Below are 72,089 nucleotides of genomic sequence, written 5' to 3' on the forward strand. Positions count from 1 at the left end.
CCAGGGTCCAGCACCGAAAGCTACCCAGCAAATGCTCATATTGGGTTGAGGGAAAACCCCGGGAAAAACCTCAACCACAAATTAATATTTATTTATTTATTTATTTATTTATTTATTACTTTGCTAATAATTATAACATAAAATATATTATATATAGAAAAAACTTTAGCTCGCCCCTGAAAGAGGAGAACTCGTGCTCAGGGGCGGATTCCTGAATTGAAATTAGTAAGTATACAATACAATTTGTCTTATGTCTACTACGCAATTATAGTATATAAATTTAAATTTACAATTTTTAAATTTTTATAAAATCCATACATAAATTTTTAAATTTAATACTAGAACTATTAGAATTGACAAGATTAGGATATTTAAATATAAATTTGTTATATATTCTTGGGCCTAAATTACTACTATGATTTAATACTGTAACAGTGTTGCATTTTGGTTCAAACAATCTTAAAAAATTCATACCTTTTGTTTCATAACTATGAGAATACAATTCAAAATTATTTCGATTTTTATGTATGAATTTTATTAATACAATATAGTAAATTTGTCTTACGTTAAGTACATTAAAGTCTAAAAACAAATTTTGAGATGGAAAATCAATAGGTTTATGAAGACATATTTTAAGTATTTTCTTCTGTAATAAATAAAGTGGATTAAAATTCGATTTAAATGAGCTACCCCATCCTATAATTCCATACATAATTACTGTATGAGACAACAATCAGAATTATGTAATTTAATACTTAACATGGATGTAGGAGGTTTGTTACATTTTTCAGATAATGAGAATGGAATAATTATGGTTTTATTTTTTATTTTTATTTATTAAAATTTTCAGACTCTATTATTTTCATACTTACATCATATTTACAAGACACACTTTTTCAAGTTAAAATGGAAACAGAATTGTTATCACCCACAAAAATATTGGCTGGTGATCCTCGGGGCTCATCTTGGCTCCCGCACTTTATAATATCTGCACATCTGATCTACCTACTCATGGATCTTGTCAAATTGCTCAATACGCAGGCGATACAGTAATTTATTTCAGACACTTCAGTATTGTAAATTCAACAAATACAGTCCAGTTTTTCTTGGTTTTTGTCTTGCCAAGTTATTCCAAGTTCCATGATTTCGAAATTTGTCTACAATGTGTTGTAGGCTACTGTAGAATGTGTTTTGTGCACTACTTTACCTATTTTTGTATAGGAATAGCCTTTCAAAGTCAGGGGAACAATAACTTTCTTTAAATCGGAAATGAGCTCCTCACGACGCTCCATTGCACACAATTCTGAATGACAGACTAACAGCAAGTGACCTCCACTGAAATACAACCCGTGCGCACTGCATGCTTGTTTGCTATGCAATTAAACGTAACTACCCCCTTCGTGGGGTAAGTGCACGACCAACAGTGTTACATGAATTTCACGGTTTAAAATTAATGTAGTTATAATTTTTTATGTATGTAAATTAATTTTATTCACGTCACAGTGTTCGTGTTTAACTCATCAAACATAATAACTTTAATTATTGATTTAATTTGAATTTTAAGGTAATTTCAAAGGTTAATTTAATAATATACGAGGTGTACGAACAACACTGGTATATATTGTATGTACGTACAGTATGTATGTAAAGGGTGCGTCAGAAAGAACGGATGGATTTCAAACTATCGATACGCAACGAGGAGAGAGATATAGTGAGGGGGACCACGACTGTTGGGTCAGCCATAGAATGCAGTTTCAGTTGACAATATGGTGTTGGTCTGGTGTACAACGTGCTTTCATCGTAGAGACATTTTTGAAAAATGAAGAGTCTGTGATCGCCACTCAGGACTCATTTCGACATCGGATGTCACGCTAGGATTCCAACTCGGAATACAATTTTGCGGTGGGTGGCTTCATTTCGTATCACAGGTTCAACATTAAAGAAGAAATCACCTGGACGAAATTCTATTGCACTGAGATTGTCCGAGGCTACGGTAAGATCTCGCGCCCTGCGACTTCTTTCTTTGGGACCATTTGAAGGCGTAAGTTTGTAAACATCGATCACATACACTGGACGAACTGAAGACAGCGATTCGTGAAGAAATCGTGGCAATTGCACCAGCTATGACTGTGAAAGTGATGGCGAACATCAGAAAACGCCTCGATGCCTGTATTGAAAGCCAAGGACATCATATGGATAATGTTGTTTTCCATAAATAAACTGCATGTATTGGTGAATATGTTGATAACAATAAATTTTTGATTTGATGAATCTTTACAATTTTCTTGCCATGTGAAATCCATCCGTTCTTTCTGACGCACAATGATGTATGTATGTATGTATGTATGTATGTATGTATGTATGTATGTATGTATGTATGTATGTATGTATGTATGTATGTATGTATGTATGTATGTATGTATGTGTGTATGTATGTATTACGTAAGATCAAAAACTATCGAAATTTTTTGCGTGATAGGATCGAAGTAAGCAAATCGGGCAACTATGAGTCTTCTAACCACATTGCAGAACATTAGGCATAAAGTGTTTGTACGTTAGGATTTCAATTGCATTGAATTTCTGGAGGGGGCACTACGACTCAACACTGCGACCTTTCAAGATCCATTGCACTAACCTTGAAGATAGGCGCATTTCCAACCCACACCGGCTGCTTACACTAAGGTTCGCTGCGTATACATTTTTCGAGCAGGCAAACGTCTCTTCCCTAGGCCAACCCCCTCCGTGCGTCGTCAGCCGGCGGCGTTCGAAGAGAATGCTATGGAATGGTAACAAAATGGAGAAATGTTGACGAAATGATGTAACTTAGATGCCTCTTATAGGGAAACAAGAAAACTCTGAGAAAACACCAACTACAACCTTGTCCGCCACAAGTTCACTGTGGATTTTTCAATTAAAAAAGGATACGCATTAGGATTTCGTTTATGCCAACCAATGACCACTGAAACAGAACTAACAACGCTTTACTGAAGTAGAGGTAGGCCTGTTTGCAGTACGGTCACAATATCAGGGCAAAGCTGCACGCGGCAAGGATTACATACTTACTGACACACTGACTGCAGTGCTGCAGCCAGTTCCTTCTGCACAGATGCATCGAAAATTATTTTTTCATATCATATCCTCTTAATCACAAATAATCCAATAATGTGAGAGGCAAGCATCCTGGGGTCAGATCATGAGTTGAACTTGACGCCGCCGAATTTGTCGGTACAGAACTTCCGTTACTTAGGTTCGAATTCGGGGACCTGTGATTAAAGTTAAGTATTTAGGCATAATTTTCGGTAATCATTTAAAATGGAACCAACACATTAATTGCCTTTGTAACAAATTACGTCAAATAGTATATTATTTTGTTTTATTGAGGAATTACTTGTCAATAAGTTTATTACGTGCAATATATTTAACTTTATTTCAATCGGTAATTATGTATGGAATTATAGGCTGGGGTAGCTCATTTAAATCCAATTTTAATCCACTTTATTTATTACAGAAGAAAATAATTAAAATATGTCTCCATAAACCTATTGATTTTCCATCTCAAAATTTGTTTTTAGACTTTAATGTACTTAACGTAAGACAAATTTATTACATTGTATTAATAAAATTCATACATAAATATCGAAATAATTTTGAATTGTATTCTCACATTTATGAAACATAACGTATGAATTCTTTAAGATTGTTTGAACAAAAATACAACACTGTTACAGTATTTAATCATAGTCGTAATTTAGGCCAAGAATATATAACAAATTTATATTTAAATATCCTAATCTTGTCAATTCTAATAGTTCTAGTATTGAATTTAAAAAGATATGTATGGATTTTATAAAAATTGAAAAATTGTAAATTTAAATTTATATAGTATAATTGCACAGTAGACATAAGACAATTTGTATTGTATAATTATTAATTTCAATTCAGGAATCCGCCCCTGAGCACGAGTTCTACTCTTTCAGGGGCGAGCTAAAGTTTTTCTGTATATATTATATTTTATGTTACAATTATTAGCAAAATAATAAACAAATAAATAAATAAATTCCAGTGCTATGCAGGACATTTTATGACGATTCTAGCATGAAAAGGGGAGATTGTTGTTGAGTAACGGTTAGTACGTCTGATCTTGAAAGGATAGGGCTGGGGTTTAATCCTGGTTGGGGTTTTTCCTCAAGAATTGAAGTGAAATTGCTGGGTAAGTTTCGCCGTTGGATCTCGGACTCATTTCGTCATGATTATTTCACATCATCATCCACTATAGCCTGGGTTAAATTCACGATGAACTTGTATGAGAGTGCGACCATTCGGATAAAGTGTCATTCACAGAACAGGAGTAGCAATCACAATAAGTTTCAGGCTGCAGTGTAAGCCTTCGGGTCTCTCTTCCGTAAAAACATAAAAAAGTGAAGAAAGGTGGGTATTTCACACAGACGAAAATGAAATGTCACGGATTTCAAAACATAAACGAGAACAAAGATACTAATTCTTCACACAGCACTTGAAATATTCAACAAAACGATTCCAACAGCATGACACGAACAGAAGGACTCTGCGCAGTGAGATCTCACACGCCATGCCTTGCTGTGCTTCAGGTTGCCTATTTAAGGGCTAGCTGTATCGTCGAATTCTCTCTAGCTTAAAGGTGAGCTTTTCGGACGTGAGTTTATTACTTTTCCTGACCACATCTATTAGCTCCCGATATGTTTCCCGCACCGTTTTCATTCATTCATAGTGTTCTGCTCAAGGGCGGGTCTTTTACTGCAAATACAGCATTCTCCATTTCCTATTTTCTGCCTTCCTCTTAGTCTCCTCATATGATCCGTATATCTTAATGTCGTCTATCATCTGATATCTTCTTCTGCCACGAACTTTTCTCCCGTTCACTATTTCTTCCAGTGCATCCTTCAGTAGGCAGTTTCTTCTCAGCCAGCGACCCAGCCAATTTCTTTTTCTCTCTCTGATCAGTTTCAGTATTATTCTTTCTCTGCCCACTTTTCTAGCACAGCTTGATTTCTTAGGGCCGTATTCATACACATTTTTAGCGCGGGCTTCCGGTGGATGATCAGCGTTTTTCGTATTCATAAACCAGTGTTAGCGATAGGATATGATTTGAATTCTGTACTAGTAACCAGTGGATAACCGGGGCTAGCTTAGTACGCTCGTAGCGCGTGCTGCGAAATGTCTATGAATAGCACCCTTAATGTCTGTCCATTTCACACGCTGCATTCCATCCAGCACCGTACACATCGGTAAATACGGTGCTGTACATTAAGTTGTTTAAAATGCCCACTGCAGTATCGAGCGATGCCAAACGAGTGTTTTCGGACACGACGCATTTAAACACAGTGACGTGTTGAACAACTGCGTCATTAGCACACATTCGCATTCAACTGCCTGCACTGTTTACAAAGCCGGCCCCAAACAATGTTTCCAGAATCTTTATCACTTCAGGTTCGTTTCTGAAATAACAACTCCTATTATGTTCTTAATTTCTACTAGAACTAAATGAACAAAATTGGTACAGGCCTACGCCATATTCTTAGATTTACACATTTTATACTACTGCTCAAGAAATGCCAGTGTCTGTCTATCTGTCTGTCTTGCAGGTCCTCAGTATTGACATTAGCATCAATATTGGAGAACTGCTGATGTAGATATTCATATCGATCACAGAGATGGACGATCAGGCCTGTACGGTGGATGTTATAAGAGTCAGTAGAAATATTCATTACATTTTCTTGTCAAATGTCACAAGAATTGCCTTCATTACTGTACTGAAACAATGACCCATACTTACACTTTTTGCAACAGTCGTACACATTGAGTTTTAATAATAGCAATGTACCTACATGATATTGCCGCAGTCTACTATATACAGTCGCGAAGCTTGAGGTGTTTTTTTGCAAATCTCGTGATAAAGCGCTCCAAGCGGTTAGCAACTAGAAACAGTAGACTGTCTATGGTCGATTTTGGACTGTGTCGTATTTCTATCGCGTACTAGCTCGTTGCGTATTTCACATTGATGCTTGTGAAATGTTCGTTATTGGTTGTAATGAAAATCTTAATGCCTAAAATATAATAATTGAAATAATAATATGGGACAAGGAGGAGACGTTTGTAGTGCTATAAATTGTAGCAACAGTAAGAGAAAGATGCCAGAGTTATCCTTTTTCCGATTTCCGAAAGATTCAGAAAGGTTCCTTGGTTTCCACAAGAATGCTGTGCAGAAACAAAACTGTTAATTTTGAAGTTCTTTGTGACTGTTAGAATACATTATATCCTTAAATTTCACAATGAAATGTTTCAGTCTAACCGAAAGGACATTAGATACCGGTTAAAGTTCTGTCACTTAGGCTGCTAAATTTCCAGAGAAATAAAGGTTAGGTCTACTTTTTTTTTAGAGGATATATTTTTAATTGTGGCTATTAATTTTGTTATTATTTTTATGTGTTATTTTCTAAAGACGTAGAAAAATTTATTTATCACGTTTTATTTTCAATTCTGGTGGGATTATTATTGCTTAGGCCTACTTCTTTTGTCAAAGGATATGTTTTTAATTATAGCTGTTAATTTTGTTGTTATTTTTATTTGTTGCTTTACTAGAGACGTAGAAAAAGTCTGTTACAATAAAATTTATTGATCACGTTTTATTTCCAATTCTGGTGTGATTATTATTGCTTAACCTCATCCCACTTTGTTAACTACGTAAGCCTACACTACAAGTACCGGTACACGTAAGTTACTCCATCAATTCATATTTCCATTATTATTGTTGTAAAGGGAAATGCAAATTAATATTTATTGGTTTCATAGTTAATTATCGCTATAATCTTGCATGAGTGAAGCTATTATAGTAAATTTCAGTTCGTTTTGCAAAAACAAAAATTATATTAACTTGTTTCTTGCAGTTATCTTCGAGTTTATGGTGGAATTTAATATACTTCATTAAAGTAATAAATTAACTTTATGCATTTAATATTTCAATAATGGAAGGAAGGTGTCAATATTTCCAAAAGAACACGACAAAGAAAGTGTAACATATTTTGTCGTCTGCTAGGAGAGAGATCTGCGATGATGAGGCGATAGTAGCGATCCTAGTGGTGGGCAACTACCCATGTTTGCATTTTTACTACATATTGAGCTTCGCGACTGTATATAGTAGACTGATATTGCTTCAAACGAACAGTGACGTCAACATCACAGCCACTAGGAATACATACTGTTTGACGCTGCGAATTTCTTGGTAATTTGAAAATGAAACTGATGTATCATCAGAGGCCTAACGCTGTTCCCAATAAAACCCGCAGTTTGAAATTATAGCCTACACAGATTTCAATGTTCAAACAGAGGGTTTGTGTTAAATAACACAATGATGAATATTCATCAGACGGTTACTGGACTAAAGTGAAATCAATAACGTTGGGTCTTTTGATACAATGAGCACTGTGTCCGTTCAAGCATTCATTCTTTTTAGGTGGATGGAGATACAGAAAAAATGGCTTTACACGTAAATCTTGTTCAAATGATGAATTACTCCACAAAAAAATCGTACTTCGAAACTGATGCTCAAGTTAATTTAACATACCGATGAGCCAACAAGACTACAATGAAGAAAAGCACACACAAGAAAATGGATACAACAACAACATAATAAAAAATACAATTACAAGAAACACAACCACAACAATACTAACAAACGAAAACAAAAACACACACAAGATCGCATTTTCATTCGGGAAATTAAATTACAACATCGCATACAGAACACAAAATACTCTACAAAAACATCTCAACACGTAAACAACACAAACAAACAAATAGGCTACAACCTAACAACTGTACACAAACTCACATGGAATAGCTTCTACATCGGACAGACAGGAAGATCATTTCAAACGCGTTATAAAGAACACATCACAGTCATAACCAAGTCACATAACATATACACATACACAGAACACATCACAAACACCAACCACTGTTACAGAAACACAGTCACAGACATTGGCATTCTTCATATCCAACCAAAAAAACAGAAACTAAACACACTTGAACAATACGAAATATTCAGACACACAAAAACACTCACAACAAATTCTCAATATTTTAGATTTTAGATTTTATTTAATAATAACATATACATAAAAACGTTACATTAAAATACCCCGAAAGAGCAAAGCTCGTGTTCGGGGACAGTTCCGTTACATAGATACACATACTTTGTAGACAAGATACTTAAGAAAAAGCTCACATAAAGATGATAATAAAATTAGTAAATAATAATACTAGTAATAACTGAGTGCAAAGAGACGATGTTGAGATTGGTGGATTAATATTAAATTATTATTAGTAGTATAATTAGTGCAGGTCATGTTAATATAGTAATCAAGATAAAATAGAAAAATACACTTAGGATAGAAATAAACTTGTTTTACAATACATGGTACATAATATAAATACAGGGAAGTCTGTCGTATAGCCTAAATTTTTAAATTCTGGATCTGAAAATTTCATTGCTTAAAGTAGTCAAGTCTGGATGAAATTTTATTGTCGAATTATATAGACGTGGACCATAATTTGTACTGTGTAGTAAAGCAGCAGATGTGAAACATTTAGGTTCAACTAATTTAAGAATTTCATTTCGTCTTGTATTATGATCATGTGGCTGAGCTACAAATTTCATTCTACTTTTATGATAGAATTTCATTAAAGAGTATTTATAAATTTGGTCAATTCTAAAAACATTCAATTCGGAATGGATCAAATTTGTAGGATAATCCAGTCGCCTTTTCAAACAAATTTTGGTTATACGTTTTTGCAACATAATTAGAGGAAAAAGAGCAGTTTTTGTAATGCCTCCCCATCCAGTTATACCATATTGGATAACAGATTCAACTATAGCCAAATAAACCAAACGTAATACATGAGTAGGCAAGTAATGGCGAAGGTTTACAAATTTGTAAATTGTTTTACGTATCCTGTTACATAAAAAGGTGATTTGTCTATCCCATTTCAAGTGCTGATCAACAATAATTCCCAGGTATTTCACATCTACAGATTATTTCAGGCAAGGACATTTACAGGTTGTAGAGAGTTTACAAAATGAGTTGTGGATTATTAATTTTAAATGAGAAAATGATTTCAATTCGTTCAATCCAGAGACTGTTAAAGAAAATGGCACCAAAGTAGTTTTAGTTATATTTAGAGATAGCAAATTTGCATCAAGCCAGTTTTTGATCAAATTTATACCTACATTGGAATGTTTATAAGTGTCCTCCCAAGTTAAACCACTGAAAATCACCACCGTATCATCAGCGTAAGAATAACAGGAGCCATTATGTACTTTCAAATCAATGTTTAATAAATCATTAATATATATTAAAAATAGAATAGGACCTAAAATTGTTCCCTGAGGGACACTTATATCAATATTTACATTTTCACTGATATTATCATCAATTTTGGTTACCTGTGTTCTTTTGTTTAAGTATGATTGAAATAACTTATGCGCAATACCCCTGACTCCTATATCAAATAATTTGTCCAGAAGTAAACGATGGTTAACCGTGTCAAAAGCTTTCCTTAAATCTAAGAAAATCCCTAAACATTTAGAACCGTTATCCAACTCCTGCATAATTTAACTAGTGACTTCAATAATTGCGTCATCCGTAGATAATTTATTTCTGAAGCCATACTGATGTTTGGACAGAATTTCATTTTTCTCTAAGTAATTTACTAATCTGTTTTTAAACATTTTTCTAATATCTTTGAGAAGCTGGAGAGCAAGGATATAGGTCTATAGTTATTCAGACTTTTTCTTTCCCCTGACTTATGGACCGGTACAACTACAGCATTCTTCAGAGATTCTGGGAAAACTCCTTGGGTGAGGCATAGATTGAATACATAAACAAGCGGTTTTAATATATGTTTAATGATAATCTTTAATGTGTTATTTGTAATTTTGTCGATTCCCGGTGGACATTATTGTTTAAGGATTTAACAATATTATAAATTTCTTTTTCGGTTACTGGTGATAAAAACATGGAGGAAGATGCGTGTTTATTATGGCCACTGCAATAATTGTCCGTGTTAAATGCCGATTTGTTGATGTTCGATGCAATGCTATGTCCTACTTTTGAGAAATATTTATTAAATTCATTAGCTAGGCCTATGTCTTTTTTGTTTTTTAAATATTTCTCCCTCTTCATTTAAAATCTCTGATATAATACTATTTTGGTTCACATTTACGTCTGTGGCTTCATTAATAGTTTGCCAAAATTTCCTAGGATTATTTCGATACTTCTGAAATTGAGATTGATAATACTGAGTTTTCATGTTTCTTATAATAAGAGTTAAGGTATTTCTGTATTTTTTGTAATAATTTATTAGATTTATATTATCAGGTTCTTTTCTAATATTTCTGGCTAATTTGCCTCTTACACGGATTGACTTAATGATACCTGTGGTGATACAGGGTTTTATTCTTCTTAATTTACAAGATACTTTAAGATAAGACACATCTGTGCTTATGTCTATATCATTAGATATTAAATTTTGGAATACTTGAAAGCATAATTCAGCATTTTCGCAGTTAAGCACGGAATCCCAATTTTCTTTTTCTATAAGCGAAATTAGCTTATTGTAATTTGTTTCTTTTTATATGGAGAGGATACTGAGATGTATTCGAGTTTTTAATTCCAATTTCGAATAATGCAATACCTGCATAGTGGTCGGTAATAGCACTACAGAAAACAGCAGGTACAAATTTCCAGTTACTCTTTGTAATATACAACTGGATTTCAGAACATACGCACTATTTAACTCCACACTACCTAACGTGAATGCAACCCGCAGCAAAACAGCCGAAGAAACCGGAAGATGCAAGAACCACGCTAGTTCTATTACTAAGCTGAAACTAGTCAATCAGGAACTTACAAACTTAGTTTACATTTAACACGTGAAAGTGATCATCATAAATATATTTCTAAGTGGTACAGATAAGCTTAGTGTTGAAAGTTGTGTAATCAAATTGATGTAGATTATACCACAAGATGAATACTATTATGTAAGCTATTTCAATACAATTATGTACAGATATGGGCCGAGTCTTGGTAACATATCTAGGCAACAATCTTCGAGAAACTGTGTGAGGGTGATTGTGGAGTATGGTGGAATGACGACGATAATGGTGAGGGGAAACGGGAGAACCCCGAGAAAAATCCCTCGCGTCCGCTTTGTTCACCAAAATTTCTTCGCGATTCAGACGGGGTTCGAACCCGAGTCACCATGCTGGAAGGCAGAGAGGCTAACCACTCCGCCATGGTCAAGAAGTTCACTTGTAAGTATTGTAAATTCACTTTACTTCTACGACCTAACTTCTAACTCGACGAAGTGAAGATGAAGTGAAATTTAAGTAGCGTTCATGATCACGGACATAAGAGGGTGTGTCGTCATAATCTTGGGCTTTAGTGTAAATCGATGGTCAGTCTTTGAAACCAATTTGTTTAATTTGCTGCCAATTTTAAAGGAATCTAATATTTGTACAAGGATAGATGACTTCCTGTCCGAGTGAATCACGTGGTACGTTTATTTTTCTCGAGCGAGTGGAGTTTCTGAACCAATACGGCAATTTATTTAATCAAGAATTATGAAAATTTCCGAGGCACCAAGTGGTGCTTAGTCTCATTCACAGAACTGGACTGCCCCGCCCCGAGCGGTGCTACGTGGTCCGTCTGCGGCATCACCGTGGATCACTTCATCCAGCCAGCCATTTGATATATGCCTACAGATCAACACCTGTTATGATGCAATCCACGAGGTCGATGAAAGCTGAAGGTTTTCTCGAGCACTCCCTTCTCTCTTGTTGTCGTTCCAGCATTTTTGTTTAATTATAACTAATTTGTACTTAATATCGGTAAAACACAGCAGAAAGTTACTATAAGCTAAGTTAGGAAAATATTAAATATTTCCGCAACAACCTGCACCTCGCCCACAAACCACATAAATAGCTCAAGTCAGCAGAACAGCATTGAGAGCTTTACTTGGTAAGTTCATCATATCAATAAGTATTTTTTTTATTTTTAGACTTTTCTGATGAAACAGTGGGACTAAATTTGAGACCTGAAAATTCAGTGTTAAATAATCTATTGCCACCTCTTCTGCCCAATGCTGAATGTTTCTGTTGTCTATGATATTTATTTAGAATCATTAAAGAAATTTACAATAGATAGTGGAAGAATATATTTTTGAACTTTTTTCCTATTTGACCAATCTTTTTCAAATTTAGAGAAAAAGTTTAATATACACATGGAAAGTAACATGCAAAATCCCAGCTCATTAGATCCAATACTTTTCAAAATAAAAAATATTTCAATTTTTAATCAATCATTAATTGAAATATCACTTTTAATTATCATTTTTTATTTTTTGGCTTTGTGCATTTGACTGTGACTTCTCAATGAATAGGGGAAGAATTCTGCATATTGATTTAGTTCTGTCACGTAAATTAGTGTAGAAATTTAATTTTTCATTTCTATGACACTTTTTCTCCAATTTTTAAGTTGAGTATCCCCTTAATTTTATTATTTGAATTTCGTATTTTTTCTTTCAAATGCATTCATTTGCCTCTTATAAAACTTTCGATAAAATGTTATTAGGATCATTACCATTCTTGTTAATTAAAATAGTCTACATTTTTTTTTTTGCCCGATGGAAGTCTGGCGGTGACACATCTGGGCTGTAGGGTGATGGGGCAGCACAGTCCAATTCATTTTGGCGATGTGTTCCCGAGTTCACAGACTTGTGTGAGGGCGTTCATTGCCTCTGGAATAGCATTTCTGCTGGATTCTTGCAGGCCAAACCCACCGGAAACGTTTCTTGAGCTTCTTCGGTGTGTTGATGTACGCCTCTGAGTTAATGATCGCTCCTCTTGGCATCACGTCCACAAGAATGACTCCAAAAGACAATAATCATTGGTATTCCTGCAGAGGAGGCTGTCTTGAATTTCGTCTTTCTGGGCAATTAAGGATGATGTCACTCCACTGACTGCCTTTTTGTCTCTGGCTCACCTGTAATGATCTGAGACAAGAAGGTCCCCCCTTGAACTTCAAAGCGCTCTAACAATTCAGAAGAAATGGCTTTTCCTCTACAGCTAGTGGTCTGGATTCCGTGGAACCTATTTTCAGCAGTTCTTTTAATATCCGATAACCTAAATAATTGAACAAACACTTCCAATGCATACTGACAATTCTAGAACTATTTGTGATTCGTCGATCCGCACGAACAATTACATCCACGTGGTTCATCTGTGTGAAATGCTGGCTATGGCATCCTGCACACTGCAGATCCCGGAGCTCGGTTTCTGCACTTTTTGTCCCCCGAACTCTCTGAGCACGCCTATCAACTGCACACAAACGTTTATGGGTGTTCACCACAATTTCGTTTTAGAGAACAAGAATTCAATTATTGCTCGCTGCTTGTAACGGAAGTCTCCAACAGACGCCATTTTAACAGTTCACTATAGTTTCGCCATCTGTCGGGATGAATTGCAACTCAGTACACGCGCAGGAATAACATTAGATTTCAAGCCCTCAAAAGTGAACTTTTCTACCTTTGTTAATGGCTGAGAAGAAAATATGGGGCGACCCTCGTAGCATGCTTCGAAACTGACAACAAATAAATTTCTCGACTATTTGTTTAATATGAAAATAAATTTCTAAATTATAGACATCGAAGAAAGTAATAATAATAATTATAATAATAATAATAATAATAATAATAATAATGCTTACTTACTGGCTTTTAAGGAACCCGGAGGTTCATTGCCGCCCTCATATAAGCCCGCTTTTGGTCCCTATCCTGAGCAAGATTAATCCATTCTCTATCATCATATCCCACCTCCCTCAAATCCATTTTAATATTATCTTCCCATCTACGTCTCGGCCTCCCTAAAGGTCTTTTTCCCTCCGGCCTCCCAACTAACACTCTATATGCATTTCTGGATTCGCCCATACGTGCTACATGCCCTGCCCATCTCAAACGTCTAGATTTAATGTTCCTAATCATGTCAGGTGAAGAACACAATGCGTGCAGTTCTGTGTTGTGTAACTTTCTCCAATCTCCTGTAACTTCATCCCTCTTAGCCCCAAATATTTTCCTAATCACCTTATTCTCAAACACCCTTAACCTATGTTCCTATCTCAAAGTGAGAGTCCAAGCTTCACAACCATAAAGAACAACCGGTAATATAACTGTTTTATAAATTCTAACTTTCAGATTTTTTGACAGCAGACTAGATGACAAAAGCTTCTCAACCGAATAATAAGAGGCATTTCCCATATTTATTCTGCGTTTAATTTCCTCCTGAGTGTCATTTATATTTCTTACTGTTGCTCCAAGATATTTGAATTTTTCCACCTCTTCGAAGTATAAATATCCAATTTTTATATTTCCATTTCGTGCAATATTCTGGTCACGAGACATAATCATATACTTAGTCTTTTCGGGATTTACTTCCAACCCTATCGCTTTACTTGCTTCAACTATAATTTCCGTGTTTTCCCTAATCGTTTGTGGATTTTCTCCTAACATATTCACGTCATCCGCATAGACAAGCAGCTGATGTAACCCGTTCAATTCCAAACCCTCTCTGTTATCCTGAACTTTCCTAATGGTATATTCTAGAGCAAAGTTAAAAAGTAGAGGTAACAATGCATCTCCCTGCTAATAATAATAATAATAATAATAATAATAATAATAATAATAATAATAATAATAATAATAATAATAATAAAATTTAGTAACGCAAACGTGATGAAATGTAATGTAAATTAGTTTTGTCGTTTCATCTCCAATTTGGGAGAGGCTCTCCCTAAACAAAACAGTGTCACTAAGCCAATCAGATGACGAAAAGAACAGCTGCACATGGCGTGTGGGCTACAAACACTCTGTCACTCGAATTCAAATTAGCTGGAACAAGCACGGCGCGGCGACACCTCCCTGATTGTGGGCCGCTGGACCGTGTCGCTCACACTGAATTGCTAATTATTGTTACAATAACAACCTGCTGTGATTAAACCAACACTCCGCCACGTCCGCAGAACAAACTGCATCCAGGCTGATTAACCCTGATCTGTACAGAGCGACAAACTAGACTTCTCTACACAATAATGGCAACACGTTTCCAATCCCCGGGGGACACTAACAAACCTTCAACTGGTTCCAGTTATGCAGTGTGCTTGTAGAGATGGGAACGATATATCTGTTTTACGAAATACCGATATTTTCGATTCGATACAGCGATATATCGATATCGAAATTTTGATTCAATATATCGTATAATATATCGGTTTTCTCATAAATTTATCGATTTTTTTTGTGGAATTATTATCATTATCAACAACAACAAAATCCACACTAGACACCTCCGATAATTCCCGAGAGATAGCGCTACTGAAGGTGGACAGTTACATAATTGTGCAACCTCACTCAATTCCTTGTTCTAATTGGCTGAACTGGAATTCGAATTCAAACTGTTTAATATGCAGCACCAAATTCAAAATCCAGCGTGTGCGAACGTGAGATAGACGGGAGGTTTATCTACTACTGTTTTAACATTGTTATTAATGTTCTCCAAGGCAGGAGGAACTCTCACCCTGAAAGCGAACCGTCTGACCTCAAAACGGGTATCAAAACTTTTATGTTTATATTCTGAAATGGAAAGAGAAACAAGAATTTAATACCGATGTGACATTTGTTTACGTCTATGATTTCTATGCACAGCCTAGTGCTGACATTCCGTTTTCTTATTATTTCTTTTAGTGCATAAAAATTCTATCCCTATAATCATCACCATTGTTGTTTGGAATGTTGGAGTGTAACAATAACTTGCAATGGGAACTTACTATAGAAGTATTGTATCAAATCAACTGTGAAGTTTGTTAAAACTTGTAACATTCTAAGTACGGTTTACTTACATTTAAAAATGATTACGTTGTTAGGTAGAAAAGAGCATTATATCTGTGTCCTGGATTGAATCCTATTATAACATTAGAATAATTGAATCGTGTTCCAATATCAAATACTCAACCATGTAGAGTTCACTTAACTCTTTCCCACTATATCATTTAAGCTCCCTTGCCTCCACCATAATTTTGATATAGGTTAGGACCTACACCATATGGTATTGAAAACGTTCCATTACTCTTTCATCGTATTATGACGCAGAATATCTGCATGGAAATATCATATGTACTTCGGTACATTAAATAATATATATGATATGCGTAAATCACTACGTGATTTAAGACGGCGCTTATTCCGTCGGATCCCGGCCAACTAGTCACTTATAACGAGTGCACCTCAGCACATGTTTGGACTTCGATCCTACGTTCATAGACTTCTATGACGTAGTGCAGAGGGCGGCCACTAGAGGGAACCCAAGAGTTGGAGCTTAATCTGAGACGATTCTGTCCGACGCCGGGGTGGTATCCGGTGTGGCTTAGTGGATAAAGCATCAGCACGTAGAGCTGAAAACCCGGGTTCAAATCCCGGCGCCGGATAGAATTTTTCTCCGTTCCATTACTCTTTCATCGTATTGTTTATTGTTACCATTTTACACATATTATGTTTTTGACTGTTATGATGTTAATTTCAATGGTACAAGGAATATTAAAATTTAAGTAATTTTGTTGTAATCGTTCGATATATCCATATATTTTCTGCGATATATATAGTTGATCGAAATTAGGTTTGCAATATATTGCAATATCAATATATCGGTATTTAATTTACTTCCTCCATCACTAGTGCTTGGACTCTATGTGATCCTCACTTTTATTATTTCTCGACTTTTTCAACATACTCAACATACTTCAATGGCTAGTTTAAGCAAACTGCCCACATCTTGGAGTAAGGTTACCAGATTTTCGTCATAATTCTTTTTATTTTATTGGGTTATTTTACGACGCTGTATCAACATCTAGGTTATTTAGCGTCTGAATGAAATGAAGGTGATAATGTCGGTGAAATGAGTCCGGGGTCCAGCAGCGAAAGTTACCCAGCATTTGCTCGTATTGGATTGAGGAAAAACCCCGGAAAAAACCTCAACCAGGTAACTTGCCCCGACCTCGTCATAATTTCCTGGGACAGATATCGACATATGAAAAAATAATAATTTTAACCTATCTGTTAATTTGTCGTTCACGTATTGTTTTTACACACTATAAAAGGATTAAAGTACTAATTCCATTTACACACTAAAAAATACGGTAATCATTCTACTTAGCTACTATCCTAGATCATATATACCCAGATTGCTCAGCATTATAGGCTTTGATGGTAACAACTTTTGTCAGGTTTACTATGCTGCCATCTAGTTGTTACATAAAGAGTCACGTCATAACTCCCATTTGAATTGCATTAGCGACTGTACTGCCATCTCGTGTTCGTTTACGGCGGACGGGTGGCGATCCTAGCGGTTGTACTCTTCAAAGTGCAACCGATATTAACATAGGAATGAGCAATCTATATGTGATCTGGGCTAGTACTTGAAGTACTGGTATTTTTCATAAGAGTGATTTTTTTAAGCAGGTCTTCTCTGGATTCCCAATTTTGCAGAAAATCCTGACAGGTCATGTTGAAGTAGGTTTTAGATATTAAGCATGATGGCTCGAACAGTTTCACAGCTCATTGCAGATTTTTTTGGGATGTCCACATCATGTTTATTGATGAAGCATTACTTCCAGGAGACACAAAAATAGTTGAATCAACTTTTGAGTTGTGTACACCAATTTACCGACAGAGTCGCTGCCGAGGTTGCAACACTTACTTCACATGGGTGAATAACGAGAAGTCAAGTTTCTACCATTAGTAAAAAATAAATTTCTGGAGTTATGTATAGGAAACCGTTTTATCAGAGAAAATTTAAAAAATGTAATTTCATATTGAGCAAAGAGTGCATTTTCTTCATTCCACTTTGTTATTTTCTCTAAATTGACATTTTTCTTCAAGCAGGAAATTTCATCAAATAAATTAGCTTCATCCAGGTCAAGTCCATATAAGTTACATTTGAAGAATAACAATAGACTGTCTTTTCAATTTTTCTCTTTCTGGAGAAGATTTCAACAAGATACATTCATTGCATAGATATCTTATCTTGTGAACCAGGCACTGAGATATTCAACAGAACTTTCATAAACTTATAATAATTAGCACTGAAAATCCGGGGAAACCTGGAATCAAATTATTAAATCCGGGGACGAATTTTGTTCAGGGACAAATAGCAAATTTCCCGAAAGCTGGTACGGCTAGTAACCTTATTTTGCAGATCAGTTGTTGACTCCCGCCCCCTACAATCTAATACAAATATCCATTTAGCCCTCCGTTGTGAAGGACTTGGAAGAGGTTCTGACTTTGTTTTTTCAGAGTTAACTTCCAAACCTATCTCCTTACTTGCTTCAAGTAAAATTCTCGTGTTTTCCCTAATTGTTTGAGGATTTTCTCCCTAACATATTCACGTCAGCAGCATAAACAAGCAACTGATGTAACCCGTTCAATTCCAAACCCCCTCTGTTTTCCTGAACTTTTCTAATGGCATATTCTAGAGCGAAACTAAAAAGTGAAGATGCATGTCAGTGCATCTTCTTGCTGTAGCCCTCAGTGAATTGGAAAAGCGTCAGACAGAAACTAGCCTATACCGATTCACTGAGACACTGAACTAGTTTCTTTGGAATAACAAATTAAAAAAGAATATTATATAAAAATTCTCTCTTAACCGAGTCATATGCCTTTTTGAAATCTAATAGCTAATGTACTGTGCAATTATATCCAATTTTTTTCTCCAATTTCTGTCGAACAGGCCTACAAAAAATCTGATCTGTAGTTGATCTATTACGCCTGAAACCACATTGACGATCTCCAATAATTCCATCTACATAAGGAGTTAATCTTCTTGAAAGAATATTGGACAACATTTTTTTATGACGTCAATGCAAGTGATATTCCTCGAATGTTACTGCAGTTAGTTTTTTTCCCTACTCCTTTAAATTTGCTTATCGTAGCCTATCGACTATTCATGAAATTTATATGTATATATATATATATATATATATATTTTTTTTTTTTTTTTTTTTTTTTCAGAATTTAAGGTACTCAATACACCAAATTGAACACAAAAATTATATTAACTAAATACATGAACTATACCAACTACACACGGAATCAAACTATCCAAACTAAAACACAAAACTATACAATTGAACACAAAAATTATATTAACTAAATACATGAACTATACCAACTACACACGGAATCAAACTATCCAAACTAAAACACACAAAACTATACAATTGAACACAAAAATTATATTAACTAAATACATGAACTATACCAACTACACACGGAATCAAACTATCCAAACTAAAACACACAAAACTATACAATTGAACACAAAAATTATATTAACTAAATACATGAACTATACCAACTACACACGGAATCAAACTATCCAAACTAAAACACACAAAACTATACAATTGAACACAAAAATTATATTAACTAAATACATGAACTATACCAACTACACACGGAATCAAACTATCCAAACTAAAACACACAAAACTATACAATTTAACACAAAAATTATATTAACTAAATACATGAACTATACCAACTACACACGGAATCAAACTATCCAAACTAAAACACACAAAACTATACAATTGAACACAAAAATTATACTTACTACTTGGTAGTTAAAAAATCATGCGTATCACAAAACAAAGCAACTCATTCCGTATTTTAAACTCGACTCACAGCTCGTTTAAAAACCCTGCCATGCGTACAAAAAAGAGTATCTTTGTATATTATGTGTTGTATAAATAACTATTTAAATTTTTCAATTCATACCCTAATATTAGACTGGAAATAAGTGAAGGCATTCGGGCGCAGTTCGGCCGAAGCTTCCATACATTAAGTAGGTGCTTTCCCTATAGTTTTAACTCTCAACAGTTGGCATCCTATTCTCTTCGATTAAGCCTCTAGGTCTTCGTTCTGCACGACGAAGGCTTCGGGAACTTTCTTTCAATTAAAACTGCTTGATGTCAATGCAATTACGACATTTGTTAGCGCAGAATCTATTACACGCGTAGCTTCAGTTCGCATGAGAAGCAAAGAACGAAGTTGGTCACAGAACTTGTTTCCTGTTGTTATTACTGGAAATTAGGCGGAAGGGACAATACGGACATGATACGAGAGATTCGACTCCAGCTGGTGTGACGATCAAATTGGCCGTGACGCTCCAGCTAAAAACAATAATTAATCTAGTGCAGGCCTACGTCACTTTCAAACAATCAGTTCGCTTCGCGGTCTCACGACACAAATTGTACGTTGCAACATCATCATCTAAACCGCTCTCAGGGATTGAACCCAATGCCCTTTCGGCCCGTCCCGTCCCGTCTTCCCTCAAAGAATAATCAACCAGCATTAGACATCCACGTGGTGCTTGAATCAGCAAGTTCAACAACTGAGATATAACTTAATGGGAGAGATGAAGCTGGAGGAAGGCTTCCACTGCAAGAATCAAACTCAGGTGGAATAGTTTTATGGTTTCATGAAAATAATAATATTTTCATTTATTTTCTTACAATTCTGGTTTAATTCTTTCTTTACTTATTTATTTATTTATTTATTTATTTATTTACTAGCCGTACCCGTGCGCTCCGCTGCACCTGTTAGAAATAAATATAAAGTAATTACAACTTTTACAACAGCGCAAGATAATCTGCTTCGCTCATTACCCAATTTTTTTGCATTGCATTTATTGCATATATATTTGATGTATTTTAACACGATTCAATTGAGCATAGTTAAAATTTGAATTATAAAATAATGGATTGCTAAGCTAAGATACTATTACTGCATACTAAATCAATACACTCTCGTTGTTAGTTAATTCTCTGAGATTAAAATGAGTGTACATAAATATTATTTTAAGGAATACAGAAAACGAGTGTACAAAATAGCCTATCAAATTTTCTGTGCATAAGAAGCTATTTTAATCTTACCTGTCCTCGATTTACTCAGACGTTACTGTAATAACATTATAGCATTATGTCCATCTAGAGAAACTACACTTTTCAATCGTGAAATAATAATTAATTATACAAATCGGTTAATTTAGCTTCTGATATTACTTCATAAAAACACAAAACATTCTCTGTAGGCTATGTTTAATAGCTTTCGATTGTTGATGTCCAAGGCCCCTGTTTCGATTGTTGTTGTCCAAGGCCCCTTATAGACGAAGTCATTTGTTCTTAATTCATTGCACCGTCTTAGATGGCGTTATTTTAATCTTAAAACTCATTTATCTCATTAAATATCAGTCCTATCAAAATTTTGTAAAGAATAAAACTTAACGAAAATCATTTTTAAAGAAACTTTTGTTATGTAACATTTTTCATAAAAATCAATAATAAGCGAGATATTTCGATTTATTTAATTCAGGCCCCCTTATAACCCCCTTTTAAATAAAGTATTTTGAATGCCATATAACCTAAAATCTAAGTTACAACGAACTTAATTTATATTCCAATTTTCATATAAATCGGTTCAGCCATTATCGCGTGAAAAGGTAACAAACATACAGACAGACATACAAACAAACATTTCAAAAATGCGACTTCGGTTTCAGGGTGGTTAATTATGTATGTTAGGACCAATTATTTTTGGAAAATCGAAAATTACCAGAAAAATTTCGGCTACAGATTTATTATTAGTATAGATTTATATCGTATTAACATCATGTGACATGTTAACACAGGAAATATATAGGTTATGTTCTCAAAAAAATTACAAGCCATTCACATTTATCTCGTATTTAAACTGTCTTTGCCAGAGGAATTACCATCATTCCTAAGTTCAAAGTTCTTGGTTTCAATAATATAATCAAGACTCAGTCTATCATTTCTGAAGTTTCGCCTTTTCGCTACAACAATGTTTCTCTCTATTTTTCAGTCATTCTACTAAACATGTATTTGATGTAGCCTATTTTCTGTCGGTTTATATATTTATTTACTTTTTTATTTATTTACTTACTCATATATTTATTTGTTTGTTTATTTGTGTATTTATTTAGGCCACTTATTAACATGACATGGAAGGCAAAACTCTCGCCTTCAATATACTAACTAAAGTATGTCATGCCTGCTTGTATAACCAATTAACATCAAGCTTCTTTTCTTTATTTCTTCACGGAGGTTCTACATTCAATTACCGTGTTTAGAAATTCAACGTTTTGCACTGTTCTCTCTATTATATATTTAACGAGACGCGGAATTTTTCCTCAATTTGCATATTTTTTAACGATTTTCGGTGTATTACTCCCTGTGAAATCTCCAAAAAGTAATAAATTAAAAAAAGTTCTTTCAGTGCATGTAAGACATTCAAATAAACAATTTATTCATGAAAAGTTCAGCTTTATACATTGAATGAAGCAGAGAAAAGTTTCGTTTTGTATGGAAAAAACTGAACTTAAGAAAAATAAACGTTACATAACAATAATTATTGTGTACATGTAGTCTATTACAACCCTCCTCAGAAAAACGAAGAGATAACATTGATATAATTTTGGTATTACCACAGGTATGCAATATATCACTTTAAAAAATAATTTCAAAAATAAATAAACCTCTGTATAAATGTTTTCATTTGTAAGGCCGTAAATAATAGACTATACTTACGGTCTTACTAATGAAAACTCATAGCCTATACAGACGTTTATCTGTCCTATAATTAGCCTACACAACGAATAGCTCGTTTGTAAGTCTTGCATAGACTATTCCTTACTATCACTACATACGTCGTGTATAACAATACAACTGTTACACAGCTACGTCATAGTTTCGTCATTACTTCATTACGAAAGGTAATAGAATATCTGAGGTTCTCTATTGCATCCGATAGTGCACGCTAGTGTGCCGCGTTAAGTATCGATAGTATAACTGGGCCTGATCGATTACCACGCTATATTTTGGTCAAAGAGTTGTTGTAGCAGCAATATTATTCTACTTATTCTCTACTCTTTGGTTTGTTCTTCTGTGATTAAAAGGCAACCAACATCATAAAATGACAATCAGCTGTTACAGGGGCTGCCATTTCGTGCAAATCAGTTCCCATGTACAGGCCTAGTTACAGGCTGTTTATGCATCCCATCGCTTATGCATGATTAGTAACGTTTTCTGTCCCAACTCTGCATACGTCTCTTATAGAAACTACACGGTTTGTTAGTATGATCGTTATTATGTAATAGCGTTCCTAAGAGAATAAAACTTTTTGGGCGGAAATATTAGCCTATATTGAAATAGTAAGGTATGCTTTGTTATTAATTTTTATATTATTTTAACAGAAATTATCTAGTGACAATATTATTATTATTATTATTATTATTATTATTATTATTATTATTATTATTATTATTATTATTATTATTTCAATAGTAACACTAATTCTACTAAGAAACTCTATTGTTACGATACGTTACTGATGATGTAATTAGATTATTGACTTAGATCATATGATAAAACAAGTGGATAATTTTAATTACCGGTATGTTATTTTTTTACTTCTTTCTTCTTCTTCACTCCATGGTATAGGCAATCAAATGCCTGTTCCGTCTTCAAAGTCCTCCAGCCATAGTTTCCCAGGTCTGCCAACCGATCTTCTTCCTTTAGGATGATATTGCATTATTTGTTTAGTAAGTCTGGTATCTGGCATTCTATCGACATGTTCTTTCCAATTTTGTTTAAAATATTTTAATCTTTCATATATATTAGAAATTTCTAACTCTTGTTATGTTTTTATTTGTTATTAAGTCTCTCTTCGTACATCCCTTCACATTTCTTAGAAATTTCATTTCTGTCGTCTGTATTTTGGTTCGTTGCTTCTTGGTTAATGTCCAAGTCTGCCAGCGTAATACAGCCATGACTTTATAAAACTTTAATTTTGTTTCTTTACGTATTTTGTTTCTAAATGTTCTATTAATTGTTTCACAAACTCTTTGAAAATTACATATTTTATTGTCCACGTCATATTCTTTATCAAAGCCAACATCACTTCCCAAATAATTAAAATGGCTTACCTGTTCTATGCAGCAGTTATTTATTGCTATTTTTGTTTTAATCGGTTCCTTCCCTATGAATGCCATTACCTTTGTCTTTATTAGAGAAATTTTCATATTATATTGTTCACCAATTTCATTAAGTTTGAAAATAGATTTTTGTAGGGCAGACACACTATTCTGAATAACTAAATCATCGGCAAATAACAGCATATTTAGAAAGTTATTCTTTGAAATTTGAAAACCTACATTCACTAGCTGTTTCCACTTCCTCACTAGATCGTCTATATAAATACTAAAAAGTGTAGGCGACAAAGTACACCCTTGTCTGACACCCTGATTAGTAACAATTTTTACAGATGTTTTACTTCTTTAGGCCATTTTAAGGGAATGTTATAGGGAATTTTTGACAATTTTTAGATAAACATCCTGGCCCTAATTATAAGCAAACGTGGACTTTAGTAGACTATTAGCGAAACCGGCAAGCTCTGCCGCTATTGCCAGACTGCAATAAAGTATCAGAATCTCTCCAACTCTCGCTGCTGCCGATAATATCCTACACGATCAAGATCACTTGGGAATTGGAAAGCGATGTGGACATTCACAAGCTTCAATTCTGAAAACAAATCGTGTCTCAGCAGCGTAGCATGTACTTTACTCTGCAGTCAGTTCTGAGGATCGGCACCCGTTCGACTTTGAATCCTTCACATATTCAAAAATGTTCCCACATACACACAGAGCGCGCATCGCATGTGTTTTGTCTCGCCCCTGTGGTCGCACACATCTGCCAGGCGGGCAGGGATGACAATGGTCATTGTTATTGCTACAATATGGCTACTTAGCGTATCACGCAATTTCTATTATATTTCTGCGGTAACAATGGAGTTTGCGTGTCCCGATGCCTCTCCGCACAATTGGCTGCCGTCACAATGACACAAACCACAAGCCAGTGAAGAAAAGCGGCCATCCTGCTTGTAGACTTCCGTGGATTCGCTCTTTTGTTTTCGTATTTAGAAAGAGTGTCGACTCGCCCGGCGCAACAGCATGCTATATGCGTTGCCATGCCAACCTGCCCGCGCGCTCTTGTGATTTCTTTATACACAACAGGACTGCTTCCGGTGGCTTCAATCAACTGTCTTCTGTTTTCTTTCTTATTGCTATTAATTTACCGAACAAGTCAAATCAAGGAAAAGTTTCATATTGTCCTGAAATAAAACCGAGTGAAACTGATCATCAGAACAATGACGTCATCCACACAGCATATTACAATACGTTCACCATTGGAACAATGTGTAGGACAACGATAGGGGAATAGTACATTATGCAACGAGCCTATAATGATAGTAATTAAGACGCGAGTATGTTTGTTTATGAAACAAGCGCAAGCGAGAGTTTCATAATTTTCATACGAGCGTCTTAATTACCATTATAGGCAAGTTTCATACGACTTTTTATGCTCGACCATATTTCTAACTTGAAATTATTCAGAAGTATTCATTTTATTCGTATCTAACTGAAGATTGGAAGTGACCTTGTGCATAGCTCGTAAATTGTGAGATGTGCGCAGACGCGGAAGTATTGATATTTTCCGAGGAACAATAATGTCATTGACCTTGATGTAATCTAGAGAATAACAGGAAGTAATTTTGATATAACCTGGAAATTGATTTAGACATTGAAAAACGAGATGACAAATTGAATTTATTTGAATATTATTTACAATTAACGCTAATTATTATAGTAACAGAACATAACCTTCTGCGACAGTATTGGATTTCCAGCCTCCGTGACGTTTCCCTCGTTGTCTTTCGATTGCATATCGGAGAATAATCGAAAACCTGAACTTTAATGAATAGGTGTACTTTAATGACATGCATTAAAGGACTGCTACCAGGTGTATAATTACTACATTTCGGCATGGTCGAGCATAAACATTTTTAAATATTGTGATAGACCAAGTAACACTAAATACACTTATAATGCATGATTTAAAGTTTGAAATGAGTAAGGATCAGAAAAGAGTGTAAGAAGATTACTACTAATAATGAGACACATAAATCGCAAGAAGACAAAACACTGGCGTTAAGCGAAAAGACGCAAATCAAATAGTAAGATTCAGAAATATGAAACAACGTCATAGAAGAAGAGCATATTACAAGAAGTCTATGCGAATAAGCCAATAGTATTCATGTTTCTCTACAAAATTACAATTAGACAATATAGTGCAGTTCCTGCACTTTGGTTCTCACAGTCCTGCTAAGTAAAAGTAAACAACGAACGTCCTCTTCCCCAAGATTTAAGTAAGTTACGCAAGGGAGACAAAGCAGCCTGTAGAATAGAGCAGTGCACTGAACACTGCGGAATAAAATATAAGAAAGCTTAAGTTATTATTCCATTATGGTCAATTTTCCTAATTCATTTTTTTCGCGAAGTTCATTCTTTCGAAAATAAATTTTCCTAAAACTGAAAATCCTAGTTCCACTTTCGTAACGTGACTTTTCCCGATATCATAAAAATATTAAATTATGAAAATTGAAAACAATTTAATAATTAAGAGTTTATTGGAGAATGGTAGCTATGTATCTCTGCAAGTAGTTTAGATATTGCAAAATACGAATTTCATTTTTATAAACGTTATCATTTTTCAATGCATTTCTAATTCTTCTTTCAGCTACTACTGCTACTGCTCCTGCTGCTACTACTCCTACTACTACTACTACGCTACTACTACTACTACGCTACTACTACTACTACGCTACTACTACTACTACGCTACTGCTCCTACTACTGCTACTACTACTACTACGCTACTACTACTACTACTACTACTACTACTACTACTACGCTACTGCTCCTACTACTACTACTACTACTACTACTCCTACTACTACTACTGCTCCTACTACTACGCTACTACTACTACTACGCTACTGCTCCTACTACTACTACTACTCCTACTACTACTACTGCTCCTACTACTACGCTACTACTACTACTACTACTACTACGCTACTGCTCCTACTACTACGCTACTACTACTACTACTACTACTACTACTACTACTACTACTACTACTACTACTACTACTGCTCCTACTACTACGCTACTACTACTACTACTACTACGCTACTGCTCCTACTACTACTACTACTACTACTACTACTACTCCTACTACTACTACTACTACTACTACTACTACGCTACTGCTCCTACTACTACTACTACTACTCCTACTGCTCCTACTACTACTACTACTACTACTCCTACTACTACTACTGCTCCTACTACTACTACTACTACTACTACTACTACTACTACTACTACTACTACTACTACTACTACTACTGCTCCTACTACTACTACTACTACTACTACTACTACTACTACTACTACGCTACTGCTCCTACTACTACTACTACTACTACTACTACTACGCTACTACTACTACTACTACTACTACTACTACTACTACGCTACTGCTCCTACTACTACTACTACTCCTACTACTACTACTGCTCCTACTACTACGCTACTACTACTACTACTACTACTACTACTACGCTACTGCTCCTACTACTACTACTACTACTACTACTACTCCTACTACTAATACTGCTCCTACTACTACGCTACTACTACTACTACTACTACTACTACTACTACTACTACTACTACTACTGCTCCTACTACTACTACTACTACTACTGCTCCTACTACTACTACTACTACTACTACTACTACTACTACTGCTCCTACTACTACTACTACTACTACTACTACTACTACTACTGCTCCTACTACTACTACTACTCCTACTGCTCCTACTACTACGCTACTACTACTACGCTACTGCTCCTACTACTACTACTACTACTACTACTCCTACTACTACTACTGCTCCTACTACTACTACTACTACTACTACTACTACTACGCTACTGCTCCTACTACTACTACTACTACTACTACTCCTACTACTACTACTGCTCCTACTACTACGCTACTGCTCCTACTACTACTACTACTACTACTACTACTACTCCTACTACTACTACTGCTCCTACTACTACGCTACTACTACTACTACTACTACTACTACTACTCCTACTACTGCTCCTACTACTACGCTACTACTACTACTACTACTACTACTACTACTACTACTACTACTACTACGCTACTGCTCCTACTACTACTACTACTACTACTCCTACTACTACTACTGCTCCTACTACTACGCTACTACTACTACTACTACTACTACTACTACTACTGCTCCTACTACTACTACTACTACTACTACTGCTCCTACTACTACTACTACTACTACTACTACTACTACTACTACTACTACTACTGCTCCTACTACTACTACTACTACTGCTCCTACTACTACTACTACTACTACTACTACTACTACTGCTCCTACTACTACTACTACTACTACTACTACTACTCCTACTACTACTACTGCTCCTACTACTACGCTACTACTACTACGCTACTGCTCCTACTACTACTACTACTACTACTACTACTACTACTCCTACTACTACTACTGCTCCTACTACTACTACTACTACTACTACTACTACTCCTACTACTACTACTGCTCCTACTACTACGCTACTGCTCCTACTACTACTACTACTACTACTACTACTACTACTCCTACTACTACTACTGCTCCTACTACTACGCTACTACTACTACTACTACTACTACTACTACTACTACTACTACTACTGCTCCTACTACTACGCTACTACTACTACTACTACTACTACTACTACTACTACTACTACGCTACTGCTCCTACTACTACTACTACTACTACTCCTACTACTACTACTGCTCCTACTACTACTACTACTACTACTACTACTACTACTACTACTACTACTACTACTACGCTACTGCTCCTACTACTACTACTACTACTCCTACTACTACTACTGCTCCTACTACTACGCTACTACTACTACTACTACTACTACTACTACTGCTCCTACTACTACTACTACTACTACAGCTCCTACTACTACTACTGCTCCTACTACTACTACTACTACTACTACTACTACTGCTCCTACTACTACTACTACTACTACTACTACTGCTCCTACTACTACTACTACTACTACTACTCCTACTACTACTACTGCTCCTACTACTACGCTACTACTACTACTACTACTACTACTACTACTACTACTACTACTACTACTACTACGCTACTGCTCCTACTACTACTACTACTACTACTACTACTACTACTACTACTACTACTACTGCTCCTACTACTACGCTACTACTACTACTACTACTACTACTACTACTGCTCCTACTACTACTACTACTACTACTGCTCCTACTACTACTACTACTACTACTACTGCTCCTACTACTACTACTACTACTACTACTACTGCTCCTACTACTACTACTACTGCTCCTACTACTACTACTACTACTACTGCTCCTACTACTACTACTACTACTACTACTGCTCTACTACTACTACTACTACTACTACTACTACTGCTCCTACTACTACTACTACTGCTCCTACTACTACTACTACTACTACTACTACTACTACTACTGATCCTACTACTACTACTACTACTACTGCTCCTACTACTACTACTACTACTACTGCTCCTACTACTACTACTACTACTACTGCTCCTACTACTACTACTACTACTACTACTGCTCCTACTACTACTACTACTACTACTACTACTGCTCCTACTACTACTGCTACTACTACTACTACTACTGCTCCTACTACTACTACTACTACTACTGCTACTACTACTACTACTACTGCTCCTACTACTACTACTACTACTACTGCTACTGCTCCTACTACTACGCTACTACTACTACTACTACTACTACTACTACTGCTACTACTACTACTACTACTACTGCTCCTACTACTACTACTACTACTACTGCTACTGCTCCTACTACTACGCTACTACTACTACTACTACTACTGCTCCTACTACTACTACTACTACTACTGCTCCTACTACTACTACTACTGCTCCTACTACTACTACTACTACTACTACTACTACTACTGCTCCTACTACTACTACTACTACTACTACTACTGCTCCTACTACTACTACTACTACTACTACTACTGCTCCTACTACTACTACTACTACTACTGCTACTACTACTACTGCTCCTACTACTACTACTACTACTGCTCCTACTACTACTACTACTACTGCTCCTACTACTACTACTACTACTACTACTGCTCCTACTACAACTACTACTGCTCCTACTACTACTACTACTACTACTACTACTGCTCCTACTACTACTACTACTACTACTACTGCTCCTACTACTGCTACTACTACTACTACTACTACTGCTCCTACTACTACTACTACTACTGCTCCTACTACTACTACTACTACTACTACTACTACTACTACTACTACTACTACTACTACTACTACTACTACTGCTCCTACTACTACTACTACTACTACTACTGCTCCTACTACTACTACTACTACTACTGCTCCTACTACTACTACTACTACTACTACTGCTCCTACTACTACTACTACTACTACTGCTCCTACTACTACTACTACTACTACTGCTCCTACTACTACTACTACTACTACTACTACTGCTCCTACTGCTCCTACTACTACTACTACTACTACTACTACTGCTCCTACTACTGCTCCTACTACTACTACTGCTCCTACTACTACTACTCCTACTACTACTACTGCTCCTACTACTACTACTACTACTACTACTACTGCTCCTACTACTACTACTACTACTGCTCCTACTACTACTACTACTACTACTACTGCTCCTACTACTACTACTACTGCTCCTACTACTACTACTACTACTACTACTACTGCTCCTACTACTACTACTACTACTACTACTACTGCTCCTACTACTACTACTACTACTACTGCTCCTACTACTGCTCCTACTACTACTACTGCTCCTACTACTACTACTACTACTACTGCTCCTACTACTACTACTACTGCTCCTACTACTACTACTACTACTACTACTACTGCTCCTACTACTACTACTACTGCTCCTACTACTACTACTACTACTACTACTACTGCTCCTACTACTACTACTACTACTGCTCCTACTACTACTACTACTACTACTACTGCTCCTACTACTACTACTACTACTACTACTACTACTACTGCTCCTACTACTACTACTACTACTACTGCTCCTACTACTACTACTACTACTACTGCTCCTACTACTACTACTACTACTGCTCCTACTACTACTACTACTGCTCCTACTACTACTACTACTACTACTGCTCTCTACTACTACTACTACTACTACTACTACTACTGCTCCTACTACTACTACTACTACTACTGCTCCTACTACTACTACTACTACTACTGCTACTACTGCTCCTACTACTACTACTACTACTACTACTACTACTACTGCTCCTACTACTACTACTACTACTACTACTACTACTACTGCTCCTACTACTACTACTACTACTACTACTGCTCCTACTACTACTACTACTACTGCTCCTACTACTACTACTGCTCCTACTACTACTACTACTACTGCTCCTACTACTACTACTACTACTGCTCCTACTACTACTACTACTACTACTACTGCTCCTACTACTACTACTACTGCTCCTACTACTACTACTACTACTACTGCTCCTACTACTACTACTGCTCCTACTACTACTACTACTACTACTACTACTGCTCCTACTACTACTACTACTACTACTGCTCCTACTACTACTACTACTGCTCCTACTACTACTACTACTACTACTACTGCTCCTACTACTACTACTACTACTACTACTACTACTACTACTGCTCCTACTACTACTACTACTACTGCTCCTACTACTACTACTACTACTACTACTACTACTACTACTACTACTACTACTGCTCCTACTACTACTACTACTACTACTACTGCTCCTACTACTACTACTACTGCTCCTACTACTACTACTACTACTACTGCTCCTACTACTACTACTACTACTACTGCTACTACTGCTCCTACTACTACTACTACTACTGCTCCTACTACTACTACTACTACTACTACTGCTCCTACTACTACTACTACTACTACTACTACTACTGCTCCTACTACTACTACTACTACTACTACTACTGCTCCTACTACTACTACTACTACTACTACTACTACTACTGCTCCTACTACTACTACTACTGCTCCTACTACTACTACTACTACTACTACTGCTCCTACTACTACTACTACTACTACTACTACTACTACTACTGCTCCTACTACTACTACTACTGCTCCTACTACTACTACTACTACTACTGCTCCTACTACTACTGCTCCTACTACTACTGCTCCTACTACTACTACTACTACTGCTCCTACTACTACTACTACTGCTCCTACTACTACTACTACTACTGCTCCTACTACTACTACTACTACTGCTCCTACTACTACTACTACTACTACTACTACTGCTCCTACTACTACTACTACTGCTCCTACTACTACTACTACTACTACTACTACTGCTCCTACTACTACTACTACTGCTCCTACTACTACTACTACTACTACTACTACTACTACTGCTCCTACTACTACTACTACTACTGCTCCTACTACTACTACTACTACTACTACTACTACTGCTCCTACTACTACTGCTCCTACTACTACTACTACTGCTCCTACTACTACTACTACTACTACTACTGCTCCTACTACTACTACTGCTCCTACTACTACTACTGCTCCTACTACTACTACTACTACTACTGCTCCTACTACTACTACTACTACTGCTCCTACTACTACTACTACTACTACTCCTACTACTACTACTACTGCTCCTACTACTACTACTACTACTACTACTACTGCTCCTACTACTACTACTACTACTGCTCCTACTACTACTACTACTACTGCTCCTACTACTACTACTACTACTACTACTACTACTGCTCCTACTACTACTACTACTACTGCTCCTACTACTACTACTACTACTACTACTACTGCTCCTACTACTACTACTACTGCTCCTACTACTACTACTGCTCCTACTACTACTACTACTACTACTACTGCTCCTAATACTACTACTACTACTACTACTGCTCCTACTACTACTACTACTACTACTACTGCTCCTACTACTACTACTACTGCTCCTACTACTACTACTACTACTACTACTGCTCCTACTACTACTACTGCTCCTGCTCCTACTACTACTACTACTACTACTACTACTGCTCCTACTACTACTACTGCTCCTACTACTACTACTACTACTGCTCCTACTACTACTACTACTACTGCTCCTACTACTACTACTACTACTGCTCCTACTACTACTACTACTACTGCTCCTACTACTACTACTGCTACTACTACTACTACTACTACTACTGCTCCTACTACTACTACTACTACTACTACTACTACTACTACTACTGCTCCTACTACTACTACTACTACTACTGCTCCTACTACTACTACTACTGCTCCTACTACTACTACTACTACTACTACTGCTCCTACTACTACTACTACTACTACTACTACTGCTCCTACTACTACTACTACTACTACTACTACTGCTCCTACTACTACTACTACTACTACTGCTCCTACTACTACTACTACTACTACTACTACTGCTCCTACTACTACTACTGCTCCTACTACTACTACTACTACTACTACTACTACTACTACTACTGCTCCTACTACTACTACTACTACTACTGCTCCTACTACTACTACTACTACTACTGCTCCTACTACTACTACTACTGCTCCTACTACTACTACTGCTCCTACTACTCCTACTACTACTACTACTACTACTACTACTACTACTACTACTACTGCTCCTACTACTACTACTACTACTACTACTACTACTACTACTGCTCCTACTACTACTACTACTACTACTACTGCTCCTACTACTACTACTACTACTACTACTACTACTGCTACTACTACTACTGCTCCTACTACTACTACTACTACTACTACTACTACTACTACTACTACTGCTCCTACTACTACTACTACTACTACTACTACTACTACTGCTCCTACTACTACTACTACTACTTCTACTGCTCCTACTACTACTGCTCCTACTACTACTACTACTACTACTGCTCCTACTACTACTACTACTACTACTACTACTACTACTGCTCCTACTACTACTACTACTACTACTACTGCTCCTACTACTACTACTGCTACTACTACTACTGCTACTACTACTACTACTACTACTGCTCCTACTACTACTACTACTACTACTGCTCCTACTACTACTACTGCTCCTACTGCTCCTACTACTACTACTACTACTACTACTACTGCTCCTACTACTACTACTACTGCTCCTACTACTACTACTACTGCTCCTACTGCTCCTACTACTACTACTACTACTACTACTACTACTACTACTACTACTACTACTACTACTACTACTACTGCTCCTACTACTACTGCTCCTACTACTACTACTACTACTGCTCCTACTACTACTGCTCCTACTACTACTACTACTACTGCTCCTACTACTACTACTACTACTACTACTACTACTACTACTACTACTACTACTGCTCCTACTACTACTACTACTACTACTACTACTACTGCTCCTACTACTACTACTACTACTACTACTACTACTGCTCCTACTACTACTACTACTACTACTACTACTGCTCCTACTACTACTCCTACTACTACTACTACTACTACTGCTCCTACTACTACTACTACTACTACTACTACTACTACTACTACTGCTCCTACTACTACTACTACTACTACTACTACTGCTCCTACTACTACTACTACTACTACTACTACTACTGCTCCTACTACTACTACTACTACTACTACTACTGCTCCTACTGCTCCTACTACTACTGCTCCTACTACTACTACTACTGCTCCTACTACTACTACTACTGCTCCTACTACTACTACTACTGCTCCTACTACTACTACTACTGCTCCTACTACTACTACTGCTCCTACTACTACTACTGCTCCTACTACTACTACTACTGCTCCTACTACTACTACTACTACTACTACTACTGCTCCTACTACTACTACTACTACTACTACTACTGCTCCTACTACTACTACTACTACTACTGCTCCTACTACTACTACTACTACTACTACTGCTCCTACTACTACTACTACTACTACTACTGCTCCTACTACTACTACTACTACTACTACTACTACTACTGCTCCTACTACTACTACTACTACTGCTCCTACTACTACTACTACTGCTCCTACTACTACTACTACTACTACTACTACTACTACTGCTCCTACTACTACTGCTCCTACTACTACTACTACTACTACTACTACTACTGCTCCTACTACTACTACTACTGCTCCTACTACTACTACTACTACTACTACTGCTCCTACTACTACTACTACTACTACTACTACTACTGCTCCTACTACTACTACTGCTCCTACTACTACTACTACTACTACTACTACTACTACTGCTCCTACTACTACTGCTCCTACTACTACTGCTCCTACTACTACTGCTCCTACTACTACTACTACTACTACTACTACTACTACTACTACTCCTACTACTACTACTACTACTACTACTACTACTACTACTGCTCCTACTACTACTACTACTGCTCCTACTACTACTACTGCTCCTACTACTACTACTACTACTACTACTGCTCCTACTACTACTACTACTGCTCCTACTACTGCTACTACTACTACTACTACTACTACTACTACTACTACTGCTCCTACTACTACTACTACTACTACTACTACTACTACTACTACTGCTCCTACTACTACTACTACTACTACTACTGCTCCTACTACTACTACTACTACTACTACTCCTACTACTACTACTACTACTACTACTACTACTACTACTACTACTACTACTACTACTACTGCTCCTCCTTCTCCTTCTCCTTCTCCTACTCCTATTATTATTATTATTATTATTATTATTATTATTATTATTATTATTATTATTATTTAGTTTTTTGAGACCTGTGTTAACACTCCTTCACAAACTTAATCCTCCTATGATTTAGCTCTGGTGGCATCCTCAGAAGATGAATTACAACGTTCAATTTTTAATTTTAACAAAATTGGAAATAAATATGATATGAAAATCAATAAAGAAAAAACTAAAATTATGGCCTTCTGCGGAAAATACCCTGTGCCTAGCAAAATATGTTTAGATTAAAAAATATTAGAAAGGATAAATTATTTTACATATTTCGGATACACATTATCTTTTTTCGATGAAGTAGACAGTTCACAGAAAATTTCTAAATACACCAAAACAATGGGAATAATGAACACCATTATAAAACCTTCCCTAGTGCAAAGGCATACTCGAATTCGCCTATAAAAGACCTTGGCGAGACCTGTACTTTGTTACGGCAGTGAGGCATGGACATTGAGGAAGAAAGACGAAAGCAGAGTAATAGCTAATGAAATGAAATTTATGAGATATACAGCGGGATATACGAAATGGGATCACAAACGCAATGAAGATGTAAAGGAAGAATTACAACTAGAACATGTAATTAATCACGTAAAACATTATCAGAACAACTGGATAAATCATCTGCATAGCATGCGTAGAGATAGAATTCCGAAAGTCATGCTCCACTATCGTTCAAACGGGAAGAGATCTCTCGGTCGTCCAAAGAAGCGCTGGATTGAAAATTCAACTGTGAGATCGTAACAGGCCATTTGCCCTAATAATCTTACTTGAAGGGAAGAAGAAGAAAAAGAAAATAGTTTTGGTTCCTGATTGCTCTTTTCGAATCTCGATTAACACCGAATTCAAATCAGGGTGATTTTTCTCGACGATGAGGCTAAAGCGATTGTGCTGCCCTCAGTACCTTGAGAACCGTCCACAGCGGCTCGTAATGGCTCCACTTTCGCCCTGGATGTCTGGGTGGAGCTGCTCTTCGTCTTCTTCGTGCTGAACGCTCAACTATGCATGCACAGTTCTTCGAAGTAATCCAAGACTGGAATCAATTCGTCTCTAAGAATGTCAAAGGACACTTTTAGCATCATTTACCGGCTGCAACAGGCTGTGCGTTGAGTCTTCAATTCACGATCACAAGCCTCTTGCTATCCCGCAAGAAATGCGCCTGCGCAGCAGTTGAGTTCATGATTGCTAATTCGAAATAAAGTCGACAACCAGGAGGTCGAAAATTCCACGCATCGGATAAGACAGAACGGAATATTGATTCATGTTGGAAGGTTTCTTTAGACTTCAGACGACAATAGAGTATATAAATTAAACAAATACAAACAGTATAGGTTTTTTCAGTCAAATCACTTATCATAGGTACATATATTGAACCTGTATGTTAATACATGAATGGCATTTACAAGTTTTGACGAACGTTTTCACCATTAACTATGGCATCTTCAGGTCACAATAAAAGAATATAAAAGAACACATAATGAACACTTAAAATTCAGATAATCACAATCGTTAAAAAGATATTTTTTTTTAAACAGCTCTGGTATGCAATCAAACATATGCCATTAGAATTACATGCAGCATAAAGTAAACATCATGAAGACAAGGAATGAGCAAAAATCACTATACTAACTGATACGTGTACAAAAATTAGGATGAAGGCATAACATTCTTGAAATACATGTAGGTGCAGTTCACAAAATGATGAAAACATGCTACAGTAGTAGATCGCTCGTGCTGCCGTTTATGGGCGTTTGAAATTTTAACCCTGTAACGTATAAAGGGGTAATGTCAGAAATTAATGGTGAAAACTTTCGTCAAAACTTGTAAATACCACTTCATGTATTAACATAAAGGTTCAATATATGTACCTATGACAAGTGATTTGACTGAAAAAACCTATACTATTTGTTTAATACTACACTTATCGGACCCAACATGCGTTTAAAATTTTAAAAGTTATATAAATTAAAGGTAAGGTTCAGGCCCAAACATGTTTTATATTACTAAATCATTCCTATTTTTATTTATAGCTCCAAAAATTGAGAATAATAAGCAACAGTATTGTTAGGGAAAATGGTGATTATGAAGAACTGTTCAGGAAGAAGAGTTTAGGAAAAATAGATATAAGGAAAAATGATTAGCCTATGACAGCAAATTTGAGAAAAAATTACCGTAAATGGATTATTGAAACACAAAATATTTAAGAAACTAATAGGAAGCTTCGTGCCTTAATCTCTACATCAAAGAGCGTTGGCGGACCCGAGTTCTAACCTCGGCTATGGTGGAATTCATTTTTGTATACAAGATCAGGTTCTGAGGATTTTCCCAGAGTTTTCTCGTTTTTCCCGTTCATTCCAACAGCATTCTCCACAATTTCCCTTTCATTATCATATCCGTGTTGGAAAATGACGCCGAATCGCCGTCTGGCAGTGTGTCACAAGATTGGTAAACGTAGCCTAAGCAGTGGTAGAATCCAGACGACCGCAAGAGGCACCGAAGTCCTCCATCTGGCGGGTTATGACAACTCATATGGATCAGATGTACAGTTAATTCAATTCAATTTATTTGGCCATTACACATACAGTTTTAGGCTTCGTCAGAATACATTGAAAAAACATATAAATACATTTTATAAAACACTAATAACGAATACAGTAAAATTTAAATAATACAATGAAAACATGAAATAATTTGAAAATTGTAAATTAAAGAAAACTAACTAAGTTGCAATTAAACTTATTTATTAAAATACAATTTCATACAAATTTGTGTTGAAAAACTCAGCAACAGAATAAAAAGGATTATTTAATAACCAATTGTAAAATCTAGCTTTTGAAGCTATTGATTAGTAATTTATAATATTGACTGGGGAGCTTATTATATAATTTCATCCCCATAATTAAAAAGTTTGTGTTGCTCTTGTGTAATCCTCAATATGGAATATTAATTTGTTCACTATTTCTAATTTCAAGATCATGTATATTGGCACTAATGAGTAATTGTCGATATTTTGTCGAGTGTAAAGTAATATATATATATATATATATATATATATATATATATATATATACAAATTTATGATTGTTAAAATCCGTGATTGTCTGAAAAGTGGCCGACAATGTTCCAGATAGTTTGATTTTCATAAAATTACAATGGCTTTCTTTTGTATAATCAAGACGCTTTCAATTTTGGTTCCATATCCCCAGAAAATTAGGGCATATCGGATTATCGACTGAAAGAAAGAAAAGTAGGCACATCTTAAATAATTTTGAGAAACGCAAGTCGTTAATTTCTTTAACAAATATAAAACTCTTGATAGCTTTGTGCATATGTATTCGATGTGCTTATCCCATGTTAAACTGGAGTCTATAAAAAGTCCTAGAAATTTTGTGTAGTTGAGACTGTTGTCCTTATTTATTACATAATTTAGGCTGAAACTTATGTTGATAGTTTTTTCTTGATTAAGCAAGAAACCACTAGATTCAAACCATAAAGCCATCTGTGATAGAGTGTCGTTGTTGAGAGCATGTAATTGATTTAGAGCAGAGGAAGAACATAGGAAAGTAGTGTCGTCTGCATACATGATTGTTATTGCTTTAATGAATTCTGGAAGGTCATTTATTGCTATTAAAAATAATAGAGGACCAATTATTGTGCCTTGTGGAACCCCATAATGTGTAGTGATGAGACTTGACCAATTTTCACCTATAGCAACTAATTGACTACTGTCATGAAGATAGGTTCTAAAAATATTTAGTGTGTTCCCTCGAATACCATAAAATTCTAATTTTGATAAAATTAAATTATGATCAACACAATCGAATGGCACTGAACTCATTCCATCACGGGTGTACTGAGAGCTGCAGTGTCCAGTGATGTTTTAAGCACTTCTGCCTCTGCCTCTAACACTTAAAATTGTGCTACAAATGAGGGCCACTCCAACTGCCTATGAGACACGGGCAGCTGGTCCCTCCTCGTGTTCATACACACCACAATGAAAGTGAAGCATAGTCAACGTGCAACACGTGTACTTCATGGATTTCATTCCTTCGACTTTCCATTTCTTTTCTTAAATTTCATTTACTTTCGTATTTATCTGCCTATTATTTCAGTTCTTCTTTGTACTGACTTCTTCTAACACTTTCTCCATTTCTATTCCTGCCGTCATTAATGTTCTAATATTTCTTGATACCTCGTCCATTCCTCACTTCTCTTTCCACTTTTGTCATCAAATTTTCTTCCGTCTGTTTCTTTTCATATTCTCTTCCACATCCATCTCTCGTCCCTCTCCGCATCCTTCCTCCTCTCTTCATTTTAGTTTCCTCTCTATAATTTGCGTCTTTTCTTCTTCCTTCCGTCCTGCTTTCATTTCCCGAACTTTATGTAACATCTTCTCCTTGCCGCCTTCTTTAATTTTATTTTCTCCTTCGTGTTATCTCGATAGTATTTCTCCGCTCCTCTTCATCCCCTTCTCCTGCACGCAGTCAATGTCGCCTGCAATTTATGCAGCACAATATCGCCCGTCGCTGTAATAACTTCGCCCCAAGAATTCCGCAAGCCCGACCGTATCAAATAACCGCAATCTTTCCTGTTTGGATAATCCATACAACCGCATCGCAACCCGCGTCCAGTAATTTCACCCCCTTCAAGTAAATCCAATATATCTCACCACTGCAGCATTCCCTCCACCCTCCGATACACGAGGTCGCACCCTATATCATTCCATCGGCAATTCTCGCGGTGTTGCTCGCTGCAGTGTCTCGTGTCAACAACTTGTTCTTGTGTTTGTGTACTAAATGGTCGGTCGACCATTTCGAGCCAAACCATTCACACTGTGTACATTATTCTTTGTATTGCTTATTTCCATAGCAATGTTAATAGGCATAACCGTAAGTAGATAGAGACTTACTTACTTACTTACTTACTTTTAAGGAAGTCGGAGGTTCATTGCCGCCCTCACATAAGCCTGCCATTGGTCCCTATTCTGAGCAAGATTAATCCATTCTCTATCACCATATCCCACCTCCCTCAAATCCATTTTAATATTATCCTCCCACCTACGTCTCGGTCTCCCCTAAGGTCTTTTTCCCTCTGGCCTCCCAATTAACACTCTACATGCATTTCTGGATTCGCCCATACGTGCTACATGTCCTGCCCATCTCAAACGTCTGGATTTAATGTTCCTAATTATGTCAGGTGAAGAATACAATGCGTGCAGTTCTATATCGTGTAACTTTCTCCATTCTCCTGTAACTTCATCCCTCTTAGCCCCAAATATTTTCCTAAGCACCTTATTCTCGAACACCCTTAAGCTATGTTCCTCTCTCAAAGTGAGAGTCCAAGTTTCACAACCATAGAGAACAACCGGTAATATAACTGTTTTATAAATTCTAACTTTCAAATTTTTTCACAGCAGACTGGATGATAAAAGCTCCTCAACCGAATAATAACAGGCATTTCCCATATTTATTCTGCGTTTAATTTCCTCCCGAGTATAATTTATATATGTTACTGTTGCTCCAAGATATTTGAACTTCTCCACCTCTTCAAAAGATAAATTTCCAATTTTTATATTTACATTTCGTACAAAGTAGGTAGAGGCTGGAAAATTTAAAACACTTTTTCTTTGTCAAATGTTATGATTGTCACCACATAATATATAGTGAACAGCTACGTAGTACGATTCCAGAAAAAAAATGGTCTGCCTTAATTTTTTAAGTTCTAGATTCAACGCAATGCGCACGCTCAAGTGCTCCAAAGTAGTGGAACACAGAAAATCACTTCGGCAGTTATTGAAATTCATTTTACGTCGATTATTGTCGTAAGCCGAAAAAGCATTTAAAAAGATGCATAAACATTTCTTGGTCTAATTTTGATAGTAGATGAATACTTATAAATCAAGCAGTAAAATAGAATGATGGTAAACGAAATTAATCTGCTTGATTACTAATTAATACATCTCTTTCCTCAACAGTATTCGAACCCTGAACTTTGTAGTGTGCGAGAAAGCACGCTAGCACAGAACTATCGGAATGCTTGCGAGGCATCGTCATAATCGGGTTGTCGCACTGTACTGTGCTTGTTTAATAACTACTCTTAGGCCCAATTGTATAAAACTCCCTGACTAAAGATCAACTTTGATCGAAGATCGGAAAGTGAGCCGAGTTCAGACACTTCTTCTATTGTATAAAACTTTTCTGCGATCAAATTACCTTGGTTCAAATGCAATCTAATTCACGTGAAAAGGATTTGGAACATCGCATAAACAGGTGAAGTATGTGATGCACGGACCATGTTGTACAGGTTTGTTCAGTGTTGCCAATTTAGCGACTTCAACTATTTTTCAACGACAATTTCTTTTAACTTTTATATTGCTTAAATAGAGATTTAGCGACCTTTTTAGCACCCCATAGTGACAAAATTTAATCTTTCTTTGTTGATGATGAGAATTCTAGCGACTTTCCAATTACTTTTTGGCGACTTTCCGTACACTCTGTTGGAGACACTGGTTTGTTTTGTGCATTGTAAATAATGGCGGACTATAAGAAGGATGTTGACCGTTCTCCAAATTGTTATCACGTTATGGTGTTTGATACTGCTAAACATAATAAAGCTTTTTTAAAACGACAATTTTCGTTTAGTAATACAGTAAATTGAAAATTTATGTACCTGTCATATCCATTAATAATTAATGGTTGTTGTAGGTTAGGTTATTTTATAATGCTGAACACGATAAAGCCTTATAAAATATAAGAATGTTTGTGTATTAAGGCAAGAAATTGAAATATATATTTATTAATATTAATAATAATGGTTATTCTTTTTGCACAATCTGCGACTCGAATATTTTACACAGAAAATAAATAACTGAACTTGGATCATCTAACTTAATCGGAGAAATTTCTTCAGTCAAAGTTGACTTTAGTTTAAGACAAATTAATCTCAGATTAGACTTTATACAATACAAAATTCCAAGTTCAGCTAGAACGAGGATCAATTTAACCTCTGATCTAAGATTGAATGGTTTATACAATCGGCCCTTAGACATTAATTTCACATTAATGTCGTGCTTTTTGATCAGTTGTGAAATACGTCCCTGTACTACTATCCAACTAATTCTGGGTTGAAAACCGTTGTTAAATCGTTGTGGTGTGAAACGTGCTGTAAGCTATAAGGATATTCAAAAGTCGGGCCACTTTTTGTTTCTGGGACTGTACATAGGTTAAAAGATTGAATGCTAAGTACGTACGCAATTGAGTCCGTTTAACGACACTGCATCAACTGGCTGGTTGCGTAAAGCCTAGTGTGTCAGTGTTACTAGATCAATCACAACTAAAACTGTCATCAAAGTAATGCTTTCGACCTTCGTGAAGTGACTCAAATCTGTCCTAATTCAGCTGCGATGAAGCTTTATCCTTTAGCTGCTCATTGCTATCGATAACTCCGAATTACAAAAATAATAAAAACAAAAGAAAGCCACATTTTCAGCACAACAGCAGCTCATCCTTCTATGCAAACTTCCCTGTTTACAGCGAATCCGATTAAACTCATGTTTTCCGTCTTCCTTTCTGCGTCAGTTGTGTAAGTAACGCGCTGATGCGGAATAACAAGAGTCATTATTCCACTAAATATGAGAACTGTCATTCTAGCGGTCACGTCTTTCACTTCTGAAGATTCATTTCCTTCTCCTGTACTCTCGTGTTCTGTTGTGTCCCTTAAAATAGGCCTACATGATTGTATGAAAGGCTGTATTCAAGAAATATACAGGCCTACTGCAAAGACCATAAAACCATCTAGAAAGCGCTATATTCCAAAAAATATATATCTACAGGAAACACCGTAAGCCATCTAGAAATCGGTAGATTCCAAAAATATTGTACATATACTGCAAAAGATCGTAAAACTATCTACAAAGCTTTAGATTTCAAAAAAATATTTATATACTGCAAAGATCATAAAACTATCTAGGAAGCGCTAGATTGCAAAAATATATATCTACAGGAAACACCGTAAACCATCTAGAAATCGGGAGGTTCCAAAAATATACATCTACTGCTAAAGATTGTAAAACTATCTAGAAAGCTTTATATTTCAAAAAAATATTTATATACTGCAAAGACCATAAAACCATCTAGAAAGCGCTAGATATATCTACAGGGAACACCATAAACCATCTAGAAATCGGTAGATTCCAAAAATATACATCTACTGCAAAAGATCGTAAAATTATCTAGAAAGCGCTAGATATGTCTACAGGAAACACCGTAACCATCTAGAAATCGGTAGATTCCAAAAATGTACATCTACTGCAAAAGACCATAAAACCATCTAGAAAGCGCTAGATATATCTACAGGAAACACCGTAAACCATCTACAGTAGAAATCGGTAGATTCCAAAAATATACATCTACTGCAAAAGATCGTAAAACTATCTAGAAAGCTTTAGATTCCAAAAAATATTTGTATATTGCAAAGACCATAAAACCATCTAGAAAGCGCTAGATTCCAAAAAATAGCCTATATATCTACAGGAAATACCGTAAATCATCTAGAAATCGGTAGATTGCAAAAATATTGTACATATACTGCAAAAGATCGTAAAACTATCTAGAAAGCTTTAGATTCCAAAAAATATTTATATACTGCAAAGACCGTGAAACCATCTAGAAAGCGCTAGATTCCAAAATATATATATCTACATGAAACACCGTAAACCATCTAGAAATCGGTAGATTCCAAAAATATACATCTACTGCAAAAGATCGTAAAACTATCTAGAAAGCTTTAGATTTCAAAAAAATATTTATATACTGTAAAGACCGTAAAACCATCTAAAAAGCTAAATTTTTTTCCTTTTATATCTTCTTACCTCAAGTGGGCTGGCAAGACGCCAGAAACCCAACGTTGAGCGCACACAAACTCCGTGTGAAAAATTGAGACGGTGTCTGGTGCAGTTCCTGGATACCTCAGTCGGTAGAGCGTTTGCGCGCTGAGCCAAAGGTGCCGGGATTGATACCCGGCCCCGGAACAATTTTTCCCTTGAAATTATTAACTTCAGTTACCATCTGTCTGTGAAGATATTACTAAAGCTTATTTATTTAATTACACCAAGCACAAAGACCAAGGAGTGTGATGCTTCCGCATTGAGGGTTTGACCAAAATATAATGATTACCTACATATCCAGCCATTGTGTATAATTCTACAGCGATTGCTCTTAAAGTAATGGAGAGATTTTATTCAAATTCAAATTATGTGGGTATTTTGCGAGTGAAATATAAAACATAGCACGTAATTGGTGGGTTTTATTGTAAATCAGTTTTTCCAAATTGATCGTGCGCAGACCTCACAGGGTCCACGAAACGAATTTACTGGGTCCGGCTCATCATTTACACAAAAACATCAATTAATTCTTTAATATATACCCATTTTTTTCAATGCCAATGGCCTATTTTAAAATGGGTTCTTCAATAAGAAAGAGTATCATTACGTCAGACACCTTCGATAGAGAGCGTAGTCGTGGAAGTAAGACTAATGCAGTAATTAAGAAACTAAATCTACAGGCAAGCCGAGCTGAAGGAGATTGCCACAGAGATGATCCTGAAAACTCGTAAACAGAATATTCATTTGAACTTGGTGCGGCACAATTACCAACTCTATCTCCGAAAGAGCAAGATGAACTTGATGACGTGAATCGTGACTGTTCATTGAAAATATTGCTCCAAGAAAGTACACTTGACTTGTTACCATTGCACAAAACAGACTTAGGCCCACGTCTACATCAAGTCCAGAATATCATTGTGCTATAATACGTCACTCTCCTGTAAATACTAACAATTACATTTGTGCGAGATCGTACGTATTTGCTTGGTTTCCGCACAAAACCAATCCGCGGAAAGTCTAAAATTCCACATTCAGTATTCCCAACCTAACACACATAACAATTTCCCTCTTCTTACCGCTTAAGTGATATATTCATTTTACTGCTTTAGGCTTTTAACATATTATTTTTAGAGACGTTCAATATAGTAATAATTATAAATTGGAAACTTACCACTGCAATTTCACCTAAATTGCACTGTTAATTATTGTTTTTAAATATTTGCAAAATTAAGTAAACTCTACAACTCCACTAAAGTTACTGCATTCGTGATGCAAGTAACATTAAGGAAGCCATGAAAAAATCAACAGACTCGTCATACACTGGGGGAAAAAAAAGACAGACGTATATCACGGCCTGCTGGAGAAACACAGAAAACATTTTAAAGCAACAATGTTGAAGATAGATATTTTTGTTTTGCGAATTTGCCGTCATTGAACAGAAACCAAGATGGAGATTTTATTGCAACTAATTAGAAATTCCTCTTTCAGGTATGTAATAAACGATCTTCGCACAAAATAATGTACCATAGACGAGCGGTATGTTTTCTTACAACTCTCGGAAATTAAAAAATCTCAACTACGTTTCGCTTTTTCAAACTTTTCCTCGAACATGAAAACTTTAACATATTGCTCTTGTAACGCATATTACTATTTCTAGCTGTCCATATAATGATTTCAGTCTTCACCTTACTAGTTCATCATTTATTTTTTTGGTAATGCCAAATCTCTTATTCAACAATTGAGTTCAGTCTTGGTGAAATGATGTCAAAGGGATAACGATTACTATCTCTGGTGATTGAGGTGTGAGGCTGTTAAAAGAGTTGGATGTAACTCTTAGGCCCAATTGTATAAAACTCCCTGACTAAAGATCAACTTTGATCGAAGATCGAAAAGTGAACCGAGTTCAGACACTTCTTCTATTCTATAAAACTTTTCTGCGATCAAATTACCTCGGTTCAAATGCAATCTAAGTTCACGTGAAAAGGATTTGGCAACATCCCATAAACAGGTGAAATATGTGATGCGCGGACCATGTTGTACAGGTTTGTTCAGTGTTGCCAATGTAGCGACTTTAACTCTTTTTCAACAACAATTTCTTTTAACTTAAATATGGATTTAGCGACCTTTTAACACCCCACAGTGACAAAATTTAATCTTTCTTTGTTGGTAATAAGAAATCTAGCGGCTTTACAGCTACTTTTTGGCGACTTTCCGTACACTCTGTTGGAGACACTGGTTTGTTTTGTGCATTGTAAATAATGACGGACAATAAGAAGAAGGTTGACCGTTCTCTAAATTATTATCATGTTATGGTGTTTGATACTGCTAAACATAATAAAGCTTTATAAAACGACAATTTTCGTTTAGTAATACAGTTAAATGAAAATTTATGAATGTACCTATCATATCCATTAATAATTGATAGTTGTTATAAACATAATATAATGCTATGTTATTTGATACTGCTGAACACGATAGAGCCTTATAAAATATAAGATTGTTTGTGTATTAAGGCAAGAAATTTAAAAGAATATATATATATATATATATATATATATATATATATATATATATACAGATATATATATACCATATCTATTAATAATAATAATAATAATAATAATAATAATAATAATAATAATAATAATAATAATGGATATTTTATTTGCACAATCTGTCACTCGTATATTTAAACAGAAAAGAAATAACTGAACTTGGATCATCTAACAATCAGAGAAATTTCTTCAGTCAAAGTTGACTTTAGTTTGAGACAAATTAATCTCAGATTAGACTTTATACAACACAAAATTCCAAGTTCAGCTAGAACAAGGATCAATTTAACCTCTGATCTAAGATTAAATGGCTTATACAATCGGCCCTTACAGTAGTTACTGTGTATCTAACAGTTAAAAATACAAATCATCACTGTGATCTGTTTTTTCCCTCCATTTAACTGAAGCACCAAATTCCAGACCACTTCCTCAGGTGCTGCACAGCGAAGAGGTCCTAAAACTAGTGCAGATAAACAGGGCTACTCAACATACCGGACTTTCTTCTGCCATTATTTGTTAATCTATGTTCTGACGAATTTAATACTAACACACAGTTTCAGAAATATTCAGTTTTAGATAGTATATATAAAAATAAAAAAAAAAACAAGAAAAAGGTTAAACATACAGCGATTCAGTACCAACTGCAGGGACTTCTATTCCTTGACACCCTGTACATACAGTATATCCAATAAAATTATTTTAATTCGGGACGCTTCACAGATATCTACACCCCATTTCCTTAAAAGCTTATTCGTACAAAAACCACCCTTACTAACAGGGTGAATTGTTGCAGTTGACACTGGAATGGAGTCAACATATCTCGATACATAGAGATTTGATTTAGTGCAAGAGTGTACCATGCTGCACTTTGTCAGGCCGCTTGTGATCAATATTTGTCTTCTACTCTTTATTGGAGTACGGAGCAAGATACAAACAATTCATACTGACGTTTTCCCCTTTTCATTTCAACATTTTAATATCCACAACTCTCGGTAACAAATTGTAACACGAAAATAAACCGTCGCTTAACAAATAATATTTCCCTTTATCTGTCTTCCCCTCTCCGTCCGTGTTTTGCCTGAAGCAAGGAATGCTAAGCGACCAACTTCAGACACTAATCGCAGCGCGGGCTGGGCGGTGACAGAAGTTCGAATTGCTCAAAAGTCAGGAAATCGCCGAAACTTTCAGAAATGAGGTTAACATAATTAAACATAAAACTTGTCTTTTATTAAACAAGGGAGTTGGTTTTGGTAGAAAGAGAACAATATAAGATAACTTATATGAGCCATGATTTTCTTCATCCCCCTATTATTTATTCGCTCGTTTTCATACTCTCTTTCGCTATCATAATATTAATACTCGATCACAACGCGATAACACGCTAGAAATTCCACTTCACACATCATCTCTGTATTCCTCATCTTTCACTGTTGCTACCTCTCGTCACTGGAACTCTCTGTCGCCTGAAGTCAAGGGCTGCCGAACATTGAAATCTTTCAAATCCAAGTTATAAAATTATCTTATGACGAGTTGCCAAACTAACTTACTATTATGACAAGTGTTGTATTGCATGTTTCCACGTATTCACACTTTTTATATTCTAGTGATATTTAACTTATTTTATGTTTTTGATTTCACATTTTCCGATAATGGTATATCTATAATGTGATATGTTGAGCTATATATAATCATAATTTTCCTTACTGTGTGTACTTAAAAATATTGTATTCATTGTATGCTTTGTACTGCACTATTTTATTACTACTATTAGTATTATTATTATTATTATTATTATTATTATTATTATTACTATTCTTATTTATTGTTATTATTATTATTATTATTATTATTATTATTATTATTATTATTATTATTAATTGTCTTATTTTTTATACTTTGTATGTCTCATTTATTTTGACCTGCTGTTCACATTTTATTATGCTTTTCCCTTTCTTTCTGTATGTAAGCCTATATTATGTCTGATTTCTACTTACTTGTTGTTTACATTTTATTATTATTATCTTATTCAGTTTTGTGTGTAAAACTGTAGTGTACTTTGTAAATTTGTAGTGTTTTTTGTAACGCAGTTTTACTCCTGGTTGAGTGTTAGAGAAGGCCGTATGGCCTTAACTCTGCCAGGTTAAATTTATTATTATTATTATTATTATTATTATTATTATTATTATTATTATTATTATTATTTTCATTCAAATCTTTACTAGAAGATTTCCTCTATTTAAAAAAATTATACGAAATGGTAAATATATTACAGTGCTTCAGCATATAATTTGTTGTAATTCTAATAATGCTGAATAACATAAAAGAATAATTTCGAGAAATAAATTTGCGAAAGAAACACGATAATTAGCATTACAATAGTTTTGATATTGAACCCCCAATCTTTGGTTAATCATAGCAGACTTCTTAGTCTGGGAGGAAACAGTGACGCTACACCAAATCAATTTCCATATTTCCACTGAAATAGACGCACGTTCTAGGCTAATCATAACTTACCTAGCCTATATCGAAAATGTGACTTTCCGCAAATTGTCTGCCTGTGAACAACGATTTCTCATAATTTTGGACGCATTTTATTCAAACTCGATATAAAATAGTCGTAACAACAAGGAATAATATTGTTGTGAAATGCAATTATTTCGCTACAAAGCTGGCAAATCTTTAGTTATGAAAATGAAACTGGTGATACATTCCAATAACACTACTTGTAGGCGTGGTATATCAGAGGAAACGGCGCAACTGGTCATAAAAATTAATTATGTTATCATTATACACACATACCCATCCGAAAATTATTTCAATACAAAAATTCAGAGAGTAAAGCTACTTGCAGAAATGACTTTACAAAATGAACACAAAATAAAGGAGAAAAGAAAATGTAATAGTGCACTAAAAATCGTGCCTTCATAAGAAATGTTTTCAATTGAAGCTTTTTCAGGCAAAAAATTTTAAAATACCTATAATAATTATCCTCAAAAATTAATATAATCTTAGCCGTTGAAGAAAGAATGTAAAATGTAAGCCTATTTCTGTAAATGATCCACTTTTCTGTAAAATTAGTAAAAGATAATGTCAGCATTCCTCCCTTGATAGAATTAGTGTTTGAACCTGGTTGATTACAATTAGTTGTGAAGACTACTTCTCTCAAATTGTAACAAAATAAATTCCTGTATTAAAGTTTTACTTTCATGTAGGCCTATTACTGGTTACTTGAAAAATGAATAGGGCCTACTAACTTAATATATTCTATTAGTCGGAACGTTAAACTCAATTATTCTTTAAAAATAAGATCTTTCATGCATTACCAGATGAAACTGGCATAGGAAGAAACCAAAAATGTTATTTAAAATATAATTAAAGTACGTAGTAAGTAGATCATGAAGTTCACACCTGTGGAGTAACGGTTATCGCGTCTGGCCGCGAAACCAGGTGGCCCGGGTTCGAATCCCGGTTAGGGCAAGTTACATAGTTGAGGTTTTTTCCGGAGTTTTCCCTCAACCCAATATGAGCAAATGCTGGGTAAGTATCGGTGCTATAGTTTTTTGAAATGGTTCTACACGATTCCCTAGATTTGGCATCTACTATTATTCTAATTACTCTTTTTTGTAGTGGGAATATTCTGTCATTATCTGTAGAATTTCCCCACAATATTATTCCAACACTCATTAGCGAGGGGAAGTAACCTATGTGTTGAAGTTACTGGCTGTAATTACTATAAATGTGTCATCTGCAAGTAATATGGGATGACTATCTTTTATTAGTGGGGCAAGATCATTTATGAATACTGTACTAGAAAAAGTAGGGGACGTAATATTGATCCTATGCTACTGAATGCCATCACCTTTCCGATTTGCATTCATTATCAGTAAAATTGTTACATCATATTTCATGTGCATCTTTCCTGCACAAATTGGTCTTGATGGTGAGCATGGATCAAATCTCGAAACTTTAGGATAAGTTCCCGTACAGAGGGAGAGAACATCCAAAAAAAGTAAATTTTCGTGACAACATCAAAACATATTATTTTGAAACATCACAGAACTTTCTCATAATTCATATAACTTAATGAAAAAGGAATCTCGAGACAGCACTGTATAATCCAGTTTTACCACAGTCTAATATATACAGTTACGAAGCTTGAGTTGTGAGAGTGCTAGGAACAATAGACTGTGCCGGTACTATTTCGCATTGTCTGTAATGGGGCGATATTAGCGATTCTAGTGGTTAGCAACTATCTATGGATGCATATTTACTACATATTGAGCTTCGTGAGTGTATATACTAGACTGTGGTTTTATGTAGCTCTACACAGAGAAATCAGTTGAATCATCCTGTATAGCATGTGCTTCCATCATAAATATCAGCCCACTCAATGCCGGTAAATATGCAGGCTAGCCCATGTAGTACTGGTGTCATCATTGTGCTTTCACCCGTGATCCCAGCAGTCCACAAACTGGTGGCGCATGGACCACTCTTCCAGAGCCTTCTGTTAATATCCTGCGATGCTGGGGATGAAGGCAAGGGCTGGGGAGAGATGTTCCATTAGGGTCACGGAGGGTTGCAATACATGTCAACATGACCGCCACACATCTTCGCGGGCCCACGCTGGAATCCAAATTACAAGACCAAAATAATCTGCGCCATACTTCTCGGTGAACGAAGCCGTGACGCATGCCCGAACTGTCTGTCTGTCCGACTCAGCGAGGTTCTCAGTCTGCGTAACAGGTGCAAAGGGCCATGCAATCGTTAGCAGAGAGTTACATGCGGCAGATTTCGGCATGTAGAAAACTTGTCCCTTATTGAAGGGAATTCAAGCAAAGCTTATCTGTTACATGTTACGTTTCTCGTAATCTGAACCCTACTTTGCGGACAACTGTCTACAGGCCAACAAATTTCTGCAAATATGACTTTTAGGTATAGCTCCCTGTGAAGTTTATTTACATAATTTCAAGGGAAAAATTATTCCATGGCCGGGACCTTTGAGTACAGTCTGAGCTACCCAGTACCGTCACTGTTCGTTAACAGAAAACCACAATTCAAGTCACAGAGAGTTTGTGTGCTCTCAATGTAGGATCTCCTGGGTAGCTCAATCGGTAGAGCGTTGGCGCGCTGAGCCAAAAGTCCCGGGTTCGAAACCCGGCCCGAAAAAATTTTTCCCTTGAAGCTATTCAACAAATCTTTAATACAGAAGTTTCATTAGACTTCTCTAGGGCAAAACAGAACTGAAATAAAAGACGAGTGAAATAAGCCAATAGCATCCGTGCCTCGAAATGAAATGAAGAGTCTAGATTTTACAGTCTTCCATTACTGTGAAAATTATGCAAGACATTTGCGTCATATACAGGCCTAGGTAATAGCTAATAGCTAATAATAATAATAATAATAATAATAATAATAATAATAATAATAATAATAACAATAACAACAATGACAATAACACACTCACACTCACTTATTGGCTTTTAAGGAACCCGGAGGTTCATTGCCGCCCTCACATAAGCCTGCCATTGATCCCTATCCTGAGCAAGATTAATCCAGTCTCTACCATCATATCCCACCTCCCTCAAATCCATTTTAATATTATCTTCCCATCTACGTCTCGGCCTCCCCTAAGGTCTTTTTCCCGCCGGTCTCCCAACTAACACTCTATATGCATTTCTGGATTCGCCCATACGTGCTACATGCCCTGCCCATATCAAACGTCTGGATTTAATGTTCCTAATTATGTCAGGTGAAGGATACAATGCGTGCAGCTCTGCGTTGTGTAACTTTCTCCATTCTCCTGTAACTTCATCCCTCTTAGCCCCAAATATTTTTCTAAGAACCTTATTCTCAAACACCCTTAATCTCTGTTCCTCTCTCAAAGTGAGAGCCCAAGCTTCACAACCATACAGAACAACCGGTAATATAACTGTTTTATAAATTCTAACTTTTAGATTTTTTGACAGCAGACTGGATGACAAAAGCTTTTCAACCGAATAATAACAGGCATTTCCCATATTTATTCTGCGTTTAATCCTTCAAATAAGCCTCGGAATAACAATAAAAATAACAATAACAATAATAATAATAATAACAATAACAATAATAATAGTAATAATATGCAACTTTCCTGAAGATTTTCGTCTGATAACATGCTCAATGAAGTCCACGCACGCCACGTGACGTGTGTATATAGCCTTAGTCCTCTTTGAAGGGAGGGGACACGGACTGGGAACTGTCCTCACACACAGGCCGCTTGGATGGGCCAATTGTACCACTGGGAATGGAATGAATGTTTTGCATGCCCTAAGGCCCCCCAGAGCTACAAGTTCCCCGAAGGCCGCCTCCGAACTTCCCTACAGCATCCCTTTAACTTTCCGTCCCTCAACCCCGACCCCACGAGTTAACATGAGCCGAAAGGAGAACCTACACAGCGATACGGGAAGGCGGCTTACATCGGAAAGAGACCGAGGAGATGGTGATGATGATGATGATGATGGTGATGGTGATGATGAAAGAGGAGAAGTGTGATTATGGCAAAATTAATCCGATGTCCAACGCCAAAAGTTACCGAGCAATTCTGCTTCAGTTTCTTGAGAAAAAAAAACCTCAACCAGGACCCACTCGTTTCACGGTGATGCATGCTAACAGCTACTTCACAGCGGTGGACTTGTATGCTATCCGCTTTACTTACTCAATGGTGAACTTTCAGAATATCGGCTTTGGTTTCCGTATCGACAAATTCCATTATTTTCCCACATCTCGCTGCTGTCTGTGGCAACGAGAGAAAGCGCCATTCGTCTTTCAACATTGAATTATTCACGAAGTAGGTACCCTAATTTCGACAGACAGTACATAAACGATCAATTTATTAGCTTTGTCTTGTGTTAATGTGAAGCACAATAATAGACACTTCCCGATTGTATTATAATACGCTCTCAGAGGACTCGGCGACGCAGTTTGTGGGTGCAGCGGCTCTTCAATCCTCCCGGGTGGGCCCGCTGGGTGGTCCTCTCCTCATCGTGCCCCACTTCAGATTTATTGCTTGCGAAATCACATTGGAATTATGTAAATCTTTGTCTCTCCAGTATCCTACGCAGCCAATACTAGGCCTCGCCATTTTTATGGGTTGGTATTATACAGCAAGATTTATTGAGCTTCTGTATCTGGCGAACAGAAATGAATAATATCGAGCTTCACGTGTTGCTTCCCTGATGATTAGCTTTGGCTGTTACAGTGTAAAACGCAAAATTGTCTTAAATCATACTAAATACGATCCAAAATCAATCACATTATGTCATTAGATTCCAAAACATGTAACTCAGACGTGAATTGAAAGTCAAGGTAGTTATCCAGGAAGACGTTTAATCGGTTATTTCGAAAATGTAACTCGCGACACTTTCAACCAGAGTGCTTTTTACCCATTCCTATAACACATTATTGTTAAAAATCAGAAAATAAATCACATATTTCATCTATAGAAATGAATAAGAAACTGACTTTTAATTTGATTAATGAAATAAATGCTACTGAAATAACCGATTCAACTACTTCGTTAACTGTTTCATAATTGTCTTTATGCACGACCATGCCGAAATGTAGTAATTATACACCTGGTAGCAGTCCTTTAATGCACCTCATTAAAGTACACCTATTCATTAAAGTTCAGGTGTTCCACCAATCAGAAAATATCATTGCAGCAATATGAAAGCGCAAGTATCGATTATTCTCGGATATGCAATCGAAAGTCAACTAGCGCGAGATTAGACAATATTAAACTCACTCAAAAAAAAAAACAACACACAAATTAACATCAATTCACCGTCATCTTCCGGCCTTTCACAAAGCACATTCCCGCAAATTCATTTCACCAATTGCCGGAAAAAAATCAATATGGTCGAGCATGAAAAGTCGTATGAAACTTGACTATAATGGTAATTAAGACGCTCGTATGAAAATTATGAAACTCGCTTGCGCTCGTTTCATAAACATACTCCGCATACGCTCGTTGCATAATGTACTCGTACTATTGCTTTGTAGGCCTAATGCATTTTGTTAAGTATTTAAGAATTTTAGCAATTTAATTAAGATTCGTAGTACATGGTACTTTCAATTTCTTTAAAATTTTCACATAACTTTTCCCATAATAATTGTCACATGTCTGGAAATAACAGCTCACAAGATCATTCACTGGTACCTTCCATCGCCGTAACTCTCCAGCGCTCCTGCTTTTCAGAGCGTTCATGTGACTGTACCGAGATTAAAACAGAACACCATCTAGAATATTGTAGACGAGGCTGAAATCCTTAAGCGCTGGCACTCAAAGTGGAATAATCAGTTTTAAATCCAATTTTATTGTTATGATGGCAGAACTAGCGGTACATTCGTAACAAATGATAATAGCCTGCTGATGTTACTGATGAAGTTATTGATGATAAGGGATTTCCATGTTGTTGTAGTGACATCTCATTCTTACACGAAGGAAAATTAACAGTTGAAGAAATCAAAACAAAATACGGGTACAGTGTAGCAAGTGTAAGAATTCATGTGGAAAGATTATTTGTAAATAAATAACCAATTAAACTTGTTCACTATGTCGATGACGTCATTCACATGTATTCTGTTTGAACAACTTACAGCCTCCAATAATGCAATGAAGTAGGCCTATGTTGTAAAGCAAGTTACGTCGGCAAATGCACCTTCCTAATACACCGGCCGAACGCAACAAGCTCAGCACTCAAATGAAAGGAGTTGAGTACGCCTCCCCTTACCACAGTAGTTAATGTGCAGTGCCGCACTGTTGATCACTGTGATTATTATTGATATGTTTTCCTATATTTTCTTCGTCACTTTTCACAAATTTCGCAGAATAATGACTGGTAAAGTAAAACAGAACGAAACCGGGACAATAATAACATTCAAAGAAAAATGGTCTCTGAGTAACTGAGAAGCCAGGAGTAAAACTACTTAGGCCTAGAGCTCATTTTAACTATAAAGTGAGATGCTCATCTGTAACAAGAGTTCTTCTTTTTGATTTTGCAATGTTCATTCTTTGTAAAGAATAGTTTACGTGGGATGAAGCCGAGCAAGGGCTCAGTTTAGCTTAGTTTAGATTATCATTGTTATTTTAATTTGTTGAGCAATTTGAAAATATGAACACCTTCCGAATCTTTATACTATATTTCCAAAAAAAAAAACACACACGTCATTTAAGAGATATACAACTTCGTATTGCAATTCAGGTCTTACTATCGTTATTTCTAAGCCAAAAGGATTTCCATGCGTTAAAAAAATTTCCAATTTTTTTTTGAACGAATCTTTTCTTATGAAAATCTATTTGCAGTTCATTTATTTATTTATTTTATTGGGTTATTTTACGACACTGTATCAACATCTAGGTTTTGCAGTTCGTTCAAGAGGTCAATGTAATATTGCAATTTGATATATCATAGGCTATAGAATATTACCAAATGAGTGTAAGCAAGGAAAATTAAATGTCTTCTTTTCTAATAAATGTTGATTTCACAAATCTATAGGCCTACTAAGTAAAAGGAAAGAATTGATGTTGTCATACATATGAACTATATTTTTATTATTCCCTTGAAGCTGTCGACTCAATTTGTTGAAGTATTCTCAAATTTCGAAAAGGAATATCCAATCGAGCAGCCAATTTTCGTCCTCCAACTCCGGAATATCTGTGTCCTATAACAGATAATTATTATTTTATTAACATACTGAAATCTTAGGGCAGCGTAATATATTTCAAACATAGGCAACAATATTATAGTCACGTTATATTATAAGGGCACAGGGCAGATCTTGCTGCTGTATACTGGCATAATAATCCGCGCTTTTGACAATCAGTAGAGCCTGTTATAGGAATGTTAAGGTAGTAATGTCAACGTCTTCTGCTGCCGCAATTCTTAGCTCTTGCGTTCAGAATTAATTTTACAATTTGCGACACTATCCTCTCGTATGTTTTGTTATAATGTGTTAGCATTTCCTTTTTTTAGGTTAATTTTTTTTTTCCTTTGTGTTATTGTTCAGTTATTTTCAGGCCTCTGCACATGATATTGTTTTATTCTTATGTTTAGTATAGACATGATATTTTCGCCATGCAGTTAGGGGTGAGAAATAATACAGTTTGAAGTGAACTTAGCACCTTCTTCAACTGAGTGACTGAAATATCTAGTTTGTTACTGCAATTGCTGGAATGGGAGAAAGGAGCTTCGAGACAAGACGAGCCTATTTCGAAGTCGATGCTCATGTTTAGTGAAATTAATTTTCTTTTTTTTTTTTTAGTGTAGGCCTAAATCTGCAATATTAGGTATTTTATTTCAGTTTTAAAAGTCTGTATGTCCTTTCTGCTTGTACATTCTTTCGTAGTGATACAGCATGTCTGAAGTTAATTCATTTTATGTAAGCCGGATCACTTAGAACAGATTGTTCCTGAAGTCGGCGAGGTATTTTATATACCTTTCTGTAAAACGTATGACGACAAAGTCACAAATTTATGTTGCTTAAAACATCAATCGTGAAAACTCGTAGGCCTGCACAAACGAAATGCGTGAACTGGTGTTGCCATGAAGAGCACCACGGATGTGAGTTCAGAATTTTATGTTTATTTATTTATTTATTTTAATTTAAATATACAGAATAAAGAATATAATTACAAAACAAACAAGAGAAATAGAAATAAAATAATACAAGCAATATAAAAAGAAGATACAGTAGTATTAACAAAATTTGAGACCGAATGAGCAGCGCTCGTGCTCGGTCGCAGTTCAGATATAATTTTAAAATAAAAAATAATAATAATAATAAAAATAAATAAGTAAAATAAAATAGGAACTAAAATAGAATTACAGCGGCAATGGAATTATATAATATAATATTAACACTAGAGAAGAATAATATCGAACGTGAAAAGTAGGACTAATATATATTTCAAAATTATAGAATACAAATATAATATAGGTTGATTAATTCATACACATAGGCTATAAATTTATTTAATCAAATTGAAGATAATAACACGTTTCTAATTTTCTTGTTATATGTTAGTGGGTTACATGTTAGAAGTTCTGGGTGTAATTTAGTTAAAGCATTGTACAACCGAGGGCCAAAATTTATGCTATGCTTTAGACCAGCAGTTGTGAGACATTTAGGTTCTACTAATGTTGAATTAATATTTCGTCTTGTGTCGTAATTGTGTGTCTGTAATACAAACTTATTACGATTTTTATGATAAAATTTTAACAGCGTATACTTATAAATTTGTTCAATATTAAATACATTAAATTCAGAATAAATTAATTTAGTTGGATAATCGAAACGTTTCTTCAAACAAATTGTAAACCTACAATTTTAAATCCTTAATGTCGCAATGTATTTCAAACCATACTTCTGTTCACTCTTCTTGCAAATTTAAAACTACTTATTTTTTTTAATTCGTAGTATGATTCTATAGGTATATTTTTACGATAATTAGGTGATCAATATTCAGGTCCTGAGTGTTACTATTTTTATTATTAGTTAAATGCGATTGAGCTGAAAATATAAAGTAGACTACAGTTGCTGTACTGAGTAGGAACACCTTGAAGCAACACGTAGATCACATTAACAAGTGCAGACTTATTCCTTGGTTCTGTTCCCCTGCACATGCAGGCAGCGTGGAGGGGGGTTGTCATCACTGCATTGTTATTACACAGCCATCACTCTGTTGCTCGAGGCGGACTCCAAATCTCGCCAATTGCAGGTTTGGAACACGATAACGCTGGACCGGCCCGTAACAACTGTTTTATGGCTTCCAAAATTATAACCCCTAAACAATTTAAATCAGTTAAATTGATTTCGGTTGAAAATCTAATCATCTTGTTGTTCCTCTCCTTACGAGTTGGCAACATTTATGTAAAACTGAATTATCATATTTCTGCACAATATTGGAAGTATTAAACCACCAGGACAACTTGGAAGTGCAGATTAGCGCGGCTTGCCTGACACTCATCAGTGGAAACGGACCTACCATTACCTGCAGTTACTCGCCGGTTACATTTCAACATTTTGTTACAACTGAGGACCCAAAAGTGAAATAGACCTATGGATCGATGATGATGATGATGATTATTATTATTGTTATTATTAATATTATTATTATTATTATTATTATTATTATTATTATTAGCCTATACTTACTTACAAATGGCTTTTAAGGAACCCGAAGGTTCATTGCCGCCCTCACATAAGCCCGCCATCGGTCCCTATCCTGTGCAAGATTAATCCAATCTCTATCATCATATCCATTTTAATATTATCCTCCCATCTACGTCTCGGCCTCCCCAAAGGTCTTTTTCCCTCCGGTCTCCCAACTAACACTCTATATGCATTTCTGGATTCGCCCATACGTGCTACATGCCCTGCCCATATCAAACGTCTGGATTTAATGTTCCTAATTATGTTAGGTGAAGAATACAATGCGTGTAGTTCTGCGTTGTGTAACTTTCTCCATTCTCCTGTAATTTCATCCCGCTTAGCCCCATATATTTTCCTAAGCATCTTATTCTCAAACACCCTTAACCTATGTTCCTCTCTCAGAGTGAGAGTCCAAGTTTCACAACCATACAGAACAACCGGTAATATAACTGTTTTATAAATTCTAACTTTCAGATTTTTGGACAGCAGACTGGATGATAAGAGCTTCTCAACCGAATAATAACACGCATTTCTCATATTTATTCTGCGTTTAATTTCCTCCCGAGTGTCATTTATATTTGTTACTGTTGCTCCAAGATATTTGAATTTTTCCACCTCTTCGAAGGATAAATCTCCAATTTTTATATTTCCATTTCGTACAATATTCTGGTCACGAGACATAATCATATACCTACTTAGTCTTTTCGGGATTTACTTCCAAACCGATCGCTTTACTTGCTTCAAGTAAAATTTCCGTGTTTTCCCTAATCGTTTGTGGATTTGCTCCTAACATATTCACGTCATCCGCATAGACAAGAAGCTGATGTAACCAGTTCAATTCCAAACCCTGCCTGTTATCCTGAACTTTCCTAATGGCATATTCTAAAGCGAAGTTAAAAAGTAAAGGTGATAGTGCATCTCCCTGCTTTAGCCCGCAGTGAATTGGAAAAACATCAGATAGAAACTGACCTATACCGACTCTGCTGTATATTTCACTGAGACACATTTTAATTAATCGAATTAGTTTCTTGGGAATACCAAATTCAATAAGAATATCATATAATACTTCCCTCTTAACCGAGTCATATGCCTTTTTGAAATCTATGAATAACTGATGTACTGTACCCTTATACTCCCATTTTTTCTCCATTATCTGTCGAATACAAAATATCTGATCAATAGTCGATCTATTACGCCGAAAACCGCACTGATGATCCCCAATAATTTCATCTACGTACGGAGTTAATCTTCTCAAAAGAATATTGGACAAAATTGTGTACGACGTCAACAAAAGTGATATTCCTCGAAAGTTACCACAGTTGGTTTTGTCCCCCTTTTTAAAAATAGGTACAATTATGGACTCCTTCCATTGTTCTGGTACAATTTCCTCTACGTACGGAGTTAATCTTCTCAAAAGAATATTGGACAAAATTTTGTACGACGTCAACAAAAGTGATATTCCTCGAAAATTACCACAGTTGGTTTTGTCCCCCTTTTTAAAAATAGGTACAATTATGGACTCCTTCCATTGTTCTGGTACAATTTCCTTTTCCCAAATAGCAAGTACAAGTTTATAAATTTCGCTATATAATGCACTTCCACTGTTCTGGTACAATTCCACCCTCTTGTATTAATTATGCTGGAATTTGATCGATACCTAGAGACTTGCACTTTTTCAGATTTTCTATCGCAATTTCGACTTCTGAAAGCGTGGGTTCGGGTATAAATGGCTCAGCATTATTATTATTATTATTATTATTATTATTATTATTATTATTATTATTATTACTATTACTATTAATTGGTGTATTCCGGTTGTGATTGTTCGAGACAGCATTTTTATGTAGACATACTCGTACAGAAGATAATATTCCAGATAACTGTAGTTATAAACAAGCAAGCAAAAACCCCACTCTGATATAAATAATGTTACTGTAGTTGAAAGTAGTAGCCAATAGTAGTGAGTGGAACGAACTGTGATAGGAAAAAAATACCTTTAACATGTTTTATCAATGTAGGCACCGTGCGTCTACTTTTAGTGGCGCTTTGCCATGGTGGTGTTTATAAGTTTTCATAGGAGGTGTAGTTAGTCTGCAAACTTCTCGCCTTAAAAAGTAAAATTACATGTAAGCTTAAGATAATCATAGCTAGTAATATTGTCATCATTGTTATAGCTCTAATCATAATTTATCATAACCATCATCATCATTAGGCTTACAGCGATTTACGTTGCACTCTTATTGAAGTAAACAATGGAATTAACCCCCCTCTACCAAGAGGGGTAATAGGATTACCGTAACTTACTGATTTTTCAATATTACCCTATTTTCAGTTTTCTTCACATTTCTTTTTGAAATTCATTTATTGTTCGTTATATGTCTACTAATAATTTGAATTAAGAATAACATCAATAATTAATCTACTTTAAGATGTAATTGATATTATTCAGTAGGGTAATCTTATTACCCGCGTTGGTACTTTGTGTCATGAAAATGTCAGGATGTAAAATCCAATATTTAGCTTAATTTTCTTCATTTTTAAGTTTATCGTCTACCAAATTATTTTATTTTTTAGTTAGGCCTGGTTATAAAAAGTTTTACATTCTGAAATACATTATCGTTCTTTATTTCTGTGTGTTATGATTTTTATGAAAATGATTTTGTTAGAAATAATTATTATTGGAGCCTTTTTTTTCGAGATGCTCATTGCAGTAGGTATAGGTGGTGTTGAATTTCAACAAAGAACTAAAGTTTTATTTCTTAGTTTTATGGTTTATTATTTTGTTTTTTATTTTCTTTCATTATAAACGTTTTTGAGATGCCCATGGTTGTATATATGGTATTCTAATATTTAAATCTCGACACTTAAATGAAATGATTTCCGATTTTATGTTGTAGTCATTGCTTGTAAATTTGTCTTTTACCATGTCAAAACTATACTATAGTATGTAGCATTGAAAAATTTGTCTTGAAACGGAAGGGAGGCAAATTTAAATTTAGTATAATTATAATGTTACCTCGTAGTGTCAGTAGTAACATCTGAAGTTAATTAATTCTGGTAACATACATTTTCAGCAAAATGGAATAGGACTTTTGAATCAGCCTGTACTTTTAAAAATAGAATTAGTATTTTATATTTTTGTATTTTTTTGTAAGTCTATAGTCAGTAACAAAAAAAATTGTTTATATTTCAAATGCTTAACAAAGATCTGTAAATCATTTTGATGGGGGTAATTGTATTTTTCCCCTTGGTAGCAGGAGGGTTAAACCAATTACAATCGCAATTTGAAAACTTCGAAATATTCCAAATTGCACAACATGACATCTATTTTGATCGGGGTTGGAATTTTTGTAAATGTGTAATAGGCTATATCAGTCTCTTGCAGAGATTGGAGGGACTGCACACTCATTGCACGGAAGTTCTATTTTTATTATTACTTGCCAAAACGTTGTTGGACATAAATATTGACATTTCCACAAGAAACTCACTTTCATTGTTAATTAATTAAGAACGTTTATACGCAAAGCTTATTATGACAGCTGATGTGATATTATTACTACATACTGCGACTCGCGAGCCGCCAGCCCTGGAGTGGTGCAGGCTATGCCACGGACCAACATACTGCGACTCGCGAGCCAGCCAGCCCTGGAGTGGTGCAGGCTATGCCACGGACCAACATCACTGATGGCTTGGCTTCATAGTGTCATGCCAGTGTTGAAAATCCTACGGAAACGTGAATTTCGATCCTTGTAAAAGATATATAAATTATTGTTATAATTATAATAAACTTATAATTCTTTTCCCCGTAATTTCACAATTAAACATTGACAATAATACAATTTGCATCCGTTCTATAATTCACCAAGAGTGACTATGGAGCAGAACTAGAAATATGAAAAATGTTACGGAGTTGGTTGTTGACACCTGAATCAAATAAAATGCAAGTCATTAAAACTTCGACAATTTCGAAAACTCCTTCAGGATATGGAGGAAGAACACCAGATTTGTCATATTATACAACTGTAAGGTGGCTTAGCCTTGGAGAAATCCTTCTTCTGTTTTTTGACAAGCGGAAGATAACTTCTGCTTTTATGAAGGAAAAAATTTAGTAATTATTGTTTTCAAGTACCGGTAAACTATCAACAATGGATATGGAGGGTGAAGATGGATTTCAATCTGAGATGAAATTGTGTCCTTAACCCTTCAGACCAGCTGACTACACAGATAGAGAAGGTTTCATCTTTCCTTAACCCTCCAGGCCAGATGACTACACAGACAGAGAAGGTTTCATCTTTCCTTAACTCTTCAGGCCAGATGACTACACAGACAGAGAAGGTTTCATCTTTCCTTAACTCTTCAGGCCAGATGACTACACAGACAGAGAAGGTTCCATCTTTCCTTAACACTTCAGGCCAGATGACTACACAGACAGAGAAGGTTCCATCTTTCATTAACCCTCCAGGCCAGATGACTACACAGACAGAGAAGGTTTCATCTTTCCTTAACTCTTCAGGCCAGATGACTACACAGACAGAGAAGGTTTCATCTTTCCTTAACTCTTCAGGCCAGATGACTACACAGACAGAGAAGGTTTCATCTTTCCTTAACTCTTCAGGCCAGATGACTACACAGACAGAGAAGGTTCCATCTTTCCTTAACCCTCCAGGCCAGATGACTATACAGACAGAGAAGGTTTCATCTTTCCTTAACTCTTCAGGCCAGATGACTACACAGACAGAGAAGGTTTCATCTTTCCTTAACTCTTCAGGCCAGATGACTACACAGACAGAGAAGGTTTCATCTTTCCTTAACTCTTCAGGCCAGATGACTACACAGACAGAGAAGGTTCCATCTTTCCTTAACACTTCAGGCCAGATGACTACACAGACAGAGAAGGTTCCATCTTTCATTAACCCTCCAGGCCAGATGACTACACAGACAGAGAAGGTTTCATCTTTCCTTAACTCTTCAGGCCAGATGACTACACAGACAGAGAAGGTTTCATCTTTCCTTAACTCTTCAGGCCAGATGACTACACAGACAGAGAAGGTTTCATCTTTCCTTAACTCTTCAGGCCAGATGACTACACAGACAGAGAAGGTTCCATCTTTCCTTAACACTTCAGGCCAGATGACTACACAGACAGAGAAGGTTTCATCTTTCATTAACCCTCCAGGCCAGATGACTACACAGACAGAGAAGGTTTCATCTTTCCTTAACTCTTCAGGCCAGATGACTACACAGACAGAGAAGGTTCCATCTTTCCTTAACACTTCAGGCCAGATGACTACACAGACAGAGAAGGTTCCATCTTTCATTAACCCTCCAGGCCAGATGACTACACAGACAGAGAAGGTTTCATCTTTCCTTAACTCTTCAGGCCAGATGACTACACAGACAGAGAAGGTTTCATCTTTCCTTAACTCTTCAGGCCAGATGACTACACAGACAGAGAAGGTTCCATCTTTCCTTAACCCTCCAGGCCAGATGACTACACAGACAGAGAAGGTTTCATCTTTCCTTAACTCTTCAGGCCAGATGACTACACAGACAGAGAAGGTTCCATCTTTCCTTAACACTTCAGGCCAGATGACTACACAGACAGAGAAGGTTCCATCTTTCATTAACCCTCCAGGCCAGATGACTACACAGACAGAGAAGGTTTCATCTTTCCTTAACTCTTCAGGCCAGATGACTACACAGACAGAGAAGGTTCCATCTTTCCTTAACACTTCAGGCCAGATGACTACACAGACAGAGAAGGTTCCATCTTTCATTAACCCTCCAGGCCAGATGACTACACAGACAGAGAAGGTTTCATCTTTCCTCAACTCTTCAGGCCAGATGACTACACAGACAGAGAAGGTTTCATCTTTCCTGAACTCTTCAGGCCAGATGACTACACAGACAGAGAAGGTTCCATCTTTCCTTAACACTTCAGGCCAGATGACTACACAGACAGAGAAGGTTTCATCTTTCCTTAACTCTTCAGGCCAGATGACTACACAGACAGAGAAGGTTTCATCTTTCCTTAACTCTTCAGGCCAGATGACTACACAGACAGAGAAGGTTTCATCTTTCCTTAACTCTTCAGGCCAGATGACTACACAGACAGAGAAGGTTCCATCTTTCCTTAACCCTCCAGGCCAGATGGCTACACAGATAGAGAAGGTTCCATCTTTCCTTAACCTTCCAGGCCAGATGACTACACAGATAGAAAAGGTTCCATCTTTCCTTAACCCTCCAGGCCAGATGACTACACAGACAGAGAAGGTTTCATCTTTCCTTAACTCTTCAGGCCAGATGACTACACAGACAGAGAAGGTTCCATCTTTCATTAACCCTCCAGGCCAGATGACTACACAGACAGAGAAGGTTTCATCTTTCCTTAACTCTTCAGGCCAGATGACTACACAGACAGAGAAGGTTCCATCTTTCATTAACCCTCCAGGCCAGATGACTACACAGACAGAGAAGGTTTCATCTTTCCTTAACTCTTCAGGCCAGATGACTACACAGACAGAGAAGGTTCCATCTTTCCTTAACTCTTCAGGCCAGATGACTACACAGACAGAGAAGGTTCCATCTTTCCTTAACCCTCCAGGCCAGATGGCTACACAGATAGAGAAGGTTCCATCTTTCCTTAACCCTCCAGGCCAGATGGCTACACAGACAGAGAAGGTTTCATCTTTCATTAACCCTCCAGGCTAGATGACTACACAGACAGAGAAGGTTTCATCTTTCCTTAACTCTTCAGGCCAGATGACTACACAGACAGAGAAGGTTCCATCTTTCATTAATCCTCCAGGCCAGATGACTACACAGACAGAGAAGGTTTCATCTTTCCTTAACTCTTCAGGCCAGATGACTACACAGACAGAGAAGGTTCCATCTTTCCTTAACCCTCCAGGCCAGATGGCTACACAGATAGAGAAGGTTCCATCTTTCCTTAACCTTCCAGGCCAGATGACTACACAGATAGAAAAGGTTCCATCTTTCCTTAACCCTCCAGGCCAGATGGCTACACAGACAGAGAAGGTTCCATATTTCCTTAACCCTCCAGGCCAGATGACTACACAGATAGAGAAGGTTCCATCTTTCCTTAACCCTCCAGGCCAGATGACTACACAGACAGAGATGGTTTCATCTTTCCTTAACTCTTCAGGCCAGATGACTACACACTAAGAGAAGGTTTCAACTTTTCTTACAGCTCTAGACCAAATGACTAGACCTACGCATACTGAGAAGGTTTCATTTTTCTTTAAGTATTTCCGGTCGGTCTCAATTTTTATATTCCCTTTGTTGTGAGTGGTTTATTTTGACAAAGGTAATTCGTCCTAAGAAGGTGCTGAATGGCAGTACTGCTGAATTTGAATAGCAAAATCATACTTAGGCCTATGATCCCATACATTTGACAAATAATACTCTATAGACCTATACGATTTTCATAAAAATATAAATATAAGGATAAAAATAATATTGGGATGGATTAGAATGTATGGAAAGAAATTTTATTTCAGTTTTATATAAGAAATTGTTGAGAGATTTAGGCCTACATTGTCCAATGTACAATTGAATCCAAATATCTTAGAATATTTTGGAATTTTAAAGAATATATTTTGTGCGGAACTGGGAAGAAAGAATGTTATGACTACGTGGTAAGTTTTTTACAAGTTTACTTATAGGGGATCACAACACAAAAATCAAGTTACTTTTGTTTCAAAGTCCAGGTCGATAGAAGACTATGAATATAATTGTTTTTATTTTTCTACGTCGCGTTGAGAAGTTACGCAAGGATTTAGCTGAAGGTGTGACGTCATGTTGCTCCCGCATGCTACTGTATTCCTCTCTCAGCCAGCTTGTATCATGCAGTCAGCATTGCTGTGTTGCGCTGTGCAGATGCTTGTTCTCGCCATATTCTGTGTTAATTTAATAACAATTTTATAATTAAAATGCCTTGTTGCAGTGCTTACGGTTGTATCAATTCAAGTAAAAAGAAAGAAGAAAATAAGAAGCTAGGTATATCTTTTCACAAATTTCCTGATAGATCGACATCGCCTAAAAGGTTTAAAATTTGGACAGAGTTCTCCAAGAGAAAACAGTTTACACCCTCATCTAGTGCTGTGTTTTGTTCCTCACATTTTAGTGAAATTTAGTGTCTCAACTTAAAAAAAAAAGAACAATTAATGAAAAATGAAAAATTTAATTGTCCCAGACTAAAATTAGGGGCAATTCCCACTGAAAAATAAGAGCAATTATTTGCTGGTCCATGTTCTTCAAAACAGTCGCGTATTGACAGATATAAAATGAAGAAAACGAAAGAGCTGATTTGAGACATTTTGGTAGCGCATGACACTCGGAAGAAACTATAGCCTAATAGAAATGACACATGAACACAACACACTACAATGTAGTATAGAAATACAATGTGAAATTGATACTGAGGTGTTCAGATCTTCATTGCCCATGTTGCAGTCTGTTAGTGATACAGATTCCGGTGGTGATGACACTACTATTATTGCACTTAGTATTATGAATGTCAATTAGAGTCTTTTGAAACCAACATAATTTCCACTAGTTTCTGGAAAAACGTGTCGTGTAGAATTCGCGGCACAAGATGGAATAACAACTCGATTCTTGTGTCCTATAGATGTCCAAGAATTTACCCAGCTTGTAAATTGCTTATAAGCCACATAGCGCCAGGCTTTATTAGCAGGGGTTGTTTCGCTTTACTTTTTCTTTTTACGGCTAAATTATGCGTGGTCATATATAATTTCTGTCCAAAATTAATTTATTGAAAGAAGGATGCAATATGATACAAGAATATGTAAGGCTATCAGTTAATGTGCTTTCATGGCAAGGCACAGAGTGAAGGGGCATTGTGACGTCACTATTTTGTTTTACTCGTACAGCGCACGCTTCGTTTAACCTCGCACTTGGCCAGAAGAGCATTGTATTTCATAATCTACTCCCAACTAAATTTCGAGTTTTGTGTTGTGATCCCCTTTATGCAGTCCAAATGGTATAATATTATCTTGTACAAAATAGCAATGTAGACTATAAGGTGCTGTCATCCCTAACAATGATACAGATTTTCTTTTTCTAAACTCGTGGTATGTTTAATAAGGAAGTGCATGTCACTTACCATCCGATAGGCCTAATTAGGCCTATTTAGACTACATGGAAATAGGCCTACATAAAAATTTAAAAAGAAAAATTCGTTACTTCAGAAATATAGGCCTATCCTCCAAAGTTAACTTCTCTGTATACAATTTGCACTTCCATGGAAAAGCAAAGAGAAGAGTTGTCACAGGTAAAGTAACATTGTAAGAGAAGAATTATGTCACGAAGTTAAGAAGGAATCCAGCAAGAAAGATTCCAATATGAAACTTAAGGGAGTTCTGTCACAAAGTGGTTAAGAGGAGAGTTCTCTCACCAGATAAAGTAGAATTTATTACACCCAGAAAGGTAAGATGAGTCTTCTGTCACAAGTTAATGTAGGATTCCAACATGACAGGTAGGAGGAAAATTGCCACAAATTTAAGTAGGATTTTAATAGGAAACTTAAGAGGAAAGTTATGCCACAAAGTAAAGTAGGAGTCCAACAAGACAGGTAGCCTACAATGAGTGTTCTGTTACAAGGTAAAATAAGATTAGGCTAAGCTGAAACTAGTCAACTAGGTATTTATAAACTTAGTTCACTATTGATACGTGAAAGAAATGACCATAAATTCTATTCCTAAGTGATATAGTGTTAAAAGTTGTGTAATCAAGATGTATAAAGAATAGAAGAGTTGTCACAATTTGAAATAGGTTTTCCCCAAAGCAAGATTTCCTACTAAAGTTTGTTCTCTTTTCCTTAGAAATGATAGTTTTCATGCAGACAGTTCGTTTGTCCGAGAGCTTGTACAGGGACATCATTTTATTTTTACTTCAATTTTTATTGTACCTGAGTTTTTTTAATGTACTTCACTCCCACCCCTTCTACTAATGAAGTTCAACCGTCCTCCACACAGATCCAAGACCGCATATACGGTCACAGTAAACAGTACGTTCCAAAAATATGTTCGCGTTTTCCAGTGACGAAAGAGCTTTCAATATTGAATCATTTTCGCACAGATACTGTCGTCCATTTGCCTACGTCGTATCCCGGTTTCCCCCACCAGCTTTTATTCGCCAACTAGTGGCTGGGCTGAGAACATTAATTTCTGTTAGGTATTGGACGTCTACGTAATATTATACAACTATTTAAAATAATTTAAATGAAAGGACCTCGTTATGTAATTAACTGTCACGTGATTTCCCCCCTTTCTACGACCCTACGACATAACCACTTGGGCGGACATAGATAGTATGTCTGAGTAATTTTATCTTTTCGGATCGGGCAGAAGTGAAGATTGAATTTACAGTACGTAAAGTACTCTTTTATAGAGTAGGTACAGAATTATTTCAACATGAGTTACTAGTACGAAGGACGAAACTGGTAATTGGGATTAGGTACAATAGTCTATAGTGCGTTAATATGCACATTAGAACTGAAGCCTGTATGGAAATGAACGGCCACTATTTTCAAAAATGTGTTTAAATATCCATATTATGATTATTTTTCAATTTAACTTCATTCTCTATAGTGTACGCTAATGTGCTGTAGACAGTATAATATACACTGCATAATGAATACGTCCACATGGACAGCTCAGTTCGTGAGTAAAAACACTCATTGTTAATATAGTACTGTCTTTTGATTAAACAAAAACCTAATCAAAATTATTAAACTCAAAAGTGCAATATTTCCTAGTTTACGTAAATCGATGAACTACTTTTCTTCCCTCCTATACCTAGTAAAGTGATTTGTTTGTATATTACGCCAGTATCATCGAACTCCAGTCGTGGAAGGAGTTAGCAAACGGCGTTGATCCAGAGGTATAGGCAAGTTAATATTAAAAATGTTAGTAAAAATAAAATGATGTCCCTGTATAAACGGTACCCATTTTTCACCAGGCGTGATAGATGTATCTGCTGTGTTTTATTGAGAATATCAATCTATTTTCCTAGAGGATGGACCGGTAGCTTCCAATTGCTTCGCATATAGACAGCGACTTGAGGTCCAAGATAGTCTAATTTGTTCAAGCAAATATCTTGAAAATTCGGAAGATAATATGGGTATGAGTTAGGTTCCTCTAAGTTGTCTGTCTGGACGTGTTGGTACAGACGAAAAGTAGCTCTTGTTCACTTTAGCTATTATAAAACTCATATTTAGATCAAAACACTGTACCTCCGAAATGCATTATGTACAATTTTTGTAGCAGATGCGAAATCAGAAAAATTAAAGATTTTTACCTAAACCCTGCTTTCTGTAGCAGCAAGTTACCTGGAGAAATAGTTACATACAGCAGTGCCATCTATAAGGCGTATACGAACTCATGCATGTGATGAAAATTTTAGGAGGCGGAGAGGGGGAAACTGGTAGACACACGCCTTTAACCATAATAATAAAAAGGGGGTTTCTATTTCCATAACAACCGAGAAAATGTTTGCGTTGAATAATGTACGCCTCTGCCTCGCCGTGGCTTAGCAACCAAGGGATATTATTACCACCGAAGAAAAAAACAAAACAAAACACCATCACTGGGTGACGAAGTGCTGAGTGCTGCGAGTAGGGGGTGTGGAGTGGGGGAGGGGTACAATTTCTGTGTGGCGTGCTCTTTTTGAAAAAAGGAACAAGTTGCTAGTGTGGAGTCAGCCAACCAAATGACTGCTGCTCGTACCAGGCCAACCCACTCCTTTGGCACGGAGGCGGTGCTTTATTCAAAAACTATTTGCTTTATGCTCTTCAGATTTGTTTTGCTCTTGCAGGCAGCGTGCTCTTGCTCCTTTTGCTTGTTTTACGACGCTGCTACGCTTTGTGTGGCGTAACGTACGAATCGTGCCTGGTTGGATGCGATGCGTGGACCACGCAAGTGTATTCAACAGCTTCTTTCACAACCAAGCAGGCTTTTCTTTCTCTGAAAATAACACAAGTACGAAGGGGCTTTTGGAATGGCTCTACCTTAAACACCCTACTATTATTTTAATGTTAGGGTGCTTCATTTTTCTTCACTCATTGATTTTCAGTGGTTTGCAGAAATTAGAGTAGGCCTATTATTATTATTATTATTATTATTATTATTATTATTATTATTATTATTATTATACTTCATC

This window comes from Periplaneta americana, chromosome 6 (assembly GCF_040183065.1).
Source record: "Periplaneta americana isolate PAMFEO1 chromosome 6, P.americana_PAMFEO1_priV1, whole genome shotgun sequence".
NCBI classification, from domain to species: domain Eukaryota; kingdom Metazoa; phylum Arthropoda; class Insecta; order Blattodea; family Blattidae; genus Periplaneta; species Periplaneta americana.